The sequence below is a fragment of the Enhydra lutris genome, unplaced genomic scaffold (assembly GCF_002288905.1).
Source record: "Enhydra lutris kenyoni isolate GAN:26980312 unplaced genomic scaffold, ASM228890v2 scaffoldscaffold68, whole genome shotgun sequence".
Taxonomy (NCBI): domain Eukaryota; kingdom Metazoa; phylum Chordata; class Mammalia; order Carnivora; family Mustelidae; genus Enhydra; species Enhydra lutris.
This window is the reverse complement of record NW_019154152.1, coordinates 8,648,436-8,720,524: the sequence shown is the minus strand read 5'-3', so window position 1 is coordinate 8,720,524 and position 72,089 is coordinate 8,648,436. Positions and strand designations below refer to the sequence as shown.

The window sequence follows — 72,089 nt, the reverse complement described above, 5'->3', positions numbered from 1 at the left end:
TCCCGGAAACCAGCTCCAGGTGTGGAGGCCAAGAAAAACAAGGCTGTACCCACCTCAAGTCTAGCCCTGACATAAGTACAGCCATCTTGGCAAAGCAAAAGCTGGCACCTTGGGTTAGCATAAGAATGGCCATCCTGAAGGCCAGGAAGCCATTTTACTGAGTGTCCCTAACAGGCAGACACTGCATAGGAGACTTGAGGTAAGAGGTGGTGGTGCCACAGGGACCAAATGTTAAAGAAAAACAAATAGTTAACTTGCAGAGATCACAATCCTGCAAGACAGGAGTTTCCCTTGGTTTGCAAATGTCCTGGTGATTTACAACAAAAAGGCTATCTTTTCAGTGCCTCAATTTCCAGAGACAAATGGCTCAGTTCCTCAAGCCTAAGGTTCCCCTCCCCACCATAAAACTGAGGAAGGATGAGGCAGAAGGAAATGTAGATAAAGCTAAATTTCTTCTATACCTAAATCACACTTAACCACCAGGATGGCACCTGGGAGACACGGGGGTGGGGGGGAAGGTTCAACAGTCAAAGTGGGGCACAAGATATGTATGTAGCTATGAAAACGTGCCTTGAAAATGCTATATAAACCCTTGGCTTTGAGTGCTCGGGGGTCCTTGTTGAAACCCACTGTGCCGGGCAGATACTTGGACCCCAGCTAGCTGGAAATAAACCTTGCTGTGTGACTTGCATTATCAAGAGTGCTCTCTGTCTAATTGAGGGGTGGTCGACTCCGTTCCCTAACAGTACCATGCACAAACCAGACTGAAACTGACCATCTGTGGTCATTCTGAAACCAATCAATTCTAAGTGGAATAATTAGGTCTGGACTGGGAAACACAAGGCAGGAGCTCTGTCAGCCTGCTGCACGATGATAGATGTCCTGCTTGGGGTGCCCTCACTCTGTAAACCCTGTTTCTAAAGTGACCACATGGGCCCCCTGGGATTATACTTCCTGTATGTGAACGTGACCATCCTGATCTCACCTCAATCCCTCTGAACGCTGTGTTGTGCCCAAAGCTCTGAACGCTGGGCTGTGCTTGACTCAATGCCTTGGACCAGATGGGAAAGGATTCCTATAGAAACAGGGAGGAAGTGTGGAGGCCAAGAAAAACAGGGCTGTACCCACCTTGAGTCTAGCCCTGACATAAGTACAGCCATCTTGGCAAAGCAAAAGCCGGCACCTTGCACCCCCTCTCCACCCGCTCCCCTCCCTTCAGCAGTATGTGTGACATTCCTCAACCACTTCTAACTGCCCTAAAAGAAAAACAAGTAGTTAACTTGTGGAGATCACAATCCTGCAAGACAGGAGTCTCCCTTGGTTTACAAATGTCCTAGAGATCTACAAACAAAGAAGCTATCTAACAATAGCACAATTTCCAGAGGCAAATAATTCAGTTCCTCAAGCCCTAAATAAAGTTAAATTTCCTCTAAACCCAAATCTCACTAACAAGGAAGCTTGATAACAAGAATGGGACATTCCACCAGGAAACTCCCAATTGTCTTCATGCTAGTGCCTCATTAAAGGGAAAAACGGCCTTGGCTTGATAGTAACAAGGCCTTCAATATCCCGACAGTCTTCTTTACCCTGATAGCCCTTCTGAACACCCCCTTTGTCCTCACCCACCACCTCTACTCTGCCTTTAAAAACTCTGACTATAATCTGGCTCGGGGTCCAAGTCCCGACTCCGCTGTGTCGGGTATACTTGGGCCCAAGCTTAAGCTTGTCAAATAAACCCTCATGTGATTGCATCGGTGCTTGGCTCCTTGGTGGTCTCTCGGACATGAAAACACGGGCATAACAGAAGCGTCCTGGCTCTCTAAAGCAAACCCTATTGGCTATGAGACATCTTTCTCTGGTGTGGTAACTGTGAAGACTCATGGTTACATTCAGTTCTTCAGACAGGTCTCATCCTACTCAGAGGGGTCTTGATACTTGTCGGGTTCCCTGCTACCCCAGACTAATTACTCAGGTCCTGACAGAACCCCTCCAAGTCGCATCCACTAGGGTTCGTGATGGGGTAGCCTGTTTCTTGGTTGGGTCCTGAAAATTTAAGGAATGAAATGAAGGATTTTAGCTCAGGCCGACATCCTATGTGTAATTTCTCAGGCCCGTCCCTTGGCGATTGAGAAAACTCTACTACAGAGGGCAGGCCTCCCAGGGCAAAAACCCCCTCCCACACATGATGCAGTGCACAGCCATGCATGGCAGTCTCAGGAGAAGGCTGTGGTCAGGGACCCGGCCCCTCTGGCAGGCCACTCTTGGGCTAACCCAGCAGGCTTCACTTGGAGGTCTCCTTATTGGGAAACTGGGAGGACACTTTACTCTGGCTCAGTTCTCAGTACTCTTCCTCTCCTAGCCCTTCCCTCTTCAAGTTCACTCAGGCATGGGCTTCATAAAACAGCAGGGTTCTTTGCATTCGGGTTCTTTGGCAGTCTGCCCTGATCTCTCTGACCCCAGTGGGGGAGATGGAATGAGGAAGTTGGCACTGTTAAAATCAGTAATAGATTCAGCCTTTGTCTAAGCAGACAAAACCAGTTTAGTCATGGAAAGTTGAATTTAGCTTATTTTGCAAGGCTACCTTGATCTGGGTCACTTCTTGCTGAGGCTTTTGGAAATCATAAGCAAAACTTGAACTGTTCTCCCTGCGTTGATATCAGGTAACCACTGATCAATTCCCTGCAATTTATAAGGCAATTCTAAATTTTTTTTTTTTAATTTATTCGACAGACAGAGATCACAAGTAGGTAGAGAGGCAGGCAGAGAGAGAGGAAGGAAAGCAGGCTCCCTGCTGAGCAGAGAGCCCCACGTGGGGCTCGATCCCAGGACCCCGGGATCATGACCTGAGCCGAAAGCAGAGGCTTTAACCCACTGAGCCACCCAGGCGCCCCTTAAAAATTTTTTTTTTAAGATTTTATTTATTTCTTTATTTGTCAGAGAGAGAGAGAGAGAGAGAGCACAGGCAGCCAGAGTGGCAGCAGAGGCAGAGGGAGAAGCAGGCTCCCTGCTGAGCAAGGAGCCTGATGCGGGACTCGATCCCAGGACGCTGGGATCATGAACTGAGGCGAAGGCAGCCACTTAACTAACTGAGCCACCCAGGCGTCCCAAGGCAATTCTAAAATTATAACTAATCACTGTGAAGAATCAACAGTCAAAGCTTTCCCCCATACAAGCTGCTTCATACACTCCCATGCCTCATACCATGTTTTGGTTTGAGTGTTCCTGGTTTTCAAACCGTCTTTTTGATGTGTGCGCGGAAAAACTTCTACTGATGACCGCTTCAGTAATTCACCAGTTTACTTCTGTTATTAATGAACGTGAAGAGCACTTCCTCCTGTTTGAGCCTCTTCCTGATGCTACTAAAGCCTTCACCATTACTTTCATTTTGCCTTATTGCTTTTAACCAGCTACTCTCATGCCTGATTGCTTAGCCCTCCCCAGATCGTCTGAGCTCCAGATCCTCTCATCGTCAGGTGTCCCTCGTCAGGCTTTGCCCTTCGCACTACCTCTGATTTTCTTTGTATTTATTCTAATTAGGGTCTTTCATAAAATGAGGACTTTTTTTTTTTTTGGCTAATATTGCTTTAATATTTTAAAATATATATTGTTTTCCTTTAAATTCTGGAATCCCAATTAAATATGTATTATTTCTCTTAATTTGTCCCACAAGTCACTGAGACTGTTTTCTTTTTTTTCCTCTTCCATTTCAAGCTGGATTTTTCCCCTCTTTATTGTGATATAATGGACAAATAAAAATTATATATATTTAAGGTCTACAAAATAATGTTTTGATATACGTATATACTGTGAAATGATGACCGCCATCAAGCTGATTAATATATCTGTCACCTCACAGAGTTACTTTTTTTGTGTGGTGAGAATACTTGAGATATATTCTCTTAGCAAATTTCAAGTACACAATACAGTATTTTTAAAACATTTTGTTTATTTGAGAGAGAGAGAGAGAGAGAGAGAGAGAGAGATAGGACATGAGCAGGTGAAGAGTAAATGAGGAGGCAAAGGGAGAAAGAATTTGAACAGACTCCCCCACTGAGTGTGGAGCCCCACAAGGCACCTTGATTCCAGGACTTCAAGATCATGACCTGAGCTGAAACCCAAAGTCGGATGCTTAACCAACCATTCCACCCAGGCACCCCTGCAATTCAGTATTATTAACTATAGTCACCATGTCCTAGATTAGCTCCCCATAACTTATCTGCACTGTATAACCATAAGTTTAGACCCTTGGGCCAACATCTCCTCATTTCCCTCAGCCCTCAGCTGCTGGCAACTATAACTCCCCCACACACGCACATGATTTGAAGTTATCTATGGGAAAGTTATTTTATTTAAAAAAAAATTTTGTTTTTTGTTTCTCAAATTTTTTGAAACTCTTATACTACTTTGGGTATTAACGTCTTATTAGAGACATGATTTGCAACTGTTTTTCCCCATTCCCATCCCTCTTGTAATTTTTCACTTTTGTTTCCTGTGCTTTTGGTGTCATATCAAATATAAAAAATCAGGACCAGATCAATGACAGAGAGATTTTTCCCTATGTTTTCTTCCAAGAGCTTCACAATTTCAAGGTATATAAATGAGTGTTTATTCCATTTTGAGTTGATTTTTGCATATAGCGTAAGACAGGGGTCCAGTTTCCTTCTTTAGCAGGCGGGTATCCAGTTGTTGTTTTTTTTTTCTTTTCTCAGATTGGATAATTGTAATTAATCTATCTTCAAATTCCCTATTCTTTCTTCCCTCATCTCTTATCATTTCCTTAGTCCATTCAGTTAATCTTTTTGTAGTTTTATTCTTTTCATTATTTTAAAATAATCTTTATTTTTCTTCTGAGATTTCCTACTTATTCGTTAGAAACAAATTTATCCTGTGTCTTTGAGTATAGTTAAAGCAGCTGCTTTAAAATCTGGCCACTGGGGTGCCTGGATGGCTCAGTCAGGTAAGCATCTGCCTTCTGCTCAGGGTCCTGGGATAGAGCCCAACATCTGGCTCCCTGATCGTCTGGGAGCTTGCTTCTTCCTCTGCCCCTCCCCCACTCATGGTCATTTTCCCTCTCTCTCTTTTAAATAAATAAATAAAATCTTAAAAAAAAAAAAAAAGAAATGAAAAGAACTGTGTCCACTAATTCAAACGTCTGACTCATCTTGGAATCACTCTTCATTGTCTTTTTTTTTTTTGGTGCCTGGGTCATATTTTTTCTATTTTTCTTGTATGGCTAATAATTTTAGATTGCATACTGTACTCCAGAAATTGTGAATGGTATGTTGTTAAAAAAAAAAAATCTGGATTCTGTTGTAGTTTTCTGGATTAAATTTATTTTTTTCAGGCCGCTTGCTTGGCTGATCTCAAATTCCATCTTCTTTTCTTCAGTATGTGGTAGCTAAAATACCTCTTCAGCTCTTGTAAATTTACTTAGATTGTATGGAGTCTTCCTCAAACATGCAGTTCAGATATGTGGGCAGCATTTATACATAGAATTTTTCAATTCTTTCTTTTGTGGGTATTTCTCTTCACTTTCCAGCATATGTGGTACGCTTGCATTTTCTTTTTAAATTACTTTTCTAGTCAACAAATTGAGCTTTCCTATAAATATTGTGTTACCTTGTACCTCTCAGTTGAAAAGACACAAAAACAGGAAACTCACCCACAGTTATTTCCTTTTTACTGAGGGCATATTCACTTCTGGTTTCTGACTCTCTTTTATTATTTTACAGTGATTTCAGATTCTTTTCCCTTCCCCACTCCCTAACCACCCTGCATATGATTTTAAGTTATCTATGGGAAGATTATCTTGATAGAATGAATTCCTCAACTTCTTGAAGTTGAGTCTCAATTTTCTAGTTTGGATTTTCTTATGAATGGAATCATACAGTATAAACTTCATTGTATAAACTTTCTTTCACCTAACTTAACATTTTTGTTCTTTATTCCTATCCTTTTCTGTATCAGTGGTTTGTTCTCTTCTACTGCTGATTAACATTCATAACATTGTATGAATATATGCCATCTATCCATTTTCCTGCTGAGACACATTTGAAGTGCTTTCAATTATTGGATATTATGAATCAAGTTATTATGAACATTTTTATACAAGTCTTCTTGTGGTGGACATGTGCTTAATTCTTTGTGAGAATATACCTGAAATTTGCATTTCTTTGTTGCTATGTAGATATATATTTCACTTTAAGACAAGTGTTAGATTTTCTTACAAAGTTGTCATAGCATCCTAAACACCCACCAAAAACATATGAGGTTTCAGATTGCTGGGTATCCTTGCCAATGTGTGAAACTGTAAGTCATAGTAATTGTAAGCACTGTAGTGACTTTTAGTTCTACTTCCTTATGATTTTCATGTGCATATTCCTGAACTCATAAGGGCAAGCACTTTTTCATGTGCAAATTGGCCATTCATAACTTTACCTCAGGTCTGTTCAAATCTTCCTCAATTTTAAAATTACAATGACATGTCTATTCAAATCATTTGTCCATATTAAAATTAGATTGTTTGGGTTTTTTTTTTTTATTATTGATTTGTGGAGTTCTATATAGATTCTGGATACAAGACCTTTGTCAAATAGATGTTTGATGAATATTGGACTATTTTCTTCTCTTTGGCTTACATATGCATGTTTTTAAAGGTGCCTGTGGTTGAGAAGAACTTTAACATTTTTCAAGTTTATCATTTAAAAAATTTGAATTGGGGTATTAAAAAATTTTATTTAGAGTACAGTTGATGTATAATATTATATTAGTCTCAGGTGTATAACACTGTGATTCAACAATTACATGCATTACAAAATGCTCACCATAAGTGTAGTTACCTTTTGTTACCACACAAAGTTATTATGATATTATTGATTATACTCCTTATGCAATTTATCATTTTCTAGAAGTTAATTATTTCTGCTTACCTTTCAGAAAATCTTGGTTGAAAAAATGATTAAAGAAGACAATTTAGGGGACCCCTTGGTGGCTCAGTGGGTTAAGCCTCTGCCTTCAGCTCAGGTCCTGATCCCAGGGTCTTGGGATCAAGACTCACAACTGGCTCTCTTCTCAACAGGGAGCCTGCTTTCCTCTCACTCTCTGCCTGACTCTCTGATTACTTGTGATCTCTCTCTCTCTCTCTCTCTCTCTGTTAAATAAATAAATAAAATCTTAAAAAAAAAAAAAAAAAGACAATTTGGTGGGGTGTCTGTATGGCTCAGTCAGTTAAGAGTCTGTTTTCAGCCTAGGTCATGATCTGAGAGTTTTGGGGTTGCCCCACCAGCTGAGCCTGGCTTTGAGCTTCCTGCTCATGAGGGAGTTTGCTTCTCCCTTTGCCCCTCCCCCTGCTTGTGCTAGTGTGTGTGTGTGTGTGTGTGTGTGTGTGTGTGTGTACCTATGTATGTGTGTGTGTGTCTCTGTCTCTCAAATAAATGAGTAAAAATCTTTAAAAATTTTTTAAACAAACAAAACCTTTTAGTGATTATGTGTGATATACTCAAGCTTTTTAAATACTTCATGAAGTGGATAGTCTCCTTTCAGACAACCACAAAATGGGGCTGAAGGCAAAAAGCTTTCATGGGACAAAGAATAAACAACAAGGAAGAAGCAAATAAAAAATATCTGACTGGCCAAGGGGCACATAGTCAACCTTGTGTAAGTTGAGAAAGCCCAGTGTTGGCTTGGTGTTTGATGTCTGGCTGACTGGATATACTGTGTGTATGGTCAAGTAGAACATCTACAGGGACGTGAAAGTTGTCTAAGTCTCAGAGCCCTATTGCAGCACCACCTGGGACAGGAGTGGCTCCATCTTGGGCTTAAAAAATTTTTTTTAAAGATCTTTAACTACTCAAGATTGTAAACATGGTCTCTTATGCTTTCTTCTAAAGACTTTATACTTGTATTTTTCACATTTAATATCTGTTTTAGTGACTTTCCTTATAGAGCATTGGCTTTTATCTTGGCATGCAGTCACATTGCTTGTGGCTCTTTCAGTCACATTCTATTGGTAGGAAACATAATGTTTGCCCCCTATTCATCCCATGTTCTGACACGAAGACACCTTGACGTTATATATGGACCTGATTTTGTTCTCAAGGAAATTGTAAGCAGCTCCAATGTGGCAGAGGAAATAGCAGTAGGAAACTGAGAATGTGGCAGGTGAGATCAGACAAATGATGTCTTGGAAAGCAAGAGAAGACTTTTCTGAACACTTTAACTATTCCTCTACTGCACTCCCTGTACCCAAAGACATCACTCTAGTGGGGAAGGAGAGCTGAGAGGTTTGATAGTGGTCATTGTAGATATGAACAGAGGTACTTTGTCTTCAGTCTATGAGAAGTAAATGGTACAAATGGAACTTTGTCTCTTACTTTAAATTAATAGAAAAGTGGGGAAAATAGATTAAACATTTGTTTTTAGGCTCCAGGAAAATAAATACTGAGGAATTGTGATATGTAAACACTAATGACATTTTGTGGGTCAAGAAAAAAAAAATAAAACAAGGATTTTGGGTAAGAGGTTTCAAAATCCCTAAATATTCTGTGTTCCAGATCTAGAAAAAGGTAGTAGCCCAAAAAGAAATTTAGCTCCTGTAAGATTTTGACCAGTTCTTTCACATAGAAGATCAAAACTGAGGTCAGTACTTGAGGCTAAGAATGAGGGATGGGATTCCTGCCCTAAAACCTAAATTAAACACACACACACACACACACACACACACACACACACATCCAAAAACTGGCATCAAACCGCTTTCTAGAACTACATTTATAGGAAGTGGTTTACTTAGGGATGTGACAAGATAGAGACACATTCTGCCCCAAAGAACTGAACAAATCTTCCATCTGTCCCAATGACCATCAGTGATCTCCATGAAATGATTGCTGATCAGGATCAGAAGACAACACACGGGACGCCTGGGTGGCTCAGTTGGTTAAACGGCAGGCTTCGGCTCAGGTCATGATCCCAGCGACCTGGTATCGAGTCCCACATCGGGCTACCTGCTCAGCAGGTAGCCTGCTTCTCCCTCTGCCTGCCACTCTGTCTGCCTGTGCTGACTCTCTCTGAAAATAAACAAAATCTTAAAAAAAAAAAAAAAGACAACACACTAAGCTTTGACTCAGGACAGAGTGCTTAGGAGAGTCAGATGAGGTAACTAGAAGAATGAGCACACCAAAGAAGTCAAAAAGAAAGAGAAAAATCAGAGGGACTCTCCCCCTCAGAACCATGCTGCAAACTACGAGGACTTGTGAAAAGAGGCATTATATATGCACACTACAATATACCCTCAATATGCAAAATACTCACTAAGAAGCAAGGAGAAATAAACAAAACAAAATGAGATGTTTAAGTGCATCTATTATTGTCAATATAACTAGATATTAAATTAATCAAGAACAGTAAGTTTGTTTGACAAACATAATTTGCAAATTCTGAAGCTTTGTGTGGTAGATGTCCCCATCTTAAACCTCTGTGATTATGTTAGGTTACATAGCCACGAGGGATTAAGATGACTATCAGATGAAACTCATCAGTAGACCTTAAAATATGGAGATCATTTCAGAATATGTAGCTGGCTCAAATGTAAACATAGAGATTCTTAAAAGTGGAAGAGGAAAGCTCAAGGGGAGAATCGGAGGGGAACTGAATACAGAAGAAGGGCAGAAGTAATATTGTTTTCTTTAAAGATGGAAGAAGGGGGCTTCTAGATACCAGAAAAAGGAAGGAAAGAGTTTCTTTTCTAGAGCTTCCAAAAAGAGAAGCAGCCTTTTCAACACCTTGATTTTAGCTCATTTAGACCTAGGCTGAAGTGAGCTACAAAACCATAAGATAATTACTGCAATTTGTGGCATTTGAAGCCATGGAATCTGTGGTAATTTTTTATAATAGTTATGAAGAGCAAATATTCTGCATCCCACAAGAAAAGAGTATATGTATTTTTAACTGAGTTATAATTGACATATAACATTGTATTGGTTTCGAGTGTACAACACAATGATTCAATATTTGTATACACTACAAATGTTCACCACAATAAGTCTAGTTAGTAATTATAATTATAGTTACCTTGCTGTACCTTACTTCTCCAAGACTTATTTATTACATAATTGGAAGTTTGTATCTTTTGACCACTTTGCCCATTTTGTCCACCCCTCACTCCTTGCCTCTGGCAACCACAAGTCTGTTCTGTGTATTTATAAGTTAGGTCATATGATATTTGTCTTACTCTGACATATTTCACAATATTTCACACTTTCTAACATATTTCTGACATATTTCAACATGCCCTCGAGGTCCATCTGTGTTGTCACAAATGGCAAGATTACATTATTTTTCATGGCTGAATAATATTACACACACACACACACACACACACACACACACACACGTTCCATATCTTGACTGTTATGAATATTCCTGCAATGAATATGGGTATACAGATATCTTTTTGAGTTAGTTTTTAAACCTATTATTAGGGAAATTAAAAGACTACATTAATAACATAGTACATCATATTTATAATATAATGATACAATATTATAAAGGTATCAGGTATTTACATATTAATAGACCGATTCAATGCAATCAAAACAAAAACTCTAAGTGTGTGTGGTTATAATCTAGAAACTGCTTATAAAGTTTTGGCTATGCAAAGTGCAAAGAACAGCTAAGAATTTTTTTTTTTTTTTTTTTTGGATGGGGGAGAAGGGCAGTGAGAGAGGAAAAGAATCCCAAGCTCATGTGGGGTTCAATCTCACGTTTCTGAGATCATGACCTGAGCCCAAATCCAGAGTCAGATGCTTAATCAACTGAGCCATCCAGGCTCCTCTGAGTAAGAAATTTTTTGAAGAAAAAGTTGAAAATTTCAATATCGAGACTAGAAACCTTTAATTGTGTTTATACAATATTGGTGCAAGTTTAACCAAATAGACTAATTCAAGAATATCACATGTACAGGAACATTCTCAGGCCTCTGAGAATTCTGTCTCAGGCGACTGTATCTAAACTGTCTAGACGGAATCTCCTAGGGACCCAATATCCACAGCCTACTGAAACCACCAAGCTATGTTCCATCTCAAAGGAAAAGAGTTAATATGATTGACCTCATCCCTTCTCTGGGGATGGAAAAAAAAATGGTGGCACCCACATAACATGAGTTCTATCTTCTGGGAATATAAGGTAATGCATAAAAACTTTCATCTCACTTCTATGGAACATGTCCCAACCTAAAATTTTACTCGTTTCCTTCTAAACAGATATTTTCCACTACTCCTATAAAGCAAGAGATAGAAAACAATTTGGTGAGCTGAAAACTACAGGCATTTAGGGAAGAGAAAAATGCTACATCGGTTCTTTGATTTTTATCAAACAGTGTAGCCTTGGGTTTGCTCAGTGTCCAAGTAGGTTCTCTGTGCTAGAGGACATGACTCTGGGAGAAAGGAGTTCTGCTGACACCAATGATTCCATAAGAAGACAGCTCTTCACAGAAAACGACTGACTTCACGAGCAGACCAACTAATGTGGCCAGGAATACGGCGGGGAATCCAGAAGGAAAGAAGAGCTCTTTGGGTAAAAGAAGTGAAGTCAGACTAGATTCAGACTGAAGCAGCAAACCTTGGTGTGTATGTTTTCTGTTGACCTCCTTTTTAGTTTTAATGATCAGTACTTTATTTTTTTCCCCTTTAAATGTATTCCCTGTGACCCTGAGCAAATGTGCTTCTTGTCAGAGGCAGGGAGTCTGTGCTTCAGGAGACTGAGTTGAAATCTAGCCTAAAATGTGACATTTGGGGGCTTTCTCAGTCTACCAACTTTTTATACCGCAGGAGATGAGGTGGCCATCCTTTTAGGGACAATTTTGTGAAGACTCTGAAGTCTTCATGTAATTGTAATAAGTTCAGTGCCCACTGGCTGTTAGCCTGCTTCAGACCTTCAGGTGGAACTTAGAGCATTCGTTCTTATGGGCGTGGAGGATGAGTCATGGTTGGGGCAGGGGTGTGAGGTTGCTTTTGGACGGTGGGAACTAGTTACATTCCTCCCAGGTTGATGTCTTGTTCACTTTGGCTAATTAAGGAATCCGGCCCTGTCAAAATCATCTGCTACATCAGAGAACCTTGCTATATAAAGCTTTGGCTGGAATTCTGGCTGAGATATCACAAAATCCTACATGGCTCATCCCTTTTTTCCCTTCTTGTCACACACCTACAGATTCCTGCCAAACACAATAATATAGAGCAGCTGGGACCCATCCTCAAATCCCACTTCCTTTCCATCAAAGCTTTTTGAATGACTTTGTAAATTTGTTGGAGTGGGTAAGAACCAAACCTCTTCCAAACTGGCTGAAAGATGGCTCCAGGTGTCCTGGCCTCTTGTTTTGTACTCCCTGCTTCACCGTTACTGGTCCCCTTTGCCAAAAATACTTTAAAATAGATCATACACTGGAGTTAAAATGGAAATGCAAAAGGCAGGCTCTATTTAGTCCAAAGATGGGGTCCAAGCTCTGGCACACCAGACATGAAAAGATTCAGGCAGCACTATTTTATTATTTTTAATCTTATCTCTAGGAGGTGAGACTCTGCTCTGCCTGACTTGGCCCAGGCCAATCACCCTGGCTGGTATCTGTTATGGAGGCATTGTCATACTCACTGGTGGGCAGAGCTCTGTCCCCTACTAAGTTAGGGAACGGAAATCCTCCAAGATTTAGGGAATCATCCCTGAGACCATAAGTCATCCTCTGAGCTCACTGCCCTTTGCCTGAGTCAGGAGAATGCTGTTTACCTGTCCCCATGCACTTGCTGGTCGATGCCATCTCTCATTTTCACATCCTGGGAAGCATCCCTAATTTGAACCATATTTCAAACGCTGTGCAACAAATCTCCTGTATCACCCATAGTTCTGGAATCTGTTCTTTCTTTTCCCTTCCCTTTTCATTACCTTTTCTACTACTCTACTGAAATCCTTCAGTTTATTATATCAAAACTATTGTTGGAAACATAGTATTTGCTGTGTAAAAGTCCATTACTCGCAGCTCATCCCATGTAATAATTGTAATATTTCCTGCTTGTCTCCTTCCCCCACTCTCTGTCTCACTGACATACACAAATCTCTTGTCCTTACATACAATATGTTTTCTTTTTTCCTGAGCCTGGACCTATCCCAAATAATCTACATTAAGAGAGGGACATAGTTACTGAGGTTTAATCATATGAAATTGCTGACCTCCAAAAATAACCCTCCTGTAAGGTGTATTAATCAAGGTATAAAGGAAATAAAGTGGGGCCACTGGCAAAGAAAAGTGACAATAACAAGTCAGTTCTATAGGTGCCAACATCCAGGGGACAGAAGAAGCCCGAATGTGACAGTTGTTGTCCCCCACCACGGTCAGCCCCAGCCCATTCTGACAGCTGATTTGACTTCAGGGCTCCAAGACCAGAGGGTCCCAGACTGAAGAGACCATGTATAATTTGAGCTGTTACAATCCCCGTTCCTTCATCCTTGTGGGAATACCCGGTCTGGAGAGGTTCCACAGCTGGATCGGGATTCCCTTTTGTGTCATCTATGTTCTGGCTGTTGTGGGCAACTGCACCCTTCTCTACCTCATTGCTGTTGAGCACAGCCTCCATGAGCCCATGTTTTTCTTCCTCGCTATGCTGGCTACCACGGACTTCATCCTGTCCACGGACACAGTGCCCAAACTACCCAGTAACCTCTGGCTGGGCTCCCAGGAAATTACCTTCTCTGGCTGTCTCACCCAGATGTTTTTCCTCCACTTCAGCTTTGTAGTGGACTCCGCCATCCTGCTGGCCATGGGATTTGATCGCTACGTGGCCATCTGCTTCCCCTTGAGGTACACCACCATCCTGACTCTGCAGGTGGTCATCAAGATTGTGGTGAGCATCATTGTGAGGAGCTTCTTCATCATCTTGCCAGATGTTTTTCTGGTGAAACGGTTACCCTTCTGCGGGACACGCATCATCCCACACACATACTGTGAGCACATAGGTGTTGCTCAGCTTTCCTCTGCTGACATCTCCATCAACATCTGGTATGGATTTTTTGTGCCTGTCATGACTGTTGCCTCGGATGTGATCTTTACTGCTGTTTCCTATACCTTCATCCTTCGTGCGGTCTTTCAGCTCTCATCTCAGGGTGCCCGTCAGAAGGCCCTCAGCACCTGTGGTTCCCATGTCTGTGTTATTCTCATGTTTTACACACCTGCCGCCTTCTCCATCCTTGCTCATCGCTTTGGGCACAGTGTCCCTCGAAATGTGCTCATCCTGTTTGCCAACTTCTATGTGACCATCCCCCCTGCTCTAAATCCTGTTGTCTATGGAGTGAAGACCAAGCAGATCCAGGACAAATTTATTCTTCTCTTCTCTTTAAAAAAGACACAATGAGTGGGGAGGGTCACAGAAGGGGATGTTGAGATAAAATTTAAGTAGGTGAAATTTTATGTAAGACGGGAGACATAAAAATAAAGCTGTAACTCCTATTAACCTGGAATTTTAGCATTCTAGCCATGAGCAAAGTATGCGAAGGGAGGAAAAGAGAGAAAATCTTCTAGCCTTTCAGAAAATCAAGCCTCTTCTTGGTTCAGTTTTCTCACCACTTGAATGAAGAAGGTGATGATGGGTACACAAGAGCATTAATACTCAGGCTTACATTTTTCCTGCTGCTAATTTTGAGATATTTGAAGGCTAGATATTTCCCAATATACAACTCACCCCTGTATTTCTCAGTTCCTGAGTTAAAGACAAAAGTTCCTTCTTTTAGTAGCTATCAATGCTCTCAACTGTAAGTACCTAACTTTCTGCTTTGAGCTTCAGTTCTGAGTCTATAGATTATTAATCCCCTCTTCTCTGCCCTGTACTTGCTTTATTTTTTCCTTATCCTTCTCAAATTACATACAACTAATTATTTTTTGTTTCTGTTTTCTTCAGTTGCATGCTCCAAGAAAAATTTCACTACCCTTGGTCCATATTTTATAAGTATTAATTAATTTAACTAGAAATAATTTAATTTGGGTGGCTCAGTTGGTTGAGCGACTGCCTTTGGTTTGGGTCATGATCCTGGAGACCTGAGATCGAGTCCTGCATAGGGCTCCCGGCTCCGTGGGAGTCTGATTCTCCCTCTGACCTTCTCTCCTCTCACGCTTTCTCTCACTCACTCGCTCTCAAATGGATAAATAACATCTTTAGAAAATAAAAATAATTATGATAGGGTAATATTAGTTAATTCATTTCTCAGATGAGGAAATGGAGATTTACAAAGATTACAGAAAGACAATTAGTAGATTTAGGATCCAACACCGGGTCTGTCTGATCCAGAATTCTTTATCCAATTCCTTCCTGAATATCTACCCACTTGAATGGCTTACAAACGCCTCCTACTTAATTTTTCCAAAACTGACCTAGAAACTCACTAACTTCCTCCACAAAAAGTGCTCCTCCTTTTCAGAGTTCTTTTATGGTGAATGAATGGCATTACCACCAACATGAATTGTCAAGGCAGAAACTTGTGGCTTGTCTTTGATTTATCCTATGTCATGGTCTAGCAAAATTAAGTCAATATTTGGTTTAAATATTTTATTTCAAGATGCTTGTAAGTCATATCAGTAGATATACACATGAGATTCTCACTTTTATCATGACCATAGAGCTTGCCTATGTCTTTTTCTATGATCTGTCCCTCTGAGAGTATTTCAGAGTCGTCTTTTTAAAGGAGTTCCAACCCTGCTCCATTCAATCCACTCTCTCTATAAAAGCTAGTATGGTCATTTTAGAATTCATATGATTGTGTCACTTTGTACCTCACATCTCCTCAATAATTCCATTGTCTTTAGGATCAGTGCAAGGAATGGAAGAATCTAATGAAAAGAGAGATCTTCCATAGAAGTCAGAGCTTTACATTCAATTTATATTTATTTACACTTCATTTATGTTTCTTTCACTTGCACATCCCTGACTCTTTGAGCAAGTAATTACTGAAGCGATATTCTTTCTGTGTGTCATACTCAGTGTCTGGTTCTTTAAAACAACAAGAACAACATGTTGGTGTGAGTAGAGTGTGTATTAAGTAGGGGCTGGGTAGGAACCATGTGTGTTCCTCTTAAGAAACTCTCAGGATTAAAAAAATGCCCATTTCCTACACTCTCCGCTGAAAAAGAGGCCATAAATTTAATCAAGACGAACATGTTAAATTACTCGGGAATAAGAAGTAAATAGTAATGTTGGTATAAAGAGGTAAGATCCTCTGTGTGTGTGTGTGGGGGGGGTCTACATGTGTGTTGACATTTTCTTTTATGTCTGTAAGCCCTTGGGGAGTTCAGAAGATGCACAGGTAGGACTGCTTTATCCAAACCACAATTACAAAACATCATACTTATTTGCCTATTTATTTGTCTATCCACACCTACACGATGAGCTCCGTGAAGGCAGAAACTTAGTCCTAGGCATCTTTTTATGCCCTTTTATATGAAAATATCTGACACACCATGTGTTCTCAATAAAGATTTCATACATATTCAAACTGTATTTGAAACCCCTTCTTGATGTCATTATCCTTAACTTTTCTTTTCTTCCTTCTCTATCCAGTTTAGATTCCAACGTATGTTACTGCAGCCATTGTCTTGTTTATCCTAAACTCAACTTGTTCTAAACTTTACTGTGTCTCTTACATACTCAGTATAAAAAAAGGATTCTTAATGAATCTTAATGAAATTAGCCCTGTATTTTGGGGAAGTTAGAGATGATGACTGCACAAGATAGACTGATACTACTATTGATGAATGAAGACATACACCACCATCGTTGTCTACTTTCAGCTTCTCCAATGCGTCATATTTCTCCTTGTCTCTTCTACCTGTGCTTTCTCTTCATTCTTTGCTCGGTAGTTCCTGTTTAGATTCAACTAAAAATTCCCTCCGATATTCCTTTTTCAGTCCTGGATATTAGATTGGTATCGCTCCTATACATTCTCATTGCACAATGGATCTTACATTGTAGGACTTAGCACAACTTTAATAAGATGATTGGTTGTATACTTGATTGTTTAGTGTCTGTTGCTCCATTATATATCATCAAACACCAGGCTCATGCCTGCTTTGTTTACCATTGCATTCCTATCATTTATAAGCTCCTAGTTTGTAACAGACGTTCAATAAATGTTTGCTCAATAAAAGAGTTGAAAGGAATGAGGTTTTTAAAAAGATTTATTTATTTGTTTGTTTGTTTATTTATATTATGTTAGTTACCATATGGTACATCATTAGTTTTTGATGAAACGAATGAGTTTTAATGAATGAATAAAATCCCTTTTGTTTGGTGAGCATCTACCTGGATTTGTAACTCTGCATTATCAGAGAGAAAATTAAGGAGAGTCATGGAAAAAGACTTATTTTCTCCACAATAAGGTGATAGTTGTTTCTCCACTTATTCTTCAGAGCCTTTCTTTAACTTAAATATTTCTAAGTTATTTTTCCCTTTTTAGAGATGCAGAAACTGATTTCCAGAACAGTGAAAGTGCTTTGTTAGAGCTCAAAGGAAGGGATGAGCAGAACAGGGAACATTCCACATGGTTAGCCACTAGGCATTGAAAGTAGACATCCTTGTGGATCTGATGGGAGGTCATACATGGGGTTCTGTTGGAAGGATGAGACTTATCCTAGTGGCCTTGCTATGATTTTCAGATTTGTGTGTGCTTTGTGTTAGACATTTGTCCTAAACACATAGATTAGCAGCATGTAGCCTGAAAAATTGACTAAATACTGAGTTAATGATGATTCTCAACTGAGGGAAGATGGACAGAACTACCAAGCAAGACTGAACATTGAAGTGAGTACTCTGAGAGGATAGGCCTCTTCACACCTGGAGAGATGCAGCCCTAGGCAGAAATATTTCCAGGGTTTTGTTATATAAGGCTAGAAGCTGATGTATTTCAATCCAATAGACATTTATTGATTTTCCACTATGAAGTACCCTCAGCCAGGGATTCAGAGGATAATGAAACAGTCTCTGCACACGAAATTTTAGGAGTTCTATAACTGGGCTGACACATGGTAGAATGACTCTTGCCAGACTTTCTTTATCAAATTACTGATAAAGCTAGATCCAGACCCCACTGAGGTTCAGGTACTCTAACATCATGGATTCCAAAATTTCTAATCCACCACTAATATGAGCTGAGGTGTAAGTTTCTAAACTGGGAAAGTGTTAATTTGGTTGAATCCTTGTTCATGTCCCACACTGACTTGAAGTCTTGTGACCTGAGGCCTCTAGGTCCTCTGGGTTCACAACCTTCTGTTCTAACCTGTCTTTAATCCCTGGAGATGACAAGGGATATACATTCGTACTCCACTCTTCCAGGCTCCATGTTGGTCTTCCCTACTGTGAGCGTGGTCATATGTCTGTCCCTTATGTCCTTTTGTCTGTCCTTACTAATCCTGGAACTGCTTCTTTTGTTCCTTGGTCTGTTTTTCACCTGCTGTGTTCCTGCACACTCTGATCAGCACCTTGCCTTTGCAAAGCAGTTCCTGGACCAGGATCTGCAAGGTAGAAGCCCTTGGTGAGCATACAGAGCTATTAGGGAGTAATGGAGTAGAGCCGATGAGAAAAGTTGCTGGTGAAGAGGAAAGAGGCAGGTGGGGAAAGAAGGGGCTCCAAGAAAGAAGAAAGGACAAGATCAGAATTCTACAGATAGATTATAGAGCTGACAGTCATGCAAAGAGAATGGTGTGAAAGAGAGTTGTCTATTAGGAGCTTAATTCTGAGCCCCTCCCATTTATATTCCTAAGATGTTTCTACGATTTTTCTAAAGATCAGAAATGCTATGGATGTATAAACAAACAAGGAAACAAACATTACTGGTCATGATAGATACAGAATTGGCCATTTCAGACTGGGGCCAGACATATGGAGATTGAAATTTCATATGCTATCTCAGAGTTTTTTTAGGTTATCTTGTATGTGTAAGCATGGGTTTATATTTGAGGATGCATTTATGAATGAGTGTCCTGTTGTTCTTTGGGATGATGTGGGCAAACACCAAGATATCCACCCACCCTATACACCATAGCAAGACACAAATCCAAAATGAAGTCGAACAGTTGTTTTTGGAATGGGTTGTAAAATAGTCCTTTTGTGACCCACGAACCAAACATGGATATTCTTTTCTCTACAATGGGGCAGAAGAAAGATATGCACATAGACACATTTAGCATAAAAAAGAGAAATAAAGTCAAGGTATGGATTATAATGCTTCATAACTAAGATATTACTGAAGGACCTGTCCTTTGTTTAGTGCTGGAGGAGATGGAGTGTGTAGAGATATTGGGTGTGTCATTGCCATATTCCTAGCCTTAGGAGGGAGGAGAAAAAGGCTCAACAATCAATCAGAGACCAGTAAATAGGGTGGGAGTAGAATGCTTACTAAATGTAAAAATCCTCTTCAGTAATCTGTAATCAAAGAGTACTAATACTAGTAGATTAAAGAGAATGTGTAGCAAGTGATACCTAAGAAGTTTCATGAATGGATATGTAAAGCCGCAGACCTTCTTTTGTATATAGGACTTTGAAGGTAGGTGAGGAAAGTGCTGTACTTTCCCACATCTAGCTGCATCCTTCCTTCCAAACCATCTTTTGGTAGTTTGCAGTGTCAGTGGATGGCTTAGGTTTGTTTGGTGGGAGCCTTCATCCGATTTGGAAGTATTTAAATATGGGAAGCAACATTTCATGCTTTTCCAGATCTTTAATTATCCAGTGTTTAGGTGGAGGAGCCTAGCTTGTGTTATTATGGTAGGCCGTGAGGATATAAGACTGAGGGAGAGGTGGGTGAATGATAGGGTATTCACAGCACTATTTGGATGATCAAGTTCATTAGTGTAAAGTCCACTGGGCCCTCTGCCATGCATTTACTCAACAAGAACTTATTGAAGACTCTGTGACAGATACTGTTCCAGGGATAGAACCGTGAAAAAAGCTGACATGATACCTATCCTCTTAATGTTTATCACTTATTAAGTGAGAAAGCTAAGTAAAGTAAAATGAAAATAGTGTGGTAAGTACTCTGATCGGATAATATGGAGTGCCAGGAGTGTACCTGGGAACATTACCTAATTTGGATATTGTTCAGGAAAGCTTGCTGTGTGCTGTCGATGAGAGTTAGCTGGAGAAAGAAAGAAAATGGGCCAAGCTGAAGAAACTTCAAAGACCAAATGTAGGAGGAAAAGGAATCAGACAAGAGTATTTCCCGGAGCTGAAGATTACATGGTAGGTGTGTGTGACGTAGTCAGTGGACTAAAGTTATCTCCCTTTTGATATGGGAGAAGGCTTTCTGGCTTCTTCCACTTTGATAGTCTCACGTGGGGCCTGGTGTTAGTTAGTATAATACTTGTTTATAACTGGAGAAGGAAAACTATTGAAAAATATTGGAAGTCTTTAAAGTGACATTGAGGAACTACATGGGTGTCGGTAATACCCTGGTGTTAGGTAGAGAACCATGAGTTCCTTGCAAATTCGTGTTGTGAGAGTAAGCAACAAGAGATCTATCAATGTGGATACTACTCACACAACCAGGTAATGTGTCTTCCAGTTAAAATTCATTTGCTTACCTTAGTAGATAGTAAATAAATGGGCATGTTATCTTAAAAATTATTCCCTAAAATCATGAGACAGGTGGTGCCCAGGTGGCTCAGTGGGTTAAAGCATCTGCTTTTGGCTCAGGTCATGGTATCTGGGTCTTGGGATCGAGCCCCATGTCGGGTTCCCTGCTTAGTGGGGAGTCTGCTTCTCCCTCACCCTCTCCCTCTGGCTCTTCCCTTACTTGTGCTCTCTTGTGCTCTTGTGCTCTTTTTCTTTCACTCACTCAAATAAATAAATAAATAATTTTTTAAAAAATGAGGAGACAAAGTAGAAGCCAAGAAAACAAATGAAATAAGACAAACTTGACTTCAAGTTCGTAGAGATGGAAGAGTTCACTGATGTTTCCATACCTTTGCTACTCCTCTATCACCCCTCTATCAACTGGCAAGTCTTACCGATTATGTCTTCTCATCTTTCTGAAGTCCCTTAAGCTCTTCTGTTACATTGACTTAGGCTGTCATTTTCTACCTCACTACAATAATTACACTTGGTTTTTTGTTTACAGAATGAGTTCCTATTCCATCTGGGCTCATATTAGGTCTTATAAATAGTGTTCCAATAAATGAATATATTTAGATTTCACAAAATAGTTTTACTAGCTTTTAAAATAAACTTAGAATATTTTCAGGCGTCTTACATGCTCAGAAATCAATTGTACCCTACATGAATTACCTGCTTCTTAAATATAAGCCATACTTGATAAAATTGTCTAGTTTGGGGACCATATGTAGGGAGATAGATCTCTGACAACTTTTTAATTTTACATAAATTGGTTTATTTAGGTTTTATGATTCTCATCAATCATGTTTGTTAATGTATATTTCCTGAATGTCATTACATTTTGTCAGAGCATGAGAATTGATTTCAAAATACCATTATTGTTAAAAATGTATCTGCCTTGTCATCAGAATTTTTTTGTCTTTTTAATCTGGATTTTTAAAAACTTTTATAAAAGATTTTATTTATTTATTTGACAGACAGACATCACAAGTGGGCAGAGAGGCAGACAGAGAGAGAGGGGGAAGCAGGCTTCCTGCTGAGGAGAGAGCCTGATGATGGGCTTGATTCCACGATCATGACCTGAGGGGAAGGCAGAGGCTTTAACCCACTGAACCACCCAGGGACTCCTTATCTGCATTTTAATCATTATGTTTATGTAGTTCAGATTGTGGCTTTAAAGACTTAATTCTACTGATTGTATTTTTTACTCTTTTCTTTTTAAAGTAATTGATTTCCAATTGTGGATATTTAATATACTTATATTATTTCTTATTCAATTGATAATGTGTTTAAGACTAACATTTTACACCTTAAAGCAGCTTCTACTACTTTTTGAAGTTTTGCTCCTTAGTGAGTCCTTGGAGACATTTTCTAGTCTATATGTACCTTTTTGTCTTTCTGTCTTATTTGATATTTGTTGGTTATTTATTCACCTAAATAAGTTTCTTAAAAACCTCAGTCTCATACACATTTCAGGTGTATACACTTCTTTTTTTTTCTTTTAAGATTTTATTTATTTATTTGACAGACAGAGATCACAAGTAGGCAGAGAGTCAGGCAGAGAGATAGAGGTGGAAGCAGGATGCCTGTCTTGCAGAGAGCGGAATGTGGGGCTTGATCCCAGGATTCCGGGATCATGACCTGAGCCAAAGGCAGAGGCTTTAACCCACTGAGCCACCTAGGCACCCTGAGGTGTATACACTTCTAATATAAGCTGGTGGTTTTATTAATTTACATGTATCTTTTTGATTCTTGAGGAATTTTATTTTACTTGGTGTGAATCGTGGGTCCATAGTTTATTGTTAATAAATAACAAATAATTTTCAAGCTACTTGTGGGATTATCCAATATTTTCTCACTGATCCTCATTCATCAAATTGCATATAGTATTATAAAAATTATAGCCAATTTTAGGGCCACAAATTCTGCTCTTTGGCATATTTATTCTTGAGCCAGCCATATACTATGTAATTTATTCATGTGTTTCTTTTGTTTTATGTGTTTATGCATTTAATACATATATTCAAGTTAATCATGCCATTTTATTTTTAACTCATAAATGGCATAATCCCTCTTTCTATTATCATTTAAAACATTTTCTTTACATAGTTTTTACTTTTAGAAAATATTCTGAATTATGTTGCCCTTTAATTCTATTACCAGGTAACCTTCTCTGTATCATTCCAATTTCAGTATGGGTGCTGCAGGAGCCAGCACTATTTTGTCATCTTTTGATTCCTATACACATAGCTTTACCTCATTCTTTTTCAAATTTATATACTCTTCCACTGTATGAACATACTGTAAATGATAAAATCATTCCCATATTAAAAATTAAACTGGTGGTTGCATTTCAATCCGTATTTTTCATACTAATTTCAATCAAATTTCATATTATATATCTTGCTTCTATGAATATCTTTTTAAAGAGATTTTATGTCTTTATTTGAGAGAGAGAAAGAGCACCCGTGCGTGCATGAGAGAGAACACCCCAGCAGGGGCAGAAGGAGCAGGGTGAGGGGCAGAGCAAGAAGCAGACTCCCCAGTGCGGAGGGAGCCCCACACAGGGCTTGATTCCCGGACCCCAGATCATGACCTGAGCCGAAGGCAGATGCTTAACTCACTGAGCTACCCAAGTGTCCCTGCTGTGAATAGCTTAACTCACTGAGCTACCCAGGTGTCCCTGCTGTGTCTTTTTTTTCTTTTTTTTTTTTTAATAACTGTGTATTTGAAGCATTACTATATTTGGATCTTCTGGGGCAATAGGTATGTGCATTTTATGTTTTTATACACATTGGCAAATTACTATCTAAAAATGTTATACGCCAAACCCTTCTAAAATAGTTGCAACAACTTACTTCCTCAGACCCTTCACAGGATGGATATTATCAATAAAACCATTGGTCTTTTGCAGTCTTTCTTAATTGATAAATAATATGCCGCATCATTCATGTTTTATTGAGTTTAATTACTTATGAGACTGAGAATATCCTACATATGTTTTATACATTAGAATTTCTTCTAATATGACTTCATTATTCATATCCATTGTCAATGTTCCACTTGATCAAAGGGCTTTGTTTTAGTGATCTGTAAGAATACTTTGAATAAATGTTTATGGAATTCCATATTTTTCCATTTGGATTAATCTTTAATTGTGTTGCTTTTGCCATGGAATTTATTGCTTCCTGTTTTATTATTTTTTCTCTGCAATAGTTTGTCTCTCCAATTTCCATTTTGTCCTTCTTTCTTCCTTTAGATATTATCTGGGTATATATGTGGTAGGGGATATGGGATGTGGGCAAGGTGGCCTATACATGATTTTGTGGCAGTAAATAGGGAACCAAAATTCTGGATCTGAAACCTAGCTGAGGCTTTTCTATACATTGGCCTCTACTGTAACTCTATTTTTTTAAAATATTTTATTTATTCGACAGGCAGAGATCACAAATAGGCCGAGAGGCAGGCAGAGAGAGAGGAAAGGAAGCAGGCTCCCTGCTGGGCAGAGAGCCTGATGTGGGGCTCGATCCCAGGACCCTGGGATCATGACCTGAGCCGAAGGCAGAGGCTTTAACCCAATGAGCCACCCAGGTGCCCCTCTAACTCTATTTTTAATGAAATGGACTCCACCTAGATTTGAGCAGTGAGGATATTTTCTGTTGCTGACTGCCAGCCTTGCCATTTCTTCCTATCTGAAATTATAGTCTTTCCATTTTTTCTTTTCTTTCTAGTTGGAATAGACTTTACATCCCATCTGCCTTTAATTGCTTAAGGCAAATTTGTGTATCTGAGTTAGAATGCAGAGGTCTGATGGGAGATGATAGCATGTGGGAGAGAGCAGTCAATGCAAGCGTAGAAATAAGAGGATGTAAGACAGAGATACTTAGGGAATGAGCCCCTATAACACGAGCTTGTTTGGAAGATGAGTGAGATGACTGTGTGTGAAAGAATTGAACTGAGATAATTTCGAGGTATTCAAATTGAGAAACCGTGCTATACTATCATTTGCTGAGTTGGGAAATATTATAAGAGATACAGATTTGGAGCAATGGAAAGAGAAGTAGGGTAGTTTGGAACATGCTGAACTGGATATACCTGTGAGATTTCGAACATGGCAGGCATGGGGTAGCTAGTTTCAACCTGAGTAGAGAGGAATAACTTCAAAACTACAAACATCAGAATCTTAAACATAGGAATCGCAAAGTCATGGCATTTGGGGATATCACCCAGGTGGAGGTTGTTCACCTAGAAAGCAGCAGACATAGATAAAGCACTATAGAGTATCAATATTCAAGGACAAGTAGAAAGAAAAATGAGAGACTACTGAAGTTGGAGAAAAAGATTTGCGTATCATGTCATAAACAGAAGAATTTTGGAGGAAGGACACAACTGTTTCAATGAAGTCTCACAAGAATGAGTCGTTATATAGATTAGACCAGGGCAAGAATGCTGTGGTATAACTTTATACAGAGACTGGGCTCCCTCTGCTGAGATATCTTCTGTGAGGGGAGGAGGGTTCTGTTCTTTCCTTGAGACCAATCTGACATAGTGAGTTCTTGGTGGGTGTCTTTTCTTAGAAATTTTCCAACCTGAGAATATCTGAAGGCAGAGTAAATCACCTCAACTTTAGCTTTTAGAGGAGAATATTTGTCTCCTCTTTATGTTGGTGAACTTTGTTGCAATACTGATAAGAACCAGGGCATCTGTTGAGGAGAAAGAGCAAAAAAGAAAAGAGACTGCATGGTCTACTTTGGTGTTAGACATGGGGCATGTCTTTGTTTAACCCCTTGACCCCCCACAGTTGTTATTCCAGTTCACCAGGGCTGGGACTTTACAGTGAGCTTTGTTCCAAATCCCTAACTAGTCATTGTCTCTCCATCTAACCATATTTTGGGCACCTATTTTCCTAGAAAACCTCCTGGGCTGCTGGTAACTGGGTGGCTCTAAAATCATATGCCAGGAGTTATGTGATTTGTGTCTCTGAGAAAAAATTATTTTGATATCATTTGTATTCTGACTTAAAATTGTAATGAAAACTTTGTCAGGTGTTTATTAGTAAAGAGAAGAGACAAGTGATAGTTTATCACTTTACAGAGATGAAAGTGGGGGATAATATTGAAGAAGGCTTAGATGGTTATCTGTAGATCACTGTAACAATAAGCCATGATATTTTTATTTTCAGTCTATGAGACGTATCCAGTCCAAGACCATGGTGGCCTCATTCAACTTGAGCAGCTTCAATCTGGGCCCCTTCATCCTGCTGGGAATCCCAGGGCTGGAGGAGTTCCACGTCTGGATTGGGATTCTCTTCTTTATTATTTACCTTGGGGGCCTTGCAGGCAACAGTGTCCTTCTCTACCTTAGTGGAGCATAGCCTTCATGAGCCCATGTTCTTTTTCCTCTCCATGCTGGCTGCTACAGATATCATCCTGTCTAATACATGTGTACCCAAAACATTCAGCATCTTCTGGCTAGGTCCTCAGAAAATCACCTTTCCTGCCTGTCTTACTTAGATGTTCTTTCTCCACTACAGTTTTGCCATGGATTCTGCCATTCTGCTGGCTATGGCATTTGATCGCTATGTTGCTATTTGCTTCCCCCTAAGATATACCACTATTCTCACCAGTCAGAGTATTACTAAGATTGTAGTGGCTATTGTTGGCAGGAGCTTTTTTATCATCTTCCCATGTGTGTTCCTATTAAAGCGACTCCCTTTTTGCCGAACTCTCATCATACCACACACATACTGTGAGCACATAGGTGTTGCCCAACTCGCCTGTGTGGACATCTCCATCAACATCTGGTATGGCTTTGCTGTACCGATACTGACTGTTACATCAGACCTGATCCTTATTGGCATCTCCTACACTCTCATCCTTCGTGCCATCTTTAACCTTCCATCCCAAGATGCCTGCCAGAAAGCTCTCAACATGTGTGGTTCCCATGTTTGTGTCATTCTTATGTTCTACACACCAGCCCTGTTCTCTGTTCTCACCCATCGTTTTGGTCACAATATTCCGCACTCCTTCCATATACTGGCTGCCAACCTCTATGTAGCCATCCCTCCTGCACTCAATCCAATCATCTATGGGGTGAAGACCAAGCAGATTCGGGAAAAAATCATCCTACTCCTCTTCCCTAAAGGGAACCAGTGACATGAGACTGAGAGCTTGGGAAAGGAAACAGGTAACTATACTGACTTTGGAATGCAGTTCATTTTTTTTATAGCTAAAATATCTACAATGGTAATTTAAGTACATATGGAATCCTAAAAGTCCTCCACGTGCTGGAGGAATCCGTAAGATAAAGTAAGGAGGTAGATGTCAAGAAAGGCAATAAAAAAAGTCGAAGTAGATATGTCTGCTTGAAAACATACATCAGATGGAAATTTCTATCTCATTTTGAGATAGATTTCCAAGATTTATGGGATAGAATATTGATTGTATATAATGTGGAAGAAAAAAATAGAATATTATTCTTAACAGGTTAAAAGAGATAACTAAGGGTCTAACAATTTGAGCTATCTTTGTTGGATACTTTCCAGATGAAAGTTGGTAAAGCTAACAGCAAATGATTACCATCCTTACGAATCATCCAGGAAGATGAATCATCGAAAAGCTTGGTTCTCAAACATATATGGGTACCAAAATCACCTGGGGGATTTGGTAGAAATGTGAAGTCCCAGGTTCTATCCTACTTCTATGGACCTCTGTGTTCTTTAACAACTCTCTAGGTGATTATGACACTTAAGAAATTCTGGATCCTTCCAAATCTGAAAAGTCCTGGTCCTTTGAAATACCCATATACTTGGTTCTTCTAGTAATTTCCTAGCTTGGAAGTAACATAGCTGTCTTTCATGCTCCCCATAATTGCCTCTTGCTTAGTAGTAGTGATCCATCTTAAAATTCCATAACTGTAAATATCATATCATCAAAATATATTATCAATTATCTATCTTATTATAGTCTTTGAAGGATTTCACTTCTGGCACAAAAAATTCTTCTCATGATGATTTTAATGAACGCAGAGATGACCCATTAATAGCTTTGTGTGGTAGTCTCTAAAGATAGCCACAGTACTATATTTCATCTCCGATGCTTTTCTGCAGTGTGAGCTTGCCATTCCCATGTTCAGTTGGAGTCTAATTCTACTTATCTTGGATCTGGGTTAAATGTAGGGGCTCCTCGATAAACAGAATTCAGTGAAAGTGACATTCTGAGCTTTCTGAGGTCAGACTACAAAAATCTTTGCAGCTTCCATTTGGGTCTTTCGAAATGATTTATTTTAGTAGGGTCCCTCTTGGAACCCAAATACTGTGCTACAAGTATCCCGAGCAAATGGGAAAGCCATGTCTAAATATTCCGGGGGACGACTCCAGTTGAGATCCCAGCCAACAGTCTGCAACAACTACCAGTCACATTGGTAAAATATCTTGTGACTTCAGGTATCTGTAGGCTCAGTTGGCATCTCTCGGTAATGTATGAGGGACTCAAAGAGAGAACTACCCAACCAATCGAACCTTAGTCATAGAACCACATGAAGTAATAATTTACTGTTTTAAGCTAATAAACTTGGGAATGGTTAGTTATGCAGCAATAGATAAATGATGCAGAAATTGGGGTGCTCGTAGGGCAAATCCTAAAACATGTAGCATTAGCTTTGGCATAGACAGCAAGCAAAAGCTGAGAAGGCCTAAAAGAAGCTGTTAATGGAGGCTAAGGACAGTGAGAAAATTGTTATTTGAGGCCGGAGAAAAAGGTATAGGTGCCATGTAGTTGTCGGAAGTTTGAAAATACCAAACTTGGAAAGCAGAAAATAGGCCTAATTAATTGATGCATTTGGCCAAGGAGATCTTGAAGCCGACTACTGAAAATATCAACATTATTTTTATGCTACAGATGACAAGTACAGATAGATGTAAGCTAAAGCGAAATTATTCAGTGTTCCAGAGTAATTTGGAGTAAATGCAAAGGAGGCATGGCTGGCTAAAATCAAATGAAAAAGAAATCTCCCCCAAGCCTCTCCAAATGACAAAAGACTCTCAAAGGGGAAAAATATGTCCTCAGGGTGTAATATCATGTCTAGGATGAGACTATAAAATCCTTTGCTAAGAATAGAAAAATATTTAAGGGTATGCCTATTTAATTTTTTCAATTAGACAAGAAACTTCTAGGAATCTTAAGGCTATTTTCCCAGAGAACCATAACTTTTCAGGCAAAATCAGACAGGGGGCAAACTGGAAGATATTTGGGGGTACTTTTTTTGTCTAATGGAATAAACCCTAAAGGATTCATAAATAACCACAGTTTTTAAGAGAAAGGGACAGAGGTAAGCACCATCAGCTTCGACTAAAAGGGACAGTTAATGCAAAATGAAAACGGGCCTTTGGGTCTCCAACTTCACTAGGCAGGAAGCAGGTGAAGCAAAATACTCAAGAGGTAAACAGAGGGCACTACTTAATGAGCAGCAAAGATGACAGAGAGTATAAAGCCAATTGCCCACAGGTTAGACAAAAGCTATGGAAAATCATTCCCTGGGAGTAGGAGTAGCATTGGGTCCTTGTTAAGAAACTGGTAGTATTAATCTCCTCCTGGATTTTTAGAAACGATAATGGACTAGTGATTGTAATGAGACTCTCGCAATATTTTACATATGAGGATCAATTGCAGCTCTCTATCTCAGCATCACCAGAGTGTGTTGGCTGTGTAGATGGCAGATTTTTTCTTTCTTGACTTCACAGGTCTTCAGATTGAAAGGAACTGCGTTCAGGGATCTGCATACAAGGAACTGAACTGAAGGAGCCCTATTCACAAACGCCCTGCTAAAGAGGTTGAGATCCTGGATTTTGAACTAGTTGCATAATAGGAATGAGACCTTGGGAATCTCAGGGAAGAGGTGAACATATTTTGTTTTTATTTTTGTTTTCTTCTGTGACTGTTTTTGTATGTAAAAGGCGATCCGTGTTATTATGGCCTAGGGTGCACTGTTGCTGGTTTTATTTTCCAAAGATGGCCAAAACCATACAATGCATCCTATATACCTTTGTGCAATAGAAATTCTGCTATTTCTCCAAGAGGTGCCATGTAATTCCACTCCCCTCTTATCTTGGCTGGTCTTAGTGATGACTTTGAATAAACAGATGTGATAAATGTGACATTTCAGGATATCCAAGGGTGGATTATAAGAACCCTTACATCTTCTTCATTGGTGTCTTTGGGTAGATATTTGCATTTTTGGACACTCTCCCCAGAACACAGCCACCATCCTGTGAGAATCCCAGACTGCATGGAGAGTTCATGTGCTTAATAGCCTGGCTGAGCTACTAGTGATCAGCTGGAATGAACTGCATCAGTTGCTTAGAATTAACTGCAGCTCCATCCACAATCTGATTGCGATCTCAGGAGAGAAAGAGGGAGAAGGAGAGACCCCAAACAACTGCATGTGTGATCCCAGGAGATCTACAGAATCATGAAATAATAATAAATTGTACGAAACCACTACTTTGGGGGGTAGTTTGTTATGCCATAATAAATAATTGGAAGAACCTGACTCTCAGTACTCTGAATTTTTCTCTAAGGATCTTGACCATCCTACCTCAACTACTTCATTCCTTATAAACACCATAGAATTTGTGTTTCCACAAATTCACGCAAATTATAATAATCTAAATTTTAGGCATTCAGTTCCTGACCCATTACCTTCTATTTTCACTCTCGTGAATCCCAGTTCAATAATCTCTCTACTTTTTCAATGCATTTATAATGAGTTGATCTTATTACCTTCTCACATTTCCCCATTCTTCTCCTTTTTCTCTCCTCTTCACCAGCATTAATTTTATGATTCATTCTTAGAATTACTGTTGAATACAAATTATTTCTCTCCTTTCACCATCTTCTTTTTGCAACACACCCACACCCACAACCACACATATTTCACTATGCTTTTCCAGTAATTGATTTTTAAATCTAACTGCTGACTCTATGTTTGCAGCTATGGAGTAAAAATTGTAAATACGCTGACTCATGTTATTTAAATTTAGCATTGCCGAACTAAGAATGTCTTTTTAGTTATAAAGAGACCACAGTAACTTGATCATGATACGGAAACATAATTTCACTTAGACAATAGAAACTAATTGGGACTTCTCTGTGCAAGCTGGTGTATATGCACCCAAGTTTTTTTTTTTTTTTAATTTTATTTTTTATAAACATATAATATATTTTTATCCCCAGGGGTACAGGTCTGTGAATCGCCAGGTTTACACACTTCACAGCACTCACCATAACACGTACCCTTCCCAATGTCCATAACCCCACCCCCCCAACTCCCCTCCCCCCATCAACCCTCAGTTTGTTTTGTGAGATTGAGAGTCACTTATGGTTTGTCTCCCTCCCAATCCCATCTTGTTTCATTTACTCTTCTCCTACCCCCTTAACCCCCCATGTTGCATCTCTTCTCCCTCATATCAGGGAGATCATATGATAGTTGTCTTTCTCCGATTGACTTATTTTGCTAAGCATGATACCCTCTAGTTCCATCCACGTTGTCGCAAATGGCAAGATTTCATTTCTTTTGATGGCTGCATAGTATTCCATTGTGTATATATACCACATCTTCTTTATCCATTCGTCTGTTGATGGACATCTAGGTTCTTTCCATAGTTTGGCTATTGTAGACATTGCTGCTATAAACATTCGGGTGCATGTGCCCCTTCGGATCACTATGTTTGTATCTTTAGGGTAAATACCCAGCAGTATGCACCCAAGTTTTAGAATTCATGGCAATCATATCACATTTATTTATTTATTTATTTATTTATTTGAGAATCTTTTTTTTTTAAGATTTTATTTATTTATTTGACAGAGAGAGAGAGATCATGACTCGGCAGAGAGGCAGACAGAGAGGGTGAAGCAGGCTCCCTGCAGAGAAGAGAGCCCCATGTGGGGCTCGATCCCAGGACCCTGAGATCATGGCCTGAGACGAAGGCAGAGGCTTAACCCACTGAGCCACCCAGGCACCCCTCTCTATTTTTGTACTTGTACTTATGGTTTTGTTTTGGGGTTATTGGATTTTTGCCTCCCTCAGGCCCTAAGATCCCCTAGCAAGTAGCTGCTTCCTTGGGCTGTGTGAGTGGCTTGGGCAGTTTTCTGGCTCTATGTGCTGTTTGGTCCTGCCAAGTTTCAATAACTGGAGTTATGGCATCTCAGTGATCTAGAACCTCTCAGGCCTTGCCTGGTCCCAGACAGAGCACTGAGAACGTCATCTGATTTTATTCTGCTAAGGAGCCTCTGATCAAGTGCTATTATCTTATTATTAACATAATATAATTAATATAATAATATTATTACAACATCCCCATTTTGTAGATGAAAAACTGAGGCTCAGAGAAGGTCTTACTTTGCCCAAATTCACACAACTAATAAATGGAGGACCTGGGATTTAACCCATACAATCCAGTCTCAAAATCCATTCTGTCACTAAACCTTAAGGCTTGGGAAAGGCCCAATTTGGGAGTGGATTAAGTTTTAAATGCTATGCCCTTGCTTACCTACCTTTACTAAATTTAGTTTCTTGAAAAAAAATTTCCTCACCACTGGTGTGTGTATACGTGGATCTCACTAGCTTTGCTTGGACATTGGGACTGTCCACCTCCCAGTAATATAGCCCACCTTCCCCTTGCAACTGGGTAACTTCCAGTCATTCCTGAAGACCCTCAGGCCGCCATCACTGGTGCCTACAGATCCCCACCAGTCCAGATCCATGACTGTCACACTACCAATAATGAAATGCCCTTGCTGCCTCAGAATCTATGCCTCTGTCCATGGCCTCCTGCAGCTCCTCTGCCCATTGCAATCTATTCAAAATTTCTCAGCTAGTAAATGTTAGACCTGGGATTCAAATCTATATCTCTTTCATTTCAATTTGTTTTATTTTCTATAGAATATAAACTCTATAATATAGAGTTATATATATATATTCTATATATAGAATATAGAATATAAACTCTAATATAGAGTATAAACTCTATGAGTTGCACTAGATTATGTGTAAGTTTCTTTATACTTCTGAATTGCTTTCTAAAAATCTTGAACTAATTTACACACCAACTTGCATGAAAGGAGTCACAAAGAAATTTTAAATATAATTGTGCTCTGAATATATACTTATAGTTCAATACCAATGAGTCAGATGTTTAGGGTTGGAATGAGGGAGGGAGGGGAAGGATAACTAAGATGTTTACAGTTCTATGAGATCTGCCTGGTGAGTACAGTTGAAGTGAATCTGAGTCCACTTTGTCCATTCTTCCTTAGAAATCTATCTTCCCATGGCTCAGATATACCCTAGTCTTGGGTAGTTCCAGATGACAATCCAGTCCTGGGAGGAAATGCTATTGTAATTTGTAAAAGTCTCTCCCAACCCAATCATTTCTACATGTAATTTTGCACCTTCCTTCGTAGGTACTTAGATACTTGGCTTGAGTGAAGGGGAATAAAGAGGAACAATTTAAAGGGCCACCATATCATTACCATTACCTCAGTGTGTTATAGGAGAAGAATGTTGGATCTTTGAATCAGTAGCTTCTCTTACCTAATTAGACGAAGGAGAAAGGACCAATAATTACCCTAACAAAGTCATAAACTGTTAAAGGGAAATAAAGACTCCTGCTCAAGGTCAGTGTGGAGAAATTCAGATGAAATAGAGTGATTGTTTTCTTGAGGGCAGGTAATATGTGGTATTGAATTAAGAAGGAATTGAAAAGGAAACCATGCAAAATCTAACTCAAGGTGTATCTCTTCCCAGTCTATCCTCATCCTGTGTCACCTCCTTTCTTCCTAACTTTCCCTCCCCAACCATTTGACACAATACGGCTACATGTTTTTTGTTGTTGTTGTTGTTTGTTTGTTTATTTGAGAGCTGGGCAGATATTAACTTGCTATAGGATAGTAATGACATTTCTCCTGCCTTAAAAAATATCCAGCCTTTATGAGAAGACTCTGATATGACTGGCTATATGTGCCAGTCTCCCCAGGGATCTTATTTGCAAATTCACCACTCCTTTTAACAGCTAGGACCTTTGGTGCTCTGAGCCACACCATAGCCTCCCTGGGTCAAAGAAGCCTTCAGAAGGTGGAGATAAATAAGACCAAATCATACATTCAGGAGCTATGTTACTTGTGCTGGATCAAGATTTTTCCAGTATGGCTAACCACCAAGGCTGCGGTGAGTGTTAAATGGATGAAATGGATAAAAAACACAAGGTTGAGGACAATTCTGTAAAGCCAGGAGGAGCAGTAGGAGAAAGTACAGAAGGAAGACCATCATACAAAGTTATTGATGTCCTTGGTCACTTTGGAGGTCCTATCAGATTGTCCCCGGACTCCATTATGAGAGGTACAGTTCCTTTCATTCCTCAGGTGTTTGCATAGCCTAATTGCGTATCAAAATGTATCACCAGTAGCTCCATCTTTTTTTTTTTTTGTGCTTCAGTTCTTTATGTTGCAGTTAGAGATTTTAGTCTCTTGCTGTCTTCTTTATGGGCTCAAGGCAAGCCATTCAGATAAATTTCTGGGAACAGCCTTTCTAAAATCAATAATGAATTCAGAATTTCTTGACAATAGCTGCATTTTGTTCTCACTCATCACCTTGGCAGGAGTGAATCTATTAACTATCTATCATCTATCTATCTATCTGTCATCTATCTATCTATGATCTATTTATCATCTATCAGTTAGAAAGTAACCTTGTGCTTGAGTACCTAAAATTCTCACAGTGCCCCCAGAAAGCCTAGGGGATCAGCAAACTCATCTGATTTCCAACCTCACCAGGGTCCAAGTACAGCTATCACCCAAATTTCAATTAAATGCTCTAATTCTTTCCAGTAATTTCACATGCAGGAAACTTAGAAGTCCACCAAACCAGGAATCTCTGCTTCAGTATCTCCAGCTTCTATTGTCTTTTTCGGGGCAAAACCAAATGACTGTCTTACTGAACAGCCTAATAGAAATTCTTCCTTTAACTCAAATAAGATACACAATTTTCTTCATTTTTGCTGTCTCTTAGTGGCAGTACAGAACATGTTCATTCCTATTGTACTGAAGGATCCCAAATACCACAATTGTTTCTCTGTCCTAGAAGGATATTGATGAGGGGAACACAGTGACATCATCATATTGATGGGATTGGGGTCATGGAGGAGCAATTCTATCTCAGATCTCATGAGAGTCCACCAAACCAAGTTACATGAGAAGTGGTCTGGAATATCTCTGAAGATCTTAATTTAAAAGTTGATGAAATCACAGTGACTTCACCCTTGGATTACAGACTCAAGAGAAATCAATATGTCTTTCAACTTGAGGAACTAAATAAAGTTTCTTCTTCTGACAGGCAAGTATACAGACCAATGAACTCTGATATGTGCAAAAATATGAGAAATATTTGTAATATAACACATGCTTCTTAAATTATAGAAACTGTTTTATGATGTTTTCCATGATTTTTCTCAATTCCCTGACAACCTTATGAAGTAATAACTATCATCTGCATTTTATATTAGCAAGCTGAGAACAGAGGGGAATAAGACAACTAACAAGTAACCGCAATCAGGCCAGATTTTGAACCCAAGCAGTCTGAATTCAGTCTCTGATCTCTTATTTTCCAGACCACATAAAGAGGGTGACAATCATAGGAAGTGAGTTACACAAGAGTTGTCTGAAGCATTTGAGGGAGACTCAGATTTGGAGACTAAATTTTATTTCCTTTGTGAAGCTTTCTGGAATAAGAACTGGCTTATATATCTTTTCTTCATAGCATACATCATCATAGCATTTCCACATGTATATTGGAGATTATTTGATTAATTATGTCTTCTCGTTAGCAAGCCTAATGTATCATGGATTATGCATATTCTTACTATTTAGTATGGACAACACATCTAGAAAAGTGTCTGGTACATAGTAGGCTGTTAATAATGTGCTTTTTGACAAAGTAATAAAATGAAAGAGCAACTTAGAAAACTTTAATATTAATATTAATAGAAATAGTAATAAAATATTAATAGAAATATTAATTTCATAAAATTGGAAGCCTAAGGCATTAAAGAGGAATAGTGCTTGTCTGCTGTGGATTGTTTACAGATACTGACTTAAGGAAAGGAGAAATACTCTCAGAGTCAGAGGTCCGGAAATTGAAAATGGGTGCCTCAAGAAAGCATAGAATTTCTGCCATTAGAGTTGTAGAAGCCACTTCCAGATGACTACTTCTCAGGATATCACATATGGGAGCCAAGCATCGTAAATTTATTGAACTATACATGCTTTGTAACTGATTTCCCAGATTGGTGAAAGATTATATTTCATTAATTTTTCTATTGTTTAAAGACCACAGGTATTCTCTGGATAGAATTAAAACAACTTATACTTTCCAAGATGGACATTGAAATGTTTATTGTTTATTATTTCATTATTTTATTATTATTATTATTTTATTGAAATGTTTATAGTTAGGAATTATGACACTGACTTCACCTACAAGGATCTCTTAAGCAAGATGACTCCAGGGAAAGATGCCTCTCTCACTATTTTCTGCTTGGCTGTTGTCATAATTTCAATCTATAGCCCAGTCACTCCCTGAAACCTTCCTTTACTTAACTCACCTGTGAGCCCCTGGTCTCAGACTTTTTACTTCCCTTCCCATGGCATGCTTCACTTGGAGACTTCGGGGAGCATACACCTGTGAGGCTCCTGACCTGACCATTCATATCAGGGCTCATACTTTAAGGCAAACAAAACAGACCAAGGCAGATATATTTTATAATCCAACTCAATCATGCGGCCAATCAAGAAAGCAAATAGAAATGTATTATATCCATAGATTAGATTAGACTACAAATGTATTGAAGAGCTAAATAGGAGCACATTCTAGAGTATATTGAGTGAAAAAAACATGATGGGGATCTGGTGAGAAAAGATCTTGTCTGAGCCAAAGAAACACCGTTTTTCAATTGTGGTCACTTAAAAACGTCTGTTAAATTCATTTGTTGTGTTCAATCTTTTATCCATTTCCCAATTAAATGCTGTTTTTTGGTCTTATGTATATAAGGCATTAATGCCAGTTGTAGAAAAAAATGAGACTCAAATTTCATAGTGTATGCATACACTATGGGGCAGGAGACATACACATTCAGAAAGCAGTTTATATTTCCTAAGTGAGGTATGCTGAAGATGTAGGACTGTCTCACCACAGCAGCAGGGATCATAGAAGGGCTATGATCATAGAGGGGAACATATTCATGTGGGTTTTGAGTGACTGTTACATAGTGGTTCGTCAGGTGACCAAGGGGAATAGCTATTCTGTGCCCCCAAAAGGCAGCATGTGAAAAAGCACACAGATGTGATAAAACATGATTTTGGACATTTCAAAAACACTTAGATATGGCTGGAACATGAAGTATGTGGTGGAGTGGGATTGTAAACAATCTGAGGTAGATGGGAAAGAGCAAAAGCAAGAACTTTGCTTGCCATATCAAGATCCTAGCAGGATGGCTGAATAATATTCCATTGTCTATATGTACCACAACTTCTTTATCCATTCATCTGCTGAATGGGGAGAAATCAGAGAGGGATACAAACCATGAGAGACTATGGACCCTGGCAAACAAACTGAGGGTTTCAGAGGGGAGGGGGTGGGGAGAGAGGGTAACAGGGTAATGGGTATTAAGGAGGGCATGTGTTGTGATGAGCATTGGGTGTTATATGCAACTAATGAATCATTGAACATGATATAAAAAACTAATGATGTACTGTAAGTGGGTTACTGAAGATAATAAAGAAAAAAAAAAGATCCTAGGAGGAAATGGAGCTCACAGCTACATTCAGGGCCATGTAATACAGAAACCATTTTCTGTATTAGGTAAGGGTACGGTGGGTAAGGGTAGGGAAGTCACTAGTGTTTGTGAAGTTCCTGGATTAGTGACAGCAGGCACTGTTGTCATCCCTTGGACATAGGGGACAGAGGAAGACATGGTTATAAGAAGAAACAAGGCCAGAGAAGGATATTTATAGAGATAAAACCAGCTTGCAGCAATCCTATGGGGAGGGAGTTGAAGGAATAAATCCCTCACCTACCTGTAATCCTCTGCTGGTGTTTCTTATGGTCAAACCCAATCAGAAGTGAGAGAGCAAGAGAATCTGGACTGGACTATATCCAGTGTCCCAGGAACTAGAACATAATGGGAAGTGGTGGAATGTAGACCAGAGGAGGGTAATACAAGGGATTCTGAGTAGCATACAATAAGAAAGGTTATATTTGTGTTATTGTTAATGAATTTCACATGATAAAATATTTCCTAGCAATGTAGAGGCTTCATTGAAAGATGGAAAGCCTAGAAATAGGCATATTAGTTACAAAGCTATTTTAATACCTCATGCAAGAAATGAGGAAGGCATGAATTGGAGTAGAACTGCTGGGAATGAAAGAGAGGCAAGAAACTCAATGGTTATGTGGGAGGAATAAGTGACATCTAGGATGATCCATTTCATTTTCTAACCACTTTCAGGAAGACAAAGCCGTGTGTTCTCTTCATCATTATGCTTTCTGCTTCGGTCACCAATGACACTGCCTTCCATCCTTCTACATTTATTCTACTTGGAATCCCTGGGCTGCAAGACAAGCACATGTGGGCTGCCATCTCCTTCTGCTCCATGTATATCGTTGCTCTCATTGGCAATGGCACCATCATCTATATTATCATGACAGATAGAACTCTGCATGAGCCAATGTACCTCTTCCTGTGTCTACTTTCTATCACTGACCTGATTCTCTGTTCCACCACATTGCCCAAAATGCTAACAATCTTCTGGCTTAGGTCCCACATAATTTCCTACCATGGCTGTCTCACGCAGATGTTTTTTGTTCACACTGTCTTTGCCACAGAGTCGGCTGTTCTATTGGCCATGGCTTTTGACCGCTATGTGGCTATCTGCCAACCGCTTCATTACACCTCCATCCTCAATGCCGCAGTGATTGGGAAGATTGGTCTGGCATGTGTGGTCCGTGCCCTCCTCTTTGTTTTTCCCTTTGTCATCCTCATCGAACGCTTACCCTTCTGTGGACATCACATCATCCCCCACACCTATTGTGAGCACATGGGCATCGCCAAGCTGGCTTGTGCCAGCATCAAGCCCAACACCATTTATGGTCTCACTGTGGCACTTTCAGTCACTGGCATGGATGTGGTCCTCATTGCCACCTCCTATGGCCTGATCCTGTGGGCTGTGCTGCACCTGCCCTCCAAGGATGCCCAATTCCGAGCATTTAGCACTTGTGGAGCCCATATCTGTGTGATTCTTATTTTTTATGTACCTGCCTTTTTTTCCTTTTTCACCCACCGCTTTGGCCACCAAGTACCTCCTCATGTCCACATTGTACTTGCAAATCTCTATCTCCTTGTGCCCCCTGTTCTCAACCCCCTGGTCTATGGCATTAATACCAAACAGATCCGCCTGAGAATATTTGGCTTTTTTATGGGAAGGAGGTAGCTAGACTCTCTGTGTACCCCAAGGATCAATGGGAAAAGTTACAATTAATCTGTCACCTTCCTTGAACTAGAGATTTCTGTTTCTGGTAATTCTAGCAAGCCAGTATCATGTATTATCTGAAAGAGTTTGAAGTGTTTAGAACAACATATTTATACTTGCTGAATCTGCAGAATACTATTTTCCTGTTAGGCTATTATTGGCTCATCAATAGGCCAGTAGGCTTTGCATCTTTGTAGGAAAACATCAGGAGGCATGGTAGTAGTACTTTGGACAGTAAGAACCAGTAAGTTACTCTATTTTCAGAAAACCCAGCCCTGGAAAGAGGAAAAGGGATCAAAAAAGATTTACTCACGTATAGCTTCAAGAAATTGAGAATGACACACATATCCACATTGATTGATTGACTTCCAGCATTTTCTTAGACCAAGACTGTTTGCAGTAACAGTGTCAACCTTAAGACAAAAGATGGGCTGAGGCAGCACAGGATCTTCTGGATCTGGCATTAGATTTAAACAGATGGAGAATGATGACTGCTAATCAACTCTTTGTAAGAAGTTTGGAAGCACATGTATCAGTGGGAAAGCCATAACTCAAGTTTCTCAAAGAATTGTTCCAAAAAAATGACACTTTGGAGCTAATATAGTCACTTCATTTCTGACGATCTTTGTATTTTTGCCCAATATTCTCTGAGCGATGAACTTTACATGTAAATGATTTTGTGGGCCACTGTGGAGGTAGTCTGACCTTTTGTTTACCTCATTTAGTCAACACTTTGGGTATATACAAAATATCAGGACATAGAGTTTCCTGCTAGTGCTAGCCAGGGTAACCCAGGTTAGTCAGAGTTAACAAGTAGCTTTCTCCAAAGAGCTGGCCATGATGATTTAGCACAGGCTTGCCTTCCATAGGAGCTGGGGTGTTTGTCTTTGGATACCTTGAAAGAGATGAAAGCAGATAACCAGTTTTTCCTCATACACAATACTTCAGTCTTCTCCTGAGCCACTTTTTCACTGTATGTCTTTGATCAGAAACTCTCCATCTTCTAAGGCATTTGTACCACCTTTCAACTTCAGTATCCATATCTTTCTTTTTCTAAGATCTGAGATTCAACTTATAAAGACTTGATTTAATTTGTAATGTGATGTTTGAAGCATAAGGGTCATATAAGAAGATTTTTATTGTGCTATTATAAAATATGTCACATAAAACCTGCCTTTCAAACCAGTATGTCATATAGCCATCAGCACTACATATTTCCAAACATTTTGTTACATAAATAGAAACTTTATAACCATTATGCATAACTCCGCATTCTGACATCTGCCCAGTCTTTGGACATCTCTAATTTACGAACAACAACAACAACAACAGGCCTCTTGCAAGCACTTTAGAAAGACTGCTTATTTATTCACCCTTTTAGTTGAATATTCATTCAAAAGTATATATTGAAGATCCACCATGTAATAGGTACAGTAGGCACTGAATTTCACAGGTGAATAAGACATAGTGGGTGACTTCAGGAAATTCACACTCTAAGGAGAGAGGAAGTAAAGTAATACAACAGAATATGGCATTGCAGTGACAAGGTATAAAAGATCCTATTAAAGAGGAAGGTATGTACATGTTAAGATAATTCTATTTTTTTTCCTTAAAATGAAATAATTATTAATTTATGATCCATCCTAAAACTAGGTCTTCTTGTCATTAGGCTGAGGCAATGGTCTGACCTGTATCTTGGTTTTAATCTTCTCATGGTTCCCATGCCAAATAACTTAGCCATCTCTATAAAAATTATATTAAAAAGTAATTGCAATAATGTGCTTCCTATATTTTGGGGAAAGGACAATTAAGTAACTGTGATAACTATCTCCCTGTTAAAAATCACTAAAACAAATTCAAGACTGGGTAAAATACATGAAATTATGAGATAATGGAAGATGACTAGTAAAGCAAATTAATAAAAAAGAACAGAGATCTTAAAAATTAACTCTGTTTTCTTGTCTAGAGGCTGGACATTGTATCATCATCTGATAATCAGAAAATTTGGGGTGAGTTCTTGCCCTCAAAAGATTATCTGCTTCTGGAGGATTCTTAAGTTTCCAATATGTGGATGCCTTAATTTTCCTTAGAAAAGAGACATTGTTAGCTGGAAACATGTATTCAAAGATCAATTCCTCAGAGCCTCACTGCTGTGTTGGTTATTTACAGTACCAACTGTACTGTAGTTGGTACAGTTGAGAAGTCTGAGAAGTCTTCTCTAGTGAGGATCAGGGCAATCTTTTTTTGATGTTTCCAAAGTATCCCATCTCTTCTTTTAAGATTGTACAGTAGAGGGTAAATAGGTGGCTGGTATGGGAAGGCAGTCCTTATTTGTAATCTTAGTTTTAAGTTTATCATCTTAACTAACATTATCAAAGTGGAAGAGAATGGAATTCCCAACTGATACATAACACACAATTAACTTTTAAGGATTTTTAATCTGTGATTACCCTTTTAGTAGCACACAAGTATCCTATTAGTAATAATGAATTATGGACTGTAAAGACATTAACAAATCTTCAAGGTTTTTGTTTATTCCATGATATATGTTACCAATACATTTTTAATATCTTTAAGTATAAAAATGAATATGTTTTATCTAATCTAAAAAGTGAACAATCATCATAAAGTTTATCTTACGTGGATAATGAGAGATCTCTCACAATAGAATTTGGAGAATGCAAAACTATAAGAGACTCTTAACTATAGGGAACAAACTGAGGGTTGCTGGAGGGGGAGTAGGGGGGACATGGGTGATGGGCATTATGGAGGGCACTTGTTGTGATGAGTACTGGCTGTTACATGCAACTGATGAATCACTAACTTCTACCCCTGAACACATAATACACTGTATGTGAACTAAACTGAATATAAAGTTTAAAAAATTTTAAAAAGAGAAAGCAAAACAAACCTAATTATTTCTATTATGCTTTTTTAAGAAAAGTATGCAAGCAAATCTTTGTGATAAGTAATGGTCATTTAGACAACTCAAAGATAGTTTAAGTATCAAGACATCTTACCATTTTTCTTATTTTGAAATCAGGGCCTTACTTTGGGAAATATAAAGTCAAGGAAAATTATCAGAGAAGACAAGATATGAATATAAGATATAAATGACAAAAGGTAATAAATAAAGGTAATATACTGAGAACACAAATCCATAAGAAACTTGCTTATTAAAACCTTTACTATATTTTTTAAAAATGAACTTTTGATGAAGCAATTTACAGCCAAAAGAGAAAATGTTTAGAGATCTATATTTTTTAACAGTTGTATTCGTTTCTTCATTATTTGTGGATTTTAAAATTATTTTTAACATATATTTGTATCAATATAGTTAGAATTACAGAAATATAAATATATTTGTAAATACACAAACAAGATAAAATCATAAGTTTAAAACTATGAAACTAAGTTTAAAAACATAACCAATGATATCAAGGTAATAAATAATGTATACATTATATAGAATTTATAATCTTAATACATTATAGCTATTTTCTAAATAGAAAAATAGGTTCATTATATATGATATAAATTAGAGTTCTCTGGAAAAATAATCTTAGAGTGGGCACAAACCAAAAGAACAATTAATCCTCAAACATTTTTAAAAGAGAGGAAGAAACAGAAGGAATAAAAAGGGAAAGAGAAAGAGACAGAGAGAGAGAAAGAGAAAAAGTAGGAAGGAGGGTGGAAAGAGAGGAGGAAAGAGGGTATCAGCCACAGATTAACAATGGAAAAATGTTATACTTACATGTTGGAGCAGACAGAGAGTAAGAGATATGTTAGAAATCCTACCACTTTAAATTATTTTCAGGACCATGTCAGTTAGTCTTCTCCAGTCACAGTTTTGCATCTTCTGACTCTACCCAGAGTGCAGGAACTTAACAGGTAAAACATCTTCAATAGGCTTTTTCCTTTTTGGTGTGACTCAGGAAGATAACAGGAAGGAGATTTCTGAATCTATTATATGATTACAACTCTACTCATTCCAGTTAAGGAAAGCAGGTCATTGACTACATTATTTACTTTTTGTTTTAGGTGTCTCAAAAATGAAAAATCTTGTGCACATCAAAATTTCTTCCAAAAAGTAACCTTTGGACAGCTTATATCAGAGCACAAAATTTTCTATTAGGTTTTCCAGGGAAACCAGACCAATAGGAGATAGAAAGATGATAGGTGATTACAGAGATAGATAGAGACATAGATAAGTAAGTAGATGGATGGGAACATGATAGATAAACAGACAGATAAAAGAGATTTCTATGTGGGATCAGTTATGTACTAGATAAAATGGACATTGAAATTCACAGATGAATACGGCACAGTATGTGACTTCAGGAAACTCATGCAGTAAGGAAAGAAGTTAAAAAAAATGGCTCATACAATTTTAGAGTCCGTGAAGTCCCACAATCTGCTGTCTGTAAAGTGGAGTCCTGGGAAAGCCAGTGGTATAATTCAGTCTGAGACTAAAGGCTTGAAAACCAAGGAGCTGATAGTGTGAGGCTCAGTAGGAGACCTGAGGCCTGAGAAGCAAGAATGCTGATGTTCAAGGGAAAAGATGGATGTTCCAGTTCAAACAAAGAAAGAAAATTCACCTTTTCTCTCCCTTTTAGTTCTATTTAGGCCCTCAGTGGATTGGTGCCTGGCCACATTAGTGACTACTATCATTACTTAGTCCACTGGTTCAAATGCTAATCTCACCCCACCTCCAGAATACTCCCAGAGATACACCAACAAATAATGTTGTATTAACACTTTAGGCCAGTTAAGTTGACACATAGAATTAACCATCAGAAATTCTTACTGGGTTTGCAATTGTGGTTGTGCTACATTATTTTTAAAAAGAATCAGAAATATGAACCCCTTATTGGATATACCATTTGCAAATATCTTCTCCTATCCAGTAGGCTGCCTTTTCATTTTGTTGATGGTTTCCTTTGCCGTACAAAATATTTTGGATTGATATAATCCCACTTGTTTATTTTTGCATTTGTTTCCCTTGCCTGGGGGACATATCTAGAAACATGTTTCTACTGCTCTTGTCAGAAAAATTACTGCCTATGTTTTCTTCTAGTAGTTTTATGGTTTCAGGTCTCACATTTAGGTTTTTAATCCATCTTAAGTTTATTTTGTGTAGAGTGGAAGAGGATGGTCCAGTTTCTTTTTTGGTTTTGTTTTGTTTGTTTGTTTGCATGCAGCACCATTTGTTGAAGAGATTGTTTTTACCTCATTGCAAATTCCTTTTCTTTCTTTTTTTTTCTCATTGCAAATTCTTGCCTCCATTGTTATAGATTAGTTGACCATACAAGCATGGGTTTATTTCTGGACTCTGCATTATGTTCTATTGATCTGTGTGTCTATTTTTTTTTCTTTTTTCCAGTACCATAGTGTTTTGATTACTATAGCTTTGTAACATATCTTGAAATCTGGGATTGTGATTCCTTTAGCTTTGTTCTTTTTCAAGATTGCTTTGGCTATGCAGGGTCTTTTGTGGTTCCATAAACATTTTAGGATTATTTTTTTCTAATTTTGTGACAGATGGTGTTGGTATTTTGACAGAGATTACATTAAATCTGTAGATTATTTTGGGCAGTATGGACATTTTAACAATATGAATTCTTCTAATCATTGAGCATGGAATATTTTTCCATTTGTTTGTGTCATCTTTAATTTCTTTCATCAATTTTTTATAGTTTTCAGAGTCTAGGACTTTCACGTCTTTGGTTATGTAAAGAACTTAGACAGCTCAACACCAAAAACCAAATCATTCAATTAAAATAAGCAAAGCCCCTCGAGTAGACATTTTACTAAAAAAGACATACAGATAGCCAGCAGATCCACAAAAAGATGTTCACCATAACTCATGGGGGAAATGCAAATCAAAACTACAATGAAATATTGCCTCACACTTGTCAGAATGGCTAAAATGAACACTAAGCAAACAAATAAAAACAAACAAAAAACAAAACCACAAGAAATTCAAGCACTGGTCAGGATGTGGGTGAAAAGGAAACCTCTTGCCCTATTGGTGAGAATACAAATTGGTACAGCAATGTGGAAAAGAGGATGGATGTTCCTCAAAAAACTAAAAATAGAAGTACAATACAATCCAGTAAGTCCACTACTGGGTAGTTACCCTCTCCCCACCTTCAAAAAAAAAAAAAAAAAAAATCCCCACGCTAATTCAGAAAAAGAAAGATAGTAATTCCACAACTGGATATTTATCCGCCAAGAAACAAAAACCCTAATTTGAAAATGTTCATTGCAACATTATTCATCATTGGGAGAAGCATTATTTATCTTAGTCAAAATATGGAAACAACACAAGTATCCCTGCATAAATGAATGGATAAAGAAAAGTGTATATTCTTTGCATGTATATGTATATGTAATGAAATATTACTCAGCCATAAAAAAGAATGAAAGCTTGCCATTTCTAACAACATGGATGGACCTAGAGGGTATTATGCCAAGTGATATAAGGCAATCAGAAAAAGACAAATACCATATGATATTACTCATATGTGGAATTTAAGAAACAAAACAATAGAGAGACAAATGAAAGAATAGTCTCTTAAATATAGAGAACCAACTGGTGGTTACCAGAGGGGAGGTTCATGGGGGGATGAGTGAAATAAAAAGAGTAAGTTGTTGAAATTTGGATTGGCCCTGATTTATGAATTCATTGAAGAAGAAGGCATAACCTTTTGGTAGCTGTGTTTTTGTTCTTCATGAACACACGAAAACAAACCATGTAGGATCTCATAAACCAGGATACATAATGAGTTCATGTTTAAAGAATTTATTTATGGACTGTTCATTCCCTGATTCCTTTATTTGGCTCTTATTATCTACCTGCTATGTGATAAAATTGATGCTAGTGATCAGGATACAGTACCTGGGGAGAAATCGGGCCAGGGCTATTCTCCCTGAGTAGTGGGATTATCCAAAGAGCAAGCTTAAAACTTGGACTGAGAGGTCACAGATTCTGGGCAATACTACCACATTTGAGAGAACTTGGGGAAAGAAGCTAAAAGATAAGCTTCTTTAGAAATTGTAGACAAGGAGTGTTCAGGATCATAAAGGTAATACTAAGACAATAGTTAGGGCTAGAAAAAAAGGAGTCTTTCTGGTTACTACCTGTTATGATGATCCTTCAGCATCTCCCTGGGGCATAGAGGATTGAATGACAGAGCCCAGGATTTTGGCATGGTACGAGAACCAGCTTTCTGCAGGGGAAGCTGTGTAGATGTGTTTATGAACAGATGTGTCACTGCTAGCCTATTTTTGTTCGTGATTCTTTTTGTTGATTGATAGATTGTGTCAGGCCCTTCATTCTGCTTCTCCTTACCTCAGCCGCTGCTTCCCTCCTGTTGACACCTGCCTCAGAACAAAGACTCCCTACAGGGAGGAAACAGAACTTGCACTATATCATTATTTAGAATCTGGCCCTCTGAGTCCCACTCCTGAAATGACTTTGCATGATTTTGACAATGTTTGGTGTTGGTTTGTGCATTCTGCAATGGACGTGATAGAATTTTTTAAAAACTTTCTTCCTTTGAACTAATAAGAAATATGGCCACATCTGGACTCAAAAGTTGATGTGATGTTGGAACGTGAGAGGTGGGATTGCAGAAAATACCATGGGGCAGGGGGAGAGGAAATGTCCAAGGTAAAGCCATTGGCCAGGGAAATAAGATAGAGTAAGGGATCTGGAGGTTGCTAAGAACAGATAGAACTAGAGCTACTAATAGCATTTTATCAGGTGTCCAACAACAGGGGCTGTACCTCTGATACCTTCAGGAGCATGACTATTCCAGCCAAGGAGTAAGAAGCGAATGGGCTCCCACACCTACACAATTTGGGAAAGAGGGCTCTGGGGATACAACCTCCCAGGCCCTAATCTAGTTTCAGATTCAGCTTTAACTTCACCCTCTCTCTAGAGGCTCATCCATGACTGCCAAAAACTGCAACATACCCAGAACCCTAGGGTCAACCAGCCCCATCTCCTTGGGAGCTCAGGGAAAACTCCAGGGTCAAGTTTGCACATAATAGCTGTAGTGCCTGGTTTGTGTGTGTTTGGGGAAGGAGGGAGAGGCAGAGAGCTAATTCTGGACACCCAGGGGATCTTCCCTTAGGTGACTTAAGAACCACACCAGGGTTTCTGGGTGCCCAAGAGTTAGGAGTGGGAACATGCAGGGCCCTGAGTGTACTATCCAGGAGATATATGGTTGTGCATGTGTGTTTTGCTACAGACAGCTCTCCACACTCAGACACACACGTTTGAAGAAGTTGTCTGGGCCTGGCTTCCCATACTCTTTAACTCACACTCAGGTGAGTGTTTTCCTGGTGAGGTGGGCTTCACAGTGCCATTTGAGCAGCCTAGTCTCAGGGTCCCAGAAGCTGCCACCTGCTCCCTTTGGTCCTCATTGAGCAGTTGTCATGAGAGTCCCTGCAAGTACCTTATGTGCTGCAAATGTGGATCCTTTACGTTTTAGTGAGCATTTTGTTGTAAGCACTTAAGCTATCCTATTTCTGAAAAACTGTTTTATTGGCTTATTTCATCTTATGTTTACTGAGCATGGTAATAAATATTAGGTCATTTTGTAAGGTACGTCTATCCACTTTTTCTTATATTCTTCAAGTTCCCTTCTTCAAGTGGAGTCACATACAAAAATTCACAAAATATATTTTCATGTACTTAATGACATGCTTTAATGGGAACAATGATTAATAAAAATAATTAATAAAAATATTCCAAATGGAATCGATTCTCTAATTTCCCTTTCTGTATTTTCATTGTTAGTGTATAAGAAAGCAACTAATTTCTGTATATTGACTTTGTATCTGGCCACCTTACTGAATTGCTATATGAGTTCTAGTAGTTTGGGGTGGAGTTTTTTGGTTTTCCATATAAAGTATCATGTCATCTGATAAGAGAGAGAGTTTGACTTCTTCATTGCCAATTTGGATACCTTTTATTTCTCTTTGTTGTCTGATTGCTGTTGCTAGGACTTCTAATACTATGTTGAACAAGAGTGGTGAAAATGGGCATCCTTGTCCTGTTCCTGATCTCAACGGGAAGGCTGTGAGCTTTTTCCCATTGAGGATGATATTTGCTGTGCGTTTTTCATAGATAGATTTTATGAAGTTCAGGAATGTTCCCTCTATCCCTATACTTTGAAGCGTTTTAATCAGGAACGGATGCTGGATTTAGTCTGTGAGATATTAATGTTGGAAGACCACATTATTATTAATGGAATACTATAGTATGGTATATAATAAGTAATATAATATTTGACTATGATGTGTAATATATATCGCCTTGATTTCAGAACAATTTTTGTGTATCTTAAAACTCCTTTTGCTTTCCACTTTGAAACCCTTGATTCTTTTAAGTTTGAGGCTCATGAAGGTTTTTATTGTTCTTCTCAGGAACTGCACCTGGGTGCCACCATGACTATTTGCAATGCCTCCCTGGGTCATCCTCCTTTCTTCATTCTCCAAGGCATCCCTGGGATGGAGGAAAAACACAGATGGATCTCTATCCCCTTCTCTTCCATGTACTTTGTCACTATCCTTGGGAATTGCACCATCATCTTCATTATCTGCACAGAGCGCTCCCTGCACAAGCCCATGTTCCTGCTTCTCTGCATGCTGGCACTTACAGACCTGGGCATGTCCACTACGACCATTCCCAAGGTGCTGTGCATCTTCTGGTTTGGCCAGAGTGAGATCAGCTCTATGGGCTGCCTGGTCCAAATGTTCTTCATCCACTCTATATCTGCCTTGCAGTCTGCTATCTTGATGACCATGGCCTTTGATCGCTATGTGGCCATTTGTGAGCCCCTGCGCTATGCCACCATCCTTTCCAATAGTCGCATTGGGTTCATTGGCCTAGTGAGTTTAGTGAGAGCCATTCTTTTCATTCTGCCCATGCCTGTCCTCCTCCAGAAGATGCCTTTTCATGCAAATCATGTCATCCCAACCACCTATTGTGAGCACATGGCTGTGGTGAAGATGGTGTGTGTGGATACCACAGTCAACCAGATATATGGTTTGGTGGTGGCCTAGGTCGTGGTTGTGCTAGACATTTCAGCTATTGGCTCGTCTTATGTGCTTATTATCCGGGCTGTCCTGCGACTGTCTTCTAAAGAAGCCCACCACAAAGCAGTCAACACCTGCACCACACACATCTGTGTCATGTTGATCTCTTATACACCTTCACTCTTCTCTTTTCTCACTCACCGCTTTGGCAGGGGAATTCCACCCCATGTACACACCATTCTTGGAAACCTCTACTTCCTTGTACCTCCAATGCTCAATCCTATTATTTATTCAGTGAAAACCAAGGAGTTTCGTGACAAACTGACCAAATATGGCTGCGGGAAGAAGGAATCTATAAGCATTACCCATACTCAGAAGCCTGTTTGATCATCCAGCATTAGGGACTATGAGGAAAAAAATGTTTCTGAGCAAATTGGCAACTGGCAGAAATGTGTCATAATGTCTGATTAACTGCCAAAATCTTGAACAAAGAGGCTAAGTCACAGGAGACCTTCATACTCTCAGTAACTGCAAAGTAAGACTATCATCCCCTTTGATATGAAAATGATGATGTAGTTTCTCCATAGTGGAATGGTAGTTTGGCAAATTATTTGTTTACAAAGCACTTTGAACAGAAACACACACTGAGTGCATGTAAAGTAAGGTGGAGTGTTTCCTATGCAGGTAACATAAACCAAACAATGACTGGCCTACCAACATGCCATACAAAGCCAAGGTCTGTTGGGTGTGAATGTGCATTTGTATTTGAGTGGTTAGGGGAAAGTAAGATGTATGGATTGGGGACAGTGAGAAGGGACAAGGAAAGTACAAGATAGTATTTATAGTCACTATGATATTTTCTCTGCTGGCTGGCCTCAGCTGTGGGTAGACTGTGTCTTGTTGTTTCCAAGAAGAACCAAGGAATATGCACAGGAGACATAATCTGTAAATTCAGACATTTCAGATGAAAGGAAATGAAAAGGGGAAGTTCCTGAGCTTAAAGGTTTAAAAGCATTTGACCTAATTTTGTACTTGTAAAAACTCCCAAAGTCATCTCTCCCACTCCTCTCAACTAATTCACTGTTTGGCAAGATTCTCTTACAAAGGGAACTTCTGAGAATGTCCTGTTACTGGTATTAGTTGTAAAAGTCTGTTTTATACTGGAACCCTTTGATTGCAGACCTCTGCAAGGCAATTTCCATGGGCGTCTGGAAAGAAGGCCTGAACAAGTACTCATGGCAGCTGTGGAGCTCAGATCCTGGGCCCCAATGTGGGCATTTGTTCCATTCAGAGGATATTCTTTCTTGCTCTAGAGAATTAATGTGGTTGTAATGGCAAGTATTAGAAGTTGCATGGTTCTGGAAAGCAGAAAGCTTCTAGTGTGTCTATCATGTTGTAGAACTCACATATGAGGCAGAATTCAGTGAGTAGGATGCCTACCCTTCATGCCATGTGGCCACTATTTGGATGGAACTCTTACAATACTTCAACTGCGGGGCAATGGATGAAACTTCTTCAGAGAGTTGTGCTTGCTGTAAGAAATAGTAATAAACGATCACGGTAGCCTGCACAGCTCAACAACAAGGACTGAGAAAGGTTAGGCTATTTCAGAACTTGAAATAAGGGGCACAACCTTCAGGAGAGAAAAATGAGGATTGTGTAAGAAGTGTCATTTCTATGAATGGAAGAAACAGGAGCAGGAGCTGAGGAGCAGGGTTCTCCCTGTCTGAAAGGAGTACCAAGGTCAGACATGGAATCCTCTGTAAAATATAGACACAATTCAAACCAAAACAGAGCCCTGAGCACAAGGTTTTATGATTCACTTTGTAACTGACAAATGAGTAGCGGGGAGTGAACGGCCTGAGGCACTCACAATCTGAGGAGCTGTGTGATAGCATGAGCGTAGGTTTTGCTGAGACGTGAGAGTGATTTTCTTTCCATCTGATTTGAATGGATTTGGGGTATAGAAGGGAGTCCATCTGTGGTACGTATTTTCCCTTCTGGTTTTTGGTGAGCTAGTCTGTAAACAGGAGAAGACTTTCTTTGTTTTACTGAAGTTTGGGGCTAAAATTTTATTAAGTCTCAAACACGATACACTTGGGAGTATGTGTGGGGAATGCTGGCAGTAGCAGCTGGGAAAACTGGGGAACTAGAGCAATCAGAGAAGTCACTGGAGGAAGCCTTCCTCCCTGGGCTTTCTTCCTTCTTCACAAGTGTTATTAATCTGTGGTTGATTGTTTTTCCTGCTGGATGAGCTTGATTTCTCTCCTGTGGCCTTGCTGGAAATGTCCCAAATGATGATATGGGACACAGTACTGATTCCCAGCTCAAGGCTGGCCGCTTGCTGCTTGGAAAATCAATACCAGAGAGTCAAATGATGGTGGGGAAGGTTGCTTTTTCAGGAAGCCAGCAACTTGGGAAGGTGGAGGACTAATGTCTCCAAGACATCTTTCCTATCCAGGTGCAACCAGAAGGCTTTGGAAATGGTTGGGGGTGTCTGTGTAGGAGAAGGAAGTTATTCTCATGTGGATACCTGAACAGAGGCTCTGGTGTCCCTGGAAACTGTTTTTCAATATAGTTGGGACATATCTCCTGGGAAAGTTCTGTTCCTTCATTTCTCAAGGCTAGTGGTCTACAAATCTCAAAAGGAGTAAATTTGTTCTGCTACAGAACAAGGCACCTATGTCAGCAAGCAAGGGACGTGTAAGCTTGCAGCTAGTTAACCTTCATACTGGTTGCAGTGTTGTTGTGTTGACAAACATGTTAACTGGCTAATTTACCCTTAACCCTATAGAATTGTTCCTAGCCATGCAAAAGTTAGAACAATGTTCATATGTTCTGGTATCTTGGTCAAATTTAAGTCACTCTCTGCTTGGCTGTCAGGTCTTTAGGGGCTGAATCAATGCCAAATCCATTTCATTTTCATTATCTTTCCTGAGGGATTTCTGCCTGGAGATGTCCTAAGCCCCAAGTAAATTATAAATTATTATACCAGTGATTGTATAATAGTTTTGTATATAATTAACTCCTAAAAATCTCTAGGGGACGGAACAGCGCTCACTGGAGTCTTAGGTCCTGGGGCAGAAGCACTGGAGTTTTCACCACTGGGGAATGTAAGCTGGGTGTCCCAGAAAGGAGGGCTTAAGACAGAAGCTTGAACACTGGCAAGTTATTTAGAAAAGTGATCACAGGGGATGCAGTGTACAAAATAGGTGGAGTGAAATCTGAAAAGAGGAAGAGCCAATACAGGGAATTTTTATTCAGTTGCACAGGATTGGTAGAGACGTTTGTCCAACCCTGCAGGACTAGCTGTAGAGCCTTAGAAGACGCATTTCACAATTGTCACCTGTGAGAGATGAGAGGATTTTACCCAATGACTCTTGTGGAGCTCAGGGTTCCTGTGGGGCTCATGTCCTCAACCCCAGGTATTTGTGGTTGTGTAGGCATGACAGCAGATCTGGTGGTTGGGCTGTCCCATGCCATGGAGCTGGGGAAATCCCATGGCAAGGAGCTCCAGGTCCTAGGTGTGACCTGATGTCCAGTATCTGATTACTCCTGCCTGGAACTGGTTACAGCTCCAGTGGCTGAATAGGAAGTCTGACCAAGGACATTAGGGAGTGACATGGAGATTATCTACTGAAACAGTCACATCACTGAAACCTCACATGAGGCCTGTGGACTGACTTTGAGATTAACAGGGAGCTCACATCTTGAGCACATCCAACAGAATTATTATCAGGATCTTCTAACCTCTAGTAACCAAATTGTCTATCATTATTATGATAACTCAATTTTCACAGTTACAGCTGACTCAGGTAACCTAAGCAGATATTCCCTAAAGATAATCCTTAAAAATATTTCAAGGGCTCCTAAAAAAAGCTTCTAATGATGTGCATGGCTCTCCTCAACCCTTATTTTATTATTATTATTATTATTATTTTAAATTTTTAATTTCTTTTCAGCATAACAGTATTCATTGTTTTTGCACCACACCCAGTGCTTCATGCAGTCCGTGCCCTCTCTAATACCCACCACCTGGTTCCCCCAACCCCCCACCCCCCGCCCCTTCAGAACCCTCAGATTGTTTTTCAGAGTCCATAGTCTCTCATGGTTCACCTCCCCTTATTTTTGTCTGAGTTTTCTTTTTCACACTGAACTAAATAAGAATGTTGTTAATGTTTGCTATCTCAGGTTGTGTTGTTGCTGTCAAAATAATACATGCACTCAAAAAGGCAATCAAATGTGGTAGGATACACTACTGGATATAAAATTGTCCATCTACTTCAACATAATGTCAGTTCCCAAAGTCTGTCCTTTAGACATGTGTTATGTCTACTCATAATTGCCTTCTATATTAAAATATTAAAGCATAAATACAAGCATCTGGATATAGTTCCCTTTCTCACAATGATGACTCTCCCATCCATATTCCTAGACACTTATTTAGCTTTCATCTTTTACTTGCAGCAGGTTTTTTGCTTTTTGCTTTTCTGCTTGTGTGACACACAATTTCATAGTATGAGGCTGAATATGCTTTTCCCAAACATCTCTTCGATGAGTGAAGATGAATATTCAGGTGAGTTTTTCTGCTTCTGCTTAAAGTATCACTGCTTTGTAGTTCTGTTCTTAAAACTTCAGTCCTGGGGGCGCCTGGGTGGTTCAGTGGGTTAAGCTTCTGCCTTCGGCTCAGGTCATGATCTCAGGGTCCTGGGATCGAGCCCCTCATCGGGCTCTCTGCTCAACGGGGAGCCTGCTTCCCCCTCTCTCTGCCTGCCTCTCTGCCTACTTGTGATCTCTCTCTCTCTCTCTGTCAAATAAATAAATAAAATCTTTAAAAAAAAAAACAAAAACTTCAGTCCTGTGGTTGCTGTTTTAGTAGACCACTACACATGAGAATATGCTAGCATCTTTATAACTTCCTAGCTTATTGAGTTTGTATTAGCAAGCCAAATCTATTAATTTACTCTGTGTCTCTTGTTGTATTTTGCCTGATTGTTTTTAAAATATCATGCTTTTTGTTCTTGGAATCTTACATGTCAGTAACTGTGTGAAACAGGTCAATACTCCATTCCATCTGCATCCATATGCATATGTAGACATGTAGACATATATAAATCTGAGATTGATACTTTGAATATATGCCATCAACTGAGGACCTTTGTCCAGTGGTCTGTTCTGCAGCCTTTGACAGACATTGCCTTATTTTGTTTGTTTGTTTGTTTAAGGCACACAGTTCAAAGCAAAAAAAAAAAAAAAAAGTCCTTTTATCATTTTGGGCACTATTAGGAAATTCTCAGCATTTTTATATTATAGTTCAATGGAAGAAGCTACCGATTTGGTATTTTCTCAAATGTATATAGGCCAGAGGACAGAAATTGAGTATTTAAATACTAATTCAAATAGTTAATAAAACAACAGAAGTGCAGTCAAACAGGTTATGCAAAGCGCTGCTGACTATTATGTTAAAAATAATGTGATGAGCACTAGGTGTTATACACAACTAATGAATCATTGAACATTATATCAAAAACTAATGATGCACTAACTCTGGGTAATTAAATTTAAGTTAAAAAAATAAAACTACCCTATCATCCAGCAATTGCATTACTAGGTATTTACCCAAAGAATACAAAAATACTAATTCATCTTCTTTATCCATTCATCTGTTGATGGACATCTAGGTTCTTTCCATAGTTTGGTTATTGTGGACATTGTTGCTATAAACATTGAAGTGCGCATGCCCCTTCAGATCACTATAATATACAGTGGAATATTATGCAGCCATCAGAACCCCAAAGTCTTGCCATTTACAATGATGTGGATGGAACTAGAGGGTATTATGCTAAGTGAAATAAGTCAATCAGAGAAAGACAATTATCATATGATCTCACTGATATGAAGAATTTGAGAAACAAGTATGAGGATTATATGGGAAGGGATGGAAAAATAAAACAAGATGAAGCCAGAGAGCAAAACAAGCCATAAAAGACTCTTAATCTCAGGAAAGAAATAGGGTTTCTGGAGTGGAGGTTGTGGGAGGGATGGGGTGGTTGGGTGATGTACATTGGGGAGGATATTGCTATGGTGAGCACTGTGAATTGTGTAAGAATGATGAATCACAGACCTGTATCCCTGAAACAAGTAATACATTATATATTAATTAAAAAAAGATAAACTAAATATGAAACTTATAGCTATACAGAATATAGGAGAAAGGGGACTTAGAGTCATTTATCATTCGTGTAAAGGAAAATATACAAGTTAAATAAAAATTAAAAAAAAAACCCACAACAACGAATTCAAAGGGAACAGGCACACTGATGTTTATAGCAGCATTATCTACAATAACCAAATTATGGAAATAGCCCAAGTGTCTATTGAATGACTAATGAATAAAGAAGATGTTATCATCAATCTATCTATGTATATACACACATACATACATACATATATACACACACACACACATATATATACATATATATACTTATATATATTATATATTAAATATATAATGGAATGTTACTCACTATAAAAAAGAATGAGATCTTGCCATTTTCAATGATGTGGTTGGAGCCAGGGAGTAAAATGCTAAGCAAAATAAGTTAGTCAGGGAAAGACAAGTACATTATTTCATTCATATATGGAAATTAAGAAACAAAACAAATGAGCAAAGGTGGGGGGATGGGGAGAGAGCCAAACCAAGAAACAGACTTCTAACTATAGAGAACAAACTGATGGTTACCAGAGGTTAGGTGGGTGGGGGATGGATGAAACACATGAGGGGATTAAGAGCACACTTATCATGATGAGTACTGAGTAATGCATAGAATTGTTGAATCATACATTGTACACCTGAAACTAATTAACACTGTATGCTAACTAACTTGTATTTAAATAAAAACTTAAAACCAAAAACAAAGTAGGTCTCTTAAATAATTTTTTTTCTCTCATAGTTTTGGAAGCTACAGGTCCAAAGTCAGGATGTCATTAGGGTGATACTCCGTCTGAAGATCGAAGGGGAGAGTCTTTCCTTGCCTCTCTTCTAGCTTCCGATGAGTGCTGGCAATTCCTGGTATTCTTTGGCTTGAAGACATATCACTCCAACCTCTGCCTCTTTCATTACATGGCTTTTCCCCTTCTGTTTCTTCACATCCTCTTCCCTTTGTGTTTGTCTGTGTCCATATTTTCTTCTTCTTAAGAAGGCCCCAGTCACTAGATTAGGTCCTACCCTAATCCAGTATAACCTTATCTTAATTTGATTACATCTGAAAAGACCCAAATAATGTCATATTCTGAAGTTCTTGGAGAATATGAATTTGGGGGACACTATTCAACTAAGTAAAGCATGCATCTGTTCAGACCAATTCCTTATGTAAATAAAATTCTATAAGCATTATTACTACCTACATAATTATGGAGAAATTACAAAGAAACTGAGCTTCTGTAACTTTATCTGAAAAATATTATTACACAACTTGAGTTAGAATGGAAGTAGTTCCATGAGCTATTATATATAAAAATACCTAGAATAACTAGCATAGAGCCACTTCAACAGCTGGTATGTCTGCTGAAATTAGTAGGATGTCAGAAACATAAGACTCTTCCATTCAGTCCTATTCTAGGACAGAACTACCTCAATCTTAGCTATTGCCCTGAACTTTTTGGTTTCTTACTATCCAGTATCCTCACATGTTTATCCAAGGTTTAAATGTTATCATTCTTCTCTATCATTAATATTATGTTGATAACACTAGAATACTCATTCCTTTATTTGCTTAGTTTTTTTTAAACTCTGACATGCCAATCATGATGATGGGCAAAAGTCAGTGCCAGGCATAAATTCTCTATGTTTTACCCTGCAGTGGGAAATCTGTGTTAAATCTGGTTTATGAAGTACATAGAAGCGTAGGGAAGCCACCATAGATTAATTATCTGACTCTACTGTGTTTTCTTCCCACAGAATAAACTTTCCCTAACACACCCTTCATAAGAATAACATCTTCATAGTTAAGTATGAATTAGGAAATTTGTTTACTAAGAGAGATAAATGGCAGAATAGATGGAAGATAATGATTTATTTCTTTTATTATAGAGGTAATATGATTATCCCCCCTGTTTTGTAAGCATCTTCCTACTCTGCAGGCTAGGAAAGACCAGGGAAAACTAAAGGAAAAGGAATATTTAGGACTGAGGGCTCTCTCAGTCAAGGTCACATGAAGTGAAGATGTTCTTAAGATCTATAGGTGGGTGAGCAGAACAGAGTACAGAGGAGATCAGGACTGGTTAGAAGTCCTTGTTAGGTTTAAAAAGTACATACCCAGCTCTTATGCCCAATGTCATATCTTTTTAAGAATCTCAAGCACAGGGATAGAAAATTAAGAAGGATTTAGAAATTTAGGATTCTTTTTCCTGATTTTGCGGTCAATAATCACAATTGTTTGACTGTGCTAAAACTGTGACTTTTTTTTTTAGCGTGTTTTGGAGTGACAAATTCTGTTTCCCTTCAGTTGCAAATACAGGTTGATAGAGGTCAGTGGTGGAAGGAACTCAAATACAACATGCTTTTTTTTAGATTATTTATTTATTTATTTATTTGTCAGAGAGAGAACGGGAGGGAGAGAGGGAGAGAGAACAAGCTGGGGAAGTAGCAGGCAAAGGGAGAAGCAGCCTTCCCACTGAACAAGGAGCCTGACGCGGGGCTCCATCCCAGGAACCTGAGCCAAAGGCCGACACTTAACTGATTGAACCACCCAGTGATCCCAAAAACTTCAGTTGCAAATACAGATTGATAGAGGTCAGTGGTGGAAGGAACTCAAATACAACATGCTTTATTGTCACTAATGACTTTACAGTTCTTGGTAAAGTCCTGAATAAATTAAGGTAGAACCAATTTCCTATTACTTCTCAGAGAAATTTAAATTTTGTGTTTGTGTGGTTGGACTTGGCGCTCTATGTGCATCTATTTCTGAGGAAAGCATGCCCCCAGGTGGCTTCTATCTCCTCAGCCTGGGTTCTAGGATGAAAACACTTGGAGTTATCATGACTTCACATGAATTCAGTTTGAATACTGAAACCAAGCTAAGACAACTTGCCTCATGTACAGAGCCATCCAGCTGTGCCACTTTAGAATTTGTCTAGCTGAAGTAGAACTGAAACAAAATTCATGTTGCTCTAAACTGTACTCATTTCCTACTGCTACCATAAGAAGAAGGCTAGTGGGCTCAAGACAACACAAATCTGTTGCTTTATAATTACAGTGGTCAGGAGTCCAGAAGGATCTCAGTGGGTGAAAATCAAAATGTCATCAGGGCTACCTTCTGGAGGATCTAGGAGAGAATCTGTTTCCTTGATTTCTCCAGATTCAAGAGGGCACTCTCATTTCTTTACTTTTAGCTGCCTTCCTCCATCTTCAAACCCAGCAAGAGAAGGTCCTTCTTCCCTGTAATCTCTCTGGTTCTCTCCCTCTGGCTTTTTTTTCACTTATAAAGGCCCTTTTGTTACATTGAGCCCATTTGGATAATCCAGAATAATCTCCTCATCTCAAGGTCAGCTGTTGACCAACCTTATTTCCACCTATAACTTTAATTGCCCTTTGCTCTGAAACCTAAAATATTCTAAGGATTAGGATTTAGACTTTTTTTAAGGGTTTGGGGGCATTATTCTGCCTAAACCATTAAGTTTTGGGTTGCTTTGTTATACAGCATTATCATGACAAAAGATATCTAAAGCTAATATACTTTGTTTAGTATTTAAGTTTTGGCATAGATAATAATCAAGAGATTTTAGAGTTTCTCACTGTGTAGAACTTTATCATCTCTGCCTTCTGTCCACTAAATGCCAGAAGGGCACAATCCTCATTCTCACTTGAGACTCAATTAATGACATAAATTTAGCATATATTCTTCTTACACACTTTGTTTCTTTAATAATTATGAATGAGCATTAAAATATATTGTCTGACTTTATATATGTGTTTAAACATAGAAGGCTTACTGTATAACTTTTTCATGCAGCATTTTGCATAATCTAGCTCTATATTTTATCTGTAACACAACAGTCCATTCTTTTAATATAATGCAAATTTTTAAAATTTTTTTACTTGCTTTATTTTATTTAAACACTAAAATAACATTCATCAGTACATGCCAGAATGCATCCTTCATATATAATGCAACTTTTTAAAAATTTTCATGTGAGTGTTTTAACTTTTGCTACCACAGATAAAGAACAACCTTTTAATGTCTCCCTTTACAAGAGGTTTTCTGCATTAGTGTCTTAATCAACATGCTATAATATACCTTTTGTGATAATAAATGAGTTACAGTTGTGCTGAGTTATTGATCTCAGTCCTTATGCCAGCTGGGAGTGGGGTATGGGTGGGAGTGGGGTAGGATTGGGAATGGGAATGGGGTGGGGTAGGGTAGGAATAAGAGGGTTAGGATTGGGGTTGGGGGTAGGAATGGAACACTATCATAGAGGTTGGTCTGCCTCCAATTTTGAGGAGCCTAATTTTTTGTACCATAATGTCATAATTTTTCTTTTCTTTGAAGTTCCATGGTATTACAATGTTGGAAATATCCTACAATATAATATACACAAAGAAACAGAGCTACTTTACTCAAGTATATGCATACTTTCTCCTTTACTACATCCTGTTAACTTTCTCTCCCAAATATTTCTGTCATCTTGCACATTCATCCACAATATTTGAGTGTTCACTTCTCTGTATTCTTACTAGCACTTGGTGTGGTTTATTTTTGTTATTCTGATGCATGTGAAATGGCATCTAATTAGTATTTACAGTTGCATTTTTCTTCTAAAAATTTATTAACCACATGAGCTTTGTTTCTGTGTATTTTTCCTGTTTTCTTAAATGGTTATTAGTCTCTTTAAAAATTGATTTGGAGTTATTTTTATTTTATGTTTATAAATATATTACCACATATATTTTTCAATACTTTTCTCCTAACCTATTGAATGTTACTATTCCATATCATGCTAACATAAATTATGACAAGTGAACTGTATCAATTGTTTTGTAGGGGCCAAGGCAGGTTGTCCCCAAGATGTGCCATTTCAGCATGCAGATTATGCAGATCTGAAAACAATGAAAGCCTGGAAAACTCAAGAAGAAACTTTGACCACCCCTACAACTGCCTAAAAGAATTTAGGTAGAGGACCTGCTTCAGAGAGAGATATCACCATAATTAAATTTGATTTCTCCTGTTAACCTGTCTCATGTCAATTTGATTCTTAGTCCAGCTGTAAAAATCCTGAAAGGCAAAGTAATTTCTTCTTCTCCCTGCCCAGTGTCATTATGACATTATGACATGTGCATTTTTGTCTTAATTGCCCAGGATCATCAAGATATAAGCCTGCACTCTTTTAAGAAGTTAAACCATTAGAATGTTTTTGTCTATGGATCATGAAATGATCATATCATTATGTTTTAAAATACATTTTTTTAAATTAAAAAGATTATTTATTTGAGAGAGATAGAAAAAAAAAGAAAAATAAAACAAAACAAAACATGAGCAGGGAGGAAAGGCAGAGGAGAAGCAGACTCCTCACTGAGCAGGAGGCCCATTGTGGGGTCAAATCCCAGTACTGGAAATCATGACCTGAGCTGAAGGCAGGTGCTTAACCAACTTAGCTACCCAGGATTCCCTGTTTTAAAATATATAAATACCCAACTTCAACTACTGATGAGTAATCCTATCCTTTCTGATTAATGGCATATATGCCAAATAAATGTGTGGGTCTGTTTCTGGGCTTTTCATTATTTTACAATTGTTATTTAATAATTCTTTATATCCAATAGATCAAGTCTCTTCACCATGTTATTGCAAACTTGGCTATTAAATTTTTATTTTTTCATGTAAATGTCACTGTTTGACAAGTTCTATAGAATTCCCTTCGGAATTTTAACTAGGCTTACATCTAATTTATGTATCCATTTGAGGAGATTAGACATCTTTAGGGTGTCAAGACTTTCATCCAAGATCGTGGCATGGTGTTCTCTTTAATCACATATAAATAAAATATAAATATATAGTAACAAGTATAAAATTCATTAATAATCTCTTACATTGCTCCATAATTTACAAAATTTTTCCATCTATGTTGATTTTGTTTACGTCAATCTTGTTGCACTCTCAATAGGCTACAAATTCTCTACAGAGTCTCTTAATTTCTACACAAATACTAATATTTGCACTTCTTATTCCATTTATATTTTTAATATTTTATTTATTTATTTGAGAGAGAGAGAGAGCACAAGCCGGGGAGAGGGGCTGAGGGAGATAGAGAGGGAGAAGCTGACTCCCTGTTGAACAGGAAGCCTGCTGTGGGGCTCAATCCTGGGACCTGGGATCCTGAGCCAAGGGCAGGTGCTTCACTGACTGAGCCACACACTTTTATTATTAGTTTTCTTTCTGATTGCTTGGCTGTGACCTCCAGGACAGTGTTCAGTATGGAAGGAATAGGGATACTAGTGGATTTCTTAGTAGTTTTTCTTTAGAAGCACTTATAAATGCTTCCAAATTTTCATGATTTACTGTATACTTCTAATTGTTTGGTTTGCCATTACCTGACACCACTTGCTTCCCATTATATTTTATTGAAAAGTGTATAGTTGGTCTAAGATTTCATGCCTATTTTCATTAGGTTTTTATAGTAACATCATCTAATACTTTTATATTTGCTATATGTGATCTATGTCTTGCTTTCCATTTCTTTTTTTTTTTTTAAAGATTTTATTTATTTATTTGAGAGAGAGACAGTGAGAGAGAGCATGAGTGAGGAGAAGGTCAGAGGGAGAAGCAGACTCCCCATGGAGCTGGGAGCCCGATGCGGGACTCGATCCCGGGACTCAGGGATCATGACCTGAGCCGAAGGCAGTCGTCCAACCAACTGAGCCACCCAGGCATCCCTTGCTTTCCATTTCTAATATTTATTTTTCTTTTCCCAACACTCCAAATTCCTGGAAGATATACATCAATAACACAATGAAATAATAAAACACATTAGTTTCTGTATTAGTCAAGTTTCAATCAGAAAAACGTAACTGAAAACAGAAGCAAACAGAAAAACATAGTGAAATTATAAATGTAGATATAGATGTAGATACGGATACAGTTCTATTCAGGAGAATGGCTTTTACAGTGTTTTTTTGCTGGACCAGGAAGTCTGAAATGAATGAGGCAGATGGTCAGGAAGGAAAGGTCACATCAGGCAAGAGCCACCCCAGGCACGACTGAAGTTGTTTTCAACAGTGCAAGTCTCTCTTTCTCCTTGGAGGTCCAAGCCCCCTTTAAGGCCGTCCAAGTGATTAAGAAAGGCCCACTCGGGTTAATTCCCCTTAGAGTCAACTGATTGGGGTGTGTTGGTATATCTATGAAATCCCTTTACAGTAGCACTTATATGAGTGCTTGAATCACCAAGAGGTGCGCGTGTGACACACCGTGGCTGCTGCTTCCTTCCCACCTTTTTACCCTCTCTAAAGACTACTCCATATGGAACATGCTAGAATGGGAATTCAGGGAAACGTAGCTTAGCCTGCCCAAGCTGACAAACCACAATGCTATCATAGCTTCCACAGAATGTACCACCTGGGACTTTCCCCAGAACTTGCCGACTTGTATGTGGGAAACAAAGAAAGACATTATTTATTTCTTCTTCCTCTAATTTTTATTTTTTCCTGTTACCTATAGGAGTGTGATGAATTGAAGGCTTCCTGGAGGCACTTTAAGCTGTAGACAAAGAAGATGTTTCAGGGGATGTTTCTGTAAGAGGAACACTGCTGCAAGCCTGCACTGCTCTAGGTTTTTAAGGTGACTTATTAAAGATGTTTGTGGTAGCTGCACTGTCTGATAGAACCCATCAGGAGTGCAGACCACATAGCAATTTCGGGAAAAACACCCAATTGAAATTTAAAACAAAAATTTTAATATTCTGTTTCTTAGAGCAATGATTCTTAAAATGGGATCTCCTAGCCAGTTGCATCAGCATTAATTGGAAATCCATCTGCTCCAAATTAATTGAATCAGAAATTCTGGGGGTGTGGACTAGCAACTTATGTTTTAATGAGAGCCACAGATAATTCTGAATCACACTGAAGTTCAAATATTGCTGGCTTAGAGAGTCTCGGGAGCTAGCATCAATAGTATGCAGCTGACCAGAATTTAGATCTGGTCCAGTTGTGGGGATTGCCCACAGCAAGGATAGGTCCATTTCAATACAGTGTGATTAGCAGAGAAAATGACCAGAGGAGTATTTAAGAAGGTGACAAGAAGACCAAGTCCTGCCGTAAATTGTGAACAGAGACTATAATTTTGCAAAGACAATTTTTGGAAGTCTTTCTGCATAATCTGGTGTCCTAGATGATAGCTGGGGCTGGTTTTCTGGGAAGTGGTATTTAAGATACTTGTTCATGATCTGAAAGAGGTTTCTGATACATGATGGAGTAAAGTATATGAGGGTTGAGGCTATACCAAATAAACTCTCTGTATTTGGAAGTCTTGGCCAGGAGTGAATTAGACCCAGAAAAAACTACGTTATGGATTTAATGCAAAGAAATTCTCTGACAACACAGTTTACTGAGATAAACACAATGAATATAGATTCTCAGCAAAGGACACCAGGAGATATAGGTTTGGTAATGTTTAATGTATAAGTCTTAATATAATTACCTCATATGGTAAAAAATTGCCTTTGGCAATACACATCTTCACCCATAAGTGCAATTTTCTATTGAGTTCCATTACCAGCTTGCTACATCTTGCATGGATAATACAAAAAAAAAAAAAAAAAAAAAGACAAGACATCTCACAAAGCCAGTTGTTCTGCATCTGCATAACAATCGTCAGTCTAGGGACATATACAGTAATAGTGGAGTCCCACGAAGGAGTAAACATAGCAGACAGGCCAGGGATAATCACTGAGGGTAAGAAGGAAAGCATGTCCCAGGGTCCCTGGGGAATGGCACTGCATTGGTAACAGAGAGGGATTCAGATCAGATACCCACAGTCCCTATAGCCTCAGTGCTTCTAAAATGTTAGGCACCCTTGGATAAATAGTGCCAGCACTAAGATGTAGAGGAATAAAACCAAAACAAAACAAAGAGAAAGTGCTCCAAGAGAGTAGACTGCAAATATTTTTTCCTGCCTCTTTAACAAAAGCCTCTGCCCTCACTTCTACATTCTCATCTGGTCAACCAAAAGACAAAAGCTTAGCTGCTCAATTTCCTAGGGAACATAAAGGCTCCCTGGATGGCTCCAGGCATAAATCCAGGGCAACCCACTGAAATCTCTGGGGTTCCTTATCATTATAACAACTTCTCAGCTCAACATTCAGATAGTTGAGGGTGGAAGATTAGTAATGCTCTTTCAGACTTCTGACGGTGTTTCCAAACTGCTGTGCCTTCTCATTTCTGCTGTCCTGGAGTCAGGTGAGTTTGGTCTAGGGAAAAGTCTGAAAAAGATATTTCTTAGCCCTCAAGAGAACTCTCTGTCTGTGAAATTGGTAGATCGGAAGTTTACTTCAAAGCAGGGAGGATATTTAGAGACCAGGAAAGGGGATTCTGCTGAATAACATCCCTGTGTGGTTTGAATTAGAGTTGTAGTTAACAGTCTTCCTATAATAGAAGTGTTAGTTTGGCATTAGGCCAAATAGAAAGAGGAATGGAGTAGGGAGATGCCAGCAAAGGAAGAAGCAAGTAATATATTAGCCACACCAGGGAAATGGGAGGCATTGTGGAGAAAGTTCAAGACATTTACTATGATATTCCTAAAATCCTAATAAGAAATAATTACCCATTAAGCATTTGAGAGAAATGTGTGTACCTAGTGAAATAGACAGACACTGTATCAACACCAAGAAATTGGACAGAAGAATCATTGGAACTTTAATGATTACCTTAAATGTGTTCATGGTCGAGTGTTCTAAAATGATTGCTTTGGGCTTTTTCATGGCCCAATGTTCTCACTAGGAAGAAGTAGGCCATGTTTATCTGTGCTCTTCTGCAGACCAAGTGACAGCCTTTGGTCTGTGGTGCAGTTTCAGACGTAGAAAGTCTTCTCTATCCCCAGTTTTCTCCCCAAATTGTGACGTTTGAATTTTTATCTCACTGAGAGCATTGGCTTTAATGTCACAATAAAAACTGGTTTAGAGATTGAGTCAGAGGGACAGGTTCACATTGAAGTGTGAGTAACAATGGTCATACATATTTATCAACATCATAAACTATTTAATACAAGAGATGCTGTGAGACTACAGACTCATTCCTGTGAATTGGATGGGGAGATGATGAACCTGGGTGAGTTATTAAGAGTGCAGAGCCCTGTGAAGGGGTTGGTGTGCATGAAGTTAGAATCCCTTAGAAAGAAACCACAAAAACTGCAAGTAATGTTCACTTACATTCAGCCATTTAGGAGTCAATCTAATCAAGTGATATGTGGTAATCTGTGCTCAGTCCAGGTTCTACAAGAAAAAAATCCATAAAGCATAGAGTCTGATACCTAACTAACACACAGAAAACAACCTCACTGAAGAATCATTAAGTTAAGCCTTCTGGCTATGCATGAGTGAATTTGTGAGGCAATTGAAAACTGTAGGGATGTCTGGCAAAACCTAAGTTTGCTGGGTGGTACGGTGAGCAAGGCTTTGCTGCTTGTGCATCTGACTACAGCTCCATTATCTATGTTGAGCCATTCAGCTTAGCCAAAATCCACATTAGCTCATCAAGCAAATCTGTGTCATAAAAAACAGTGCTGGGTATATCCAGGTTAGCCAAAAGCAGCCCGGGGAGCTATTTTCCAATCTCCTAATGATTGCCATGTGACCTCAGAGGGCACACAGAAAAAATTATAAAGAACATTTATTTTATGTTCTGCAACTGAACAGTTCTCATGACATAAATGTTCTCATGTTCTCATGACATAAATGTTCATGCGAAGACTAGATTTGGATGGCTTAGGAAACAGTGTGAGGATTCTGTATTGGATAGGAAATCATTTTTGTCTGAAAATAAAGACAATGATAATAGTAAATGACATTTATTGATACCTTCTATGGGCCACAAACTGTTTCAAGGTACTTTTAAAGTTTTTTATCAACCTTACAAACTATTATTATTATTATTATTATAAAAAAAGGTAAAAAATTTATAGGATCTTAGAGGAAAATTAATTAGTCCAAGGCAGCACTGACAGTAAGAGGCAAATACAAGGATTTGTTTCCAGTTTCATGGATTCCAATGTCTACACTTTTTTTTTTAACCACCACAACTTTCTGCTTTAAAAACTCCCAAGTTCCTATGCTTCAAAAATATCCTACCTCTTCAAAGAATATGCCAAGACAAGCATGAGGTCCGAATGTATTCTTGCCTGAATATTAGGTGGAGAAATAACACAAATCACATCAATAATAGTGTATTTTTAGATAAGTTCAAACTTTCACCTTGATATGTTTTTCCTTAGGGAAGATAAGGCCCTTGGTCAAATTGATCAGAAATTTAGATCTTTGCTATCTTGGTCCTTCTAGGAATAAGCTCACAGAGCCCTGTGACCAATGAGACTCTTGTATGCACCTGCTCATAAAACTATGTTTAAATATCTTCTGTGGAAGTTATGTGGTTTATTGGCCCCGAGCTGTGATTAGCATAGCATTTGTCACCAACCTCCCCTCTTCTGTTAGTCTTTATTTCTGAAAACAAATAGTTGATTTTGTTTACTAACAGGTTTAGTCTATCTGGTGGTTTCTTTTCCTTTCTTTCTTTTTCTTTTTCTTTTTTTTTCTCTTAAACCTAGCTAAATGGTAATGAAGGATCTTCTGTGCAGGAAGATGAAACTTCCCTGATTTTTTTCTCCAGTAACTATGCACACATAGTATCTGGTCCATTAAGGAATAGGAGAGTTTACTTCTATTCTCTTCTGACATATACACAACAGGAGCAAGAAAGAGTTGTAACAAGGACTCAATTCCCGTGTGATAACTATTTTCTAACTCCTCAAATATCCTAGAATCAGTGGCGTTTTTTGGTATTGATTATTCCAGTACTGGTTATCCAGTTTCTAGAATAGGGATTATTAAAGAGGAGGCTCACATTAAATATTTGTGGTTGAATATATAGAACAAATTTCTAGGCAGTAAAGTTCTTATTCCTGTTTTGAAAACTTTTAGTTAAAGTGCTTTCTCAGCTTTTATCTTAATGACTAGATTTTTGTTTTTATCTCGTTACCATCATGATTTCAAATGTTCTGCATGGTTCCTCCAACTTAAGTACTCCCACAATAGGCTGTGTCCTCTTAGGGAGGAGGGGTATGGTAAATGTGGGAGAAAGAGTAGTAAAAGATTTTCTTCAACAGAAGATGAGACATCGCCATCTAGGCGTGAGTCAAAGTAGTTACAAAATCACTTCTTGTGATTGGTGGAAGAGTGAAATTGAGGATTTGGCTACATCCTTTCTTTGACATCACCAAGAACCATAGTTAGAATGTGAATGAAGGGTTAACTCAAGAGTGGACTGTAAGAAGCTGGAAGTTTCTGTTTCAGAAATAGGATGAAGTCCAAAGAGGGTTAACTTGAGCATCTTGGGAGGTGGAAACTAGACGTGTGAAGGTGGATGGATTATCTTACAGAATTGCAAGTGTAGGTTGATCAGGAATATGTGAAAATTTCTCTTGGTTAGTGGAAGGCATAGAAACAGCCATGATAGTAATATCAGAAACAATTTCCAAGTACTGGGTCCCAAACCAGAATCCATTCTAGGTTGAAAAACAAGAAAAATATCCAACTCCACCCAGTGAACTGTGTGGGCAGATTGTGTTTTGGACTAACAGTCCCACCATATCTTTTCCTATACTTCAGAAGAGTATGAGTGACTGAGTGTGTGTGTGTGTATGTGTGTGTGTGTGTTATATTCCTGGGAAGAATGGATGAAGTTCATACCTTTCTTTGACAACAACAGACTTTAGCTAGAAGACAATTTTGATTCCTTTAAATGCCTGTTTGAATCTTTTTTTTTCACATTAATGTATTTTATTTAACAAGTATTATGTATAAATTACTATTCAGAGGTCTGTACAAATATTAACCAATATAATTCTCTTAACAACTCTAAAGGACTTTACTTTTATTATCCTAATTTACAGTTGATAACATTTGCCTAACACTTATATCTAGTAAGTGTCATTCAAGGCTCATTCACGTCTCTGTTCTGTGTTATCTCTTCAGGTAGTGTGATACTGTGTGGGGGTTTCTGACCAGAGAAGATGCCCAGAGGCTTTGTCCAGCCCATGGAGTCTCCTAATCATACTAATCCAGACCCTTCTGTTTTCTTCCTCCTGGGCATCCCAGGTCTGGAACAATTTCACTTGTGGCTCTCACTCCCAGTGTGCTGCCTGGGCATAGCCACAATTGTGGGCAACATCACCATCCTGATTGTTGTTGCCACTGAACCAGCATTGCACAAGCCTGTGTACTTGTTCTTATGCATGCTCTCAACCATTGACTTGGATGCCTCCTTCTCCACAGTTCCCAAGCTCCTGGCCATCCTCTGGTGTGGATCTGGACACATCTCTGCCTCTGCCTGCCTGGCACAGATGTTCTTCATTCATGCCTTCTGCATGATGGAGTCTACTGTGCTGCTCGCCATGGCCTTTGATCGCTATGTGGCCATTTGTCACCCACTTCGCTATGCTACTATCCTCACTGACACCATCATTGCCCGAATTGGAGTGGTAGCTATGGTGCGGGGCTCCATGCTCATGCTTCCATGTCCATTCCTCATTGGGCGTTTGAGCTTCTGCCAAAGCCATGTGATCCCCCACACATACTGTGAGCACATGGCTGTTGTGAAGCCAGCATGTGGAGACACCAGGCCTAACCATGTGTATGGGCTGACAGCAGCACTGTTGGTCATTGGGGTTGACTTATTTTGCATTGGTCTTTCCTATGTCTTTATTGCACGAGCTGTCCTTCGTCTTTCATCCCATGAAGCTCAGTCCAAGGCCCTGGGGACCTGTGGTTCTCATGTTTGTGTCATCCTAATCTCTTATACACCAGCCCTCTTCTCTTTTTTTACCCATCGCTTTGGCCACCATGTTCCACTCCATATTCACATTCTTTTAGCCAATGTTTATCTGCTCTTTCCACCTGCTCTTAATCCTATGGTATATGGAGTTAAGACCAAAGAAATTCGGGAAAGGGTTGTGAGAGTGTTTCAAAGAGGGCAGGGAACTGGGGTCAAGGTATCTGAGTGATCAAGAGGTATAGGAGGGACTTAGTCCAAAAAAGATTTTCAAGATTAAATAATCCTCAGTATTCGAGACTGGAAAGAGGTTTTAGTCTTGCACTAATGTCCTGCACAGTACCTCCTAGACTATTTCCAGGAATAATAAATCACAGAGGAGGTCAAATTAGTTAAGCATCCTTAACTTCCATCCCAGGAAGTATAGGTTAGAAGAGACTCTGACTAGTCATAGGAACTTCCCTCACTCTCTGACACTCTCCTAATCCAACAGGTATGGATTTCTAAACTCATACTTCACAATATAGCTGTTGTGTTACCATCTGCAAGAATCAGGAGATAGGACATAGAGCCACAAGTTAAAGAAAGTAGACCTGCCGGGTACTTTTGGATAAAGGTTGTATTTTCTCCATTAGCACTTGAAACCAAAAGAGGAGAAGGACTCACCAATACCCACAATATTAGCAAATGGGAGAGCTAGGGTTTGAAATCTAGAATCCTCTGGTACAAAATAATAAGACACCTACAGATGAGAGTATAGGATAGGTCAGGAATAGCCCTTCATTTCTAAATTTGGAATATTCATCCCATACAGATATTCTTGTCTCTACACTCTAGGGAATGAACTTAATTCTAGCTGAGCTGGGTATTATTCCCTGAAAAGCAATGTCCAAATACTCTTACACATTCTTACAAGGGCCTCCCAGAAGTCATTGACTTCTATCTCTAAACTTACAAAGGACAGTCACTTACACAAACCAATAGTTGAGGCCATGCATTCATCCATTTATTTAGAAGGAAAAGAGAGTCACCCCATAATGCTAGGGAAAGGAGACACAAAACCCCCTGCTGGAAATTCATAGACCCTCTCTCTCTTGAAGAGTATCAGTCCTGAAGGCTGAACATCAAAGACCAGATTTTTAAAGATTTCCTCCCAAGAATATGAATGTTTTGACTGTGATACTTCACAGAGGTGGGGATAAATAATTTTGAAATATAACAATTCAATAAAATATGCTGAATATTGTCTGTTTTTCAAAGGAAAGAAAATCATTATGGTGTTCTCTAAGAGGATTGTCAGTGTGTGGGTGGTACTGATTTAATTAATTTTTCATTCTAATCCTCAAATTGAGATATTCTTAACAGATTTTTAAAAATTTAGGCAATTCTAAATACTGTAGTTTATCAGCTGACTTTCAGTTTTATGCTTCGAACTTATAATCTTGCCAGCATACAAACCCTACACCTCAACTCTGGGAAACTTCTGTACTTCTGTGTTTTGAGTTCCTATACTCAGTGTGGAGCAGTCCTGAAGAAAAAATATAAAGACATGCAGACTCCAAACACTGTTTGCTCACAGTTTTGCATATTAACTAGGAACCTGTTGCTACATAGCTATGCTTTTACCTGTTGCATGGTTTGAAATAGTTAATGTTTATCATTTTCAGTTTTCTTATATACCACTGCCCCTCATGGTTGCCAGAGTCCATTCATTTCTATTTTGTAAAGAAAAATGACACTATGAGAAGTATACACCTCAAATTCTAATCTTCATGTTAACTTTTGACATATATAGGCAATGTTTCCTCCTTTATTACTGTACATATTTATTATTAATTCTTTTTTTTTCCTGATCAAGCAAGCTTCATAAAATGTACTTTAGGGAGCTCAGCCCATCACTCACTTTTCTAGTTCTTATTTCCACAAGTGTTCAAATTTATTTGCACATTGATCCAACAGCAAAATGTCTTTTGACCTTTTTTATGCAAGTTTCTGAAAAATACTTTTGGAACTAATTACTTCTGTTTCCTTGACTCCAATCCCTTCCTACATTTTAATCTGATGTCACCATAAGTTAAACTTTCCAGTGAAACATTTGCCACCAAAGCCACAGGTAATCTTTTCTAACCAGACTTCCTTACAACACATTGTATTATTGACCATACCTCCTTCTCCAGAATCTCTCCTCTGTGACATCTGTGATACCACCCAATCCTAGCTTTTCTTCCATGTCAATAATGTTTTCCTCCTTGTTCTCAAAGAAATTATATTAGGTTAAAAAGGAAGCTTCAGTGAGGTCCATAAGGAAGAAATAATTTAAAAAATTCAAGACTGAGGGCAATGAGGCTAGAAATTAAAAAATAAAAGTGAGTATCTTTAGCTATTCAGCACCTATAAATTCAAATGTCATTGACATATCCATTTCTTCAATAAAATAAGTGTGAATGTTCTGAACATAAAGTTGTCCTTGGCATAACAGAATGAAAATTCTATGTGATTTAAATAAAAAATAATAGAGTGTCATATATGATTTATGAACAATTGTATTTATTGTAGTATTTTTACTAAATAAAAAAAGCCCTTGATATCAAATGATAGAAAAAATATTTAACTAAATTCTGTCCAGCTATTTAACAAATATTTTAGAGTCTTAAAAACCTTCTTTTGGAAGAACATTTAATATGCTAATATCCATTCTTAATTTTAAAAACAACTATATATGTGTAATAATATAATACTCCATTTCCATTAAAGCAATACCTGGGTATATATCCATGTTAATAAATTTAAAAATAT

General features: G+C 38.7%; 4 protein-coding genes and 1 pseudogene across 4 annotated transcripts; all 5 read left to right on the top strand.

Annotated features, from left to right (window-relative positions):
- Positions 1-13,249: 13,249 nt before the first annotated feature.
- Positions 13,250-14,396, top strand: LOC111159575 (olfactory receptor 52H1-like). The gene has a single exon (XM_022522105.1). The coding sequence runs from the start codon at positions 13,455-13,457 to the stop codon at positions 14,394-14,396; it is 942 nt and encodes a 313-aa protein (XP_022377813.1). The 5' UTR covers positions 13,250-13,454.
- An 11,449-nt stretch (positions 14,397-25,845) lies between these two features.
- Positions 25,846-26,791, top strand: LOC111159576 (annotated as a pseudogene).
- An 11,430-nt stretch (positions 26,792-38,221) lies between these two features.
- On the top strand, positions 38,222-39,172 carry LOC111159608 (olfactory receptor 52D1-like). Its single transcript, XM_022522145.1, has one exon. It carries the CDS (start codon positions 38,222-38,224, stop codon positions 39,170-39,172), a length of 951 nt encoding a protein of 316 aa, XP_022377853.1.
- A 9,498-nt stretch (positions 39,173-48,670) lies between these two features.
- Positions 48,671-49,648, top strand: LOC111159289 (putative olfactory receptor 52P1). Its single transcript, XM_022521702.1, is given in 1 exon segment — positions 48,671-49,648. A coding segment is annotated over 1 exon segment (978 nt).
- Positions 49,649-68,535: 18,887 nt separating this feature from the next.
- LOC111159245 (putative olfactory receptor 52P1) lies at positions 68,536-69,525 on the top strand. Its single transcript, XM_022521679.1, has one exon. It carries the CDS (start codon positions 68,536-68,538, stop codon positions 69,523-69,525), a length of 990 nt encoding a protein of 329 aa, XP_022377387.1.
- Positions 69,526-72,089: the final 2,564 nt, after the last annotated feature.

Bases quoted from the DNA above. Each gene is read 5' to 3' on its own strand.
- LOC111159575 (XM_022522105.1), top strand. From the start codon at position 13,455: ATGTATAATTTGAGCTGTTACAATCCCCGTTCCTTCATCCTTGTGGGA.
- LOC111159608 (XM_022522145.1), top strand. From the start codon at position 38,222: ATGCTTTCTGCTTCGGTCACCAATGACACTGCCTTCCATCCTTCTACA.
- LOC111159245 (XM_022521679.1), top strand. From the start codon at position 68,536: ATGCCCAGAGGCTTTGTCCAGCCCATGGAGTCTCCTAATCATACTAAT.